The sequence below is a fragment of the Cibotium barometz genome, chromosome 48 (genome assembly GCF_041138505.1).
Source record: "Cibotium barometz isolate CiBa-2024 chromosome 48, ASM4113850v1, whole genome shotgun sequence".
In the NCBI taxonomy this organism is placed as follows: Eukaryota; Viridiplantae; Streptophyta; class Polypodiopsida; order Cyatheales; family Cibotiaceae; genus Cibotium; species Cibotium barometz.
Genome location: NC_141093.1, coordinates 6878850 through 6931875, shown reverse-complemented (window position 1 = coordinate 6931875; position 53026 = coordinate 6878850). Strand labels below are relative to the sequence as shown.

At 40.8% G+C, this 53026-nt stretch overlaps 1 protein-coding gene across 1 annotated transcript; it reads left to right on the top strand.

The window, feature by feature from the left end:
- Positions 1-894: 894 nt before the first annotated feature.
- On the top strand, positions 895-14673 carry LOC147610764 (uncharacterized). The gene is made up of 3 exons (XM_086785097.1): positions 895-958; positions 1113-1282; positions 12879-14673. The coding sequence occupies exons 1-3, from the start codon at positions 895-897 to the stop codon at positions 13380-13382; spliced, it is 738 nt and encodes a 245-aa protein (XP_086641223.1). The 3' UTR covers positions 13383-14673.
- The last annotated feature ends 38353 nt before the right edge of the window (positions 14674-53026 follow it).

Sequence of the window (53026 nt, the reverse complement as noted above, 5' to 3'; positions counted from 1 at the left end):
TGAAGTACATCAATCACTTTGAAAACGTGATAATTGCCATCCTTCACCTTTGCTTAAGTGTGTCATATGCTTTGTTGATGGGTATAAAGTGTAAATATACTACACATCACTCCCTCGAGAATTGGATTGTGTGCTTTACTTTGTAAGATATTGGATGGAAAAGCTAAGAAGGTTAAGAAAGAGGCCGTCTATCCTTTATGAATGATATGTAGCACTACGAATTTTAGTATCGATCTTATTGGTCTCAATAGAGAATCATAGTGGACAAGTGGAAGGCGGCCTTAGTTGGTGTTGGTTATAATATTGAATATATGTTGTCCTCACACCAACATAAGTAATAATGGGAAAGATTCTTGCCATGCACATTACATAGGATGGGATGCATACACATTGGAGTTATCCAACATCCAAGTATACAATAAAGTTATGTTAGGATGGTGTTGTACACCAAATCTAGGATATGAAATGTATATAGTCATGCTTTAATTTCCAAATGCAAAGTAGTGAAAGTACACTAGGAAGAAGAACGCCAATTTGAAAGCTTTTACAGCATAGCATGATATTGTTGCAACATGAGCTGTTTTTTAAAGAAGATTTGGCCTTTACATTAATAAATAGTATATCAGTGTTGGAGCCATGATATATTATTCCGTTGAGGCTGCCTATATAAGCTCTCTTACAAAGGAGCGTAGTTTCTAATGCATATTACCCTACGTCTTGTATGCGCAGAGGATAGTCTACTGGCTCGATATCGGAAGTCACCCGTTGCCCTCCTTCAGAAGATTATTTAAAGTCAGTCGATCACGTGCACGATCTTTGATTAGCAGCTGCCATTTAGTGCTTAATTAGTGGCGATTAGGCGCTGATTAGCCATGACCCGAAGCCCATGATCGCATGTTCGCCCTCATCAACCTGCATCTAGCTCTTCTGGCACGCAAAGCTCGCTCTCTGTCTGTCTGTCTGTCTCTGTGTCTCTCCTCATATCTCTCTCTCTCTCTCTCTCTCTCTCTCTCTCCTCTCGTAATCTCACTGAACGAGGGTAGCCGGTGATATTTTGGTGAGCTGGTAGGAGATCTTCTGTTGCATGCAAAACATTACATAATTTCTATGAGCTGATCATACGAGATCTTCTGTTTCAACCTTGGGGAGTGATATAATTTCTCGAAGTGGGCGGTGCCATAATATTGTTTCCTTACCCTATATTCTTGGTGGTGAAAGAAATCAACACGTGGCTCTGCTTCTTCCTTCAACGATTCCTCGTCCACCGAAATTTCGAATACAGGTGATGCAACACACATCTCGATCTAGTTTTATTAATTTATGTCACGGTTTAATCTATTACCTCTTAGGCTTTATCTATTTCCTCTCGTTAAAGGAATTCACACCAATAGAAATTCTTGCCCTTCAAGCTCATGCTCGAAGATCACTACTCAACTTGTGACTTCTAGTTCTACCAAAGCTATCCAAGGTGTTCAATCCAATCCAATCGACCGAACGACTAACTTATGAGGTTCTTCTTATGGCTTGTCCACCAACTGCCTCTACAAAAGTGGCCAATATTTAGAAGGGTAGTACCCTTTTTGTGGTACTCAGGTGTGTATGTGTGGCGGCTCGAGGGGGTCACTCATAAATATGTAAGCGTAGCACGTGGGTTCAACAAAAGGGTTTTTTAAAATCATTCTTTTACATATTTTTCACATACAGAAAGGTACCACTAAAAAGGGGTATTCACAGGTTGAATAGAAAAAGGGTATGTTTTATTCATGAAAATTTCATAGATAAGGGGTTTTTCAATTAGGCCTTGACTCGCACGTGAATCAAAGGGTTTACATATAATGAACCCCCTAAGATGTGTGGTGAGTAGTATGGTGTGTATGTAGCCTAATGAAATTCTTATGTGCGACTAGGAATAGAATAAGACCTCATGGAAAAAAGAACAATAGAAATGGCATACACAAGGATTGAGCATTATCTTCTTTTGTCCTTGGAACTATCTTTTCTCATCTAAATGATGTTCCAATGATTCCATATATCTAGTCTAGATAATCTACATGAGGAACCAATGATTCCATATATCTAGTATAGATAATACGATCCTTGTCTCAATAGCCATGTTCAAGGAATCAACCTTTCACCACAGGAACTCTCAATCCTTTGCTATATAGAAGATCACATTCTAATAGTAAATTATAGAAATAGAAAATTTTGGTTCTCTAACTAGCTTCTTTTAAAATATACACTTTGACTTTTCTATAGTAAAATATAGCACAAAAGTAGTAAAATAATGCCCTTTTCTATAAAATGATGTTCTTCTGTATAGAAAATCACATTTTAAGTAATTAATTATAATTATTTCTTACTTAGACTAAGAAATTTTGGGTTCTCCAACTAGCTCTTTGATTTTTGACATAATCGAAGACTTCAACATAGTAAAATATAGTGTCTAAGTGGTAAAATATAAATTTTTTCTATCTAGAAAACCTCTCATATACACAATGAGCTTTAGAGCTTTCTCCAGATATAGAAGATTTCGTTAAAAATGGAGATTATTTTCGAGATACAAGGCTACTTTTTCTTTTATATCTAGAGAACTCAATTCTAGATACAAGGCTACTTTTTCTTTTATATCTAGAGAACTCAATTCTCTATAGAAATGTCCCTTCTAAGTAGGAATAGATTTCTACATAGGGATTTTACATGGAGAATTATCTTCTAAGTATCTAGGGAACAGACTTCTATGTAGGAAATTACATGTTACATAGGGTATTCTTTACGAAGGATCACATTTCATATGTAGATATCAATTACCTTAATTTACATAAATTTATAGTTACACACTCAATAGATTTCCCTAGTTTATATATATGAAATTCCATTATATGAGAAGTGGACAAAATAAATCAATATTTACTTATCAATTTATATCATGGTTAATATTATCTCTCTCTCTCTCTCTCTCTCTCTCTCTCTCTCTCTCTCTCTCTCTCTCGTGTGAGAGAGAGAGAGAGAGAGAGAGAGAGAGAGAGAAGAGAGAGAAGAAATTAAAGTTCTATTAATGTCCATATAGAAGGCCAAATTGAGGGCTGTTGCAAGATCAGGGTATCCAGTTTTGTCCAGTTTATGCAGAACTGGGACATAGCTTGGAGAGCAAATTTTGGGGGGCAAGGTACTTAAAATTAGATCAAGAAAATAATAAAAAATACACTTGCCCTTAAATTAACCTAATATAACTTAAATTAATATACATTAGTCTAATTAATCAAAATTAATCAAAAATATGATGAAATAATAAACAAATGATCTTTCCATACTTAGAGTGATCCAATTTATTTTTCCATAGATGCACCATTACAAGTACACTAGTCCCTATAGGTTTTAGATGATTCACATCAAAAATGTAATTTTACTAATTAGATTATTAATATTTGCAGGCCTTCTGATAGTCTGGAAGAATTTTGAAAAAGAGATCATTAAAAATCCAACCATTGGATTTACAATTTTTACTAACCACCACATTCTACTAATGTCTTAGTATCTACCCACTCTTTTGATCTACAAGATTGAGGATTTTAAGTGGTAGCTATTGTGGGTACAAAAACAGGCGTATATTATAACACTTTAGAGACCTTGAAATATTTAAAGAAAATAGACAAATATCTTAAAATTTTCTTGAAAAATCAAGTTAAGCTCCATATTATGTGAAGATCTAAGGTACAAAGTGGGAATCTCATATGAGTTTATATGTAAAAGATATTAGCATTTTATGGAATCAGTTCAAATTTGGGACAGGGTGTATACATTGACCTTGTACCTAAGAAAATGAGGACTTTTGACCATCTAATGCTTAATCAAATTATGCAACTATATTTCCAACTTTGAATATGATGTTCCAACGAAAGAACTTGAAACGAAATTCCTTCATTTACTAGGAGAGATTAGCCACTAAAGGTAAACAAATGCCTGTTTTTTTACTGTTTACAGGGTGCCTGAGTGGACAAAACTGGGCACCCTGATCTTGCAACCACCCTTGACCTATGAGACCAACACATAAATATATAAAAGAAGACCATGAAGGTCTTATATCAAATCATATCTTTAAAAAGTAACAAAAAACTAAACTAAAAAAAAGATGTCTTAGTGCTACTCTTTTATCTCACTACAAGATGCAACATTTGTGATAATACAAGTTGTTGGTGGTAAGGCTATGTGGGAAGTAAGCTACCAACACTGAGGTGGATGGTTTTGGTTTTTGAAATTCTTGGATGAGGGCTTTTTTTCCACCAAAAACAGCTCATTTTCATTATTTATGTCATTATTGAACTTTAGTGAGTTTGGTATCTTTTCATTTTAGTCGTGTTGAGGTAAGCTTAAATGTAATTCGCACCTTGGTTCCCTTAAGTTTCTTTGAGTGCATAAGGATGCCCACCTTGCTCTCCTTCTAGTATTATATAGGAGGACCATATAGCAGGATTGGGTGGTTGCCTATTTCTTTGAGTGCATAAGGATGCCCACCTTGCTCTCCTTCTAGTATTATATAGGAGGACCATATAGCAGGATTGGGTGGTTGCCTATTTCTTCTAATTTCCTTACTATATGGTTGCCTATTGCTTTTAATATCTTTTACTCTGCAAACAATTTTCACCCTATAACCTAAGCTACATGAGACAAGCCCTTCCACAAATCAAACTCATAACTTCTTTGTCCTTCTTTTAGTACCATATGTGAGGACGACATGATTGCCTAGGGCTTCTAATTTCTTTACTACAAACCATTTATAATTTATAACTTGGGTTACATGAGAGTCCCTACCACAAATGAAACCCATAAGTTCTCCATCCTTCTTTTAGTTCACCAACTCGGATTTTGAGGGCAATGGCTTTCCCCATTTGGTTTCTTTCATTTTGGTAACTATCACTATTTGTAAGTTACATACTGTCTCTTTTGTGACTCTTCTTTACCTCCTCCTTCACTATTTGTAAGTTACATACTATCACTATTTGTAAGTTACATACTGTCTCTTTTGTGACTCTTCTTTACCTCCTCCTTCACCTCTTCCTTTAACTTGGTCATAATTTCTTCTTGGTTCTCAAGGATCAAGTTCAACTTGTTTTCCAAAGTTTCAACACAAGCTTCATGCTTACAAATGTGGCCTTTTGTGGTGATGTAATTGGATCATGAGGTAGGATGTCTAGATCTCATGGGAGCAAGTTGTTGTGGTGTTGCTAAGGCACTCGTGAATGTAAGATTCTTTGGCATCTTCCCTTTACTGACATGTGAACACACCCTTATTGAGAACCTTAGAGATAAGGTTTTTTTGTACTGCTATCATGTGGTCATAAAAATCAAAGTTTTTGTCTATTTGGTTTTTTTAAATGTTTTTACAAATTTGGTTTTGTTGTTAGCCTTGTTATTATGGCAACCTGCACCTCATTGTGGTTGTAACAACCTTGGTAGCTCTTGAGTAGAGACACTATGAGTTGGAGCAACACATGCACCAAGTCGGAAGTGCGAGATGGAAATGGGGGACAAATTGGGGACAATGGGGGTTGGAGTGGGAGGTGGGTTGATGGGAAACCCTATCCATAAAAAGTAACAAAAAAACGAAAGTGAAAAAAGGATGTCCTAGTGCTCATCTCCTATCCCACTACAAGATGCAACATTTAGTAGTACAAGATTATTAGTTAATGGATTTGGTGGTGGCAGTGTCTACTACCTGAGGTTGGTCATTTTAGGTTTGGAGGAGGGATTTTCCATCATAAAAAACGTTCATTTTCCAAACATGCTTTGCTATACATGTTGCTCAAACTTTAGTGAGTTTGTCACATTTTTGCTTTAGTCATGTTGAGGTAAGCTTGACATATGAAGTCCACTCCTTGGTTCCCTTTAACTCCTTTGACTGCTTAAGGATGTCCACCTTGTTGTCCTAGTAGCTATCATGTGTGATGACTAAATGGTTATTGTTGATTTCTTCCGATTTCTTTAACTTGAGCTACATGAAATACTCCCTTCTAAAAATCAAACCCGTTAAGTTATCCATCCTTTTTTAGTCCTCCAACTCAAATATTTGAGGGCAACACCCTCTGTGAGAGAGAGAGAGAGAGAGAGAGAGAGAGAGAGTTAGCATCACCTTGCTAACATGGGGGAAACCACATGCTCCTATATACATAGCCATGGAGTACACATGTACACATGAGCATGGTGTAAGAGACAAGGATCAACAACAAGATAAACATATAAGCATAACAACAAAACATCATAGTGTATTCCATATCCATGTATCACATATTGTGTGTCCAAGAATCATGTATATGCCATAGTCATACTCATGTCCAATTTGCATACAATAGGGGCTTTACATAGCCATCCAACCATGTGACTCTTGGGATACCCATGTGACTGTTGGGTTACCCACTCGTTACCCATGTGACTATTGGGATCCCTTGTGACTGTTGGGCTACCCATGTGACTATTGGGCTCCCATAACCTCCAAACTCCCCACTAGCCCTCTTGTAATGGGATCCCTTGTGACTATTGGGCTACCCATGTGACTAGGGCTCCCATAACCTCAAAACTCCCCACTAGCCCTCTTGTAAACACTTTTTGACATGACATATTGTAATAACCAAATCCCACAACTCATTAGCCTAAGCTAATGCTACTAATGCTAGCCTGGTGTTCACACCCAAGCTAATGCCAAAATGCTAGGGGGTGTACCCACCCGTCAACACCTCTCTTCCCCTTTGTTTAGTTGGGAGTGTACTATCTCCTATGAATGCTAAGTACATCATGAAAATATATGAATAAGTGGCTTCTAGAAGATACAATGCAAGCCACTTCAAGTTATACAATATATCATGTAGAACCACAAAAATTGATGGTGGTAGACTAAGGAGATGGTGGGAAGATGATTTAAACCAATCTGATGAAGAGTCCACAAGTATATGCTAATGAAGAATTTTGTCCATGGGCACTCAAGTGTGCTACCATCTGTGTCAATGTAGCCACTTGCTTCTGCTCTATGTGTCTGGGAAGTCAGCTTCATCTTTGAAAGTCCACAAGGTGAGTCCTCCCTTGGGTCCTGAAATTACAACACCCAACAAGTAACTACATTCTAGAAATCATTACATCATTTTCTTATGCTTTTTAATATTTCTGTTTTGGTTTTTGTTTGTTCCTTTTCCATACAGGCAACTCCGTAGGGACCTCAATGAACCTTGTTACCGGACCTCATGCCTTCTGACTGGGTCTTACGGGCATCTCAGCAAGTATCTCACTGAGTTTTCTCCTTTGACTTTCATGCCTCTTTATCCGAGACTTATAGGCAACTCAGTAGGGATCTTCAACAACAGGGCTTCCTCCAGACCTCATGCCTTCTCACTGGGTCTTACAAGCATCTCGGTAGTATCCTTAGTGTATAAGAATATTCCTTTGGCCCTCATGCCTTGTTTTGAGACTTACATGTGACACGGTTGGGACCTCGCACGGGCTTCCTCCGGACCTCATGCCTTCTCACTGGGTCTTACAGGAGTCTCGGTAGTATCCTCATCTAAGAATCTCCTCTGGCCATCTCATGCCTTGTGACACGGTTGGGACCTCGCATGGGCTTCCTCCAGACCTCATGCCTTCTCACTGGGTCTTACAGGAGTCTCGGTACTAAGAACCTCCTCCGGCCATCTCATGCTTCATTCTTTCAATATTAATATCATGGTCGGGACCTCGTTGGGCTTCCTCCAGAGACCTCATGCCCTCTCACTAGGTCTTATAAGGCGTCTTAGTAGTATCCCAGCTAAGTGTCTCCTCCGACTCTCTCATGCTTCATTCTTTCAATATTTAACATCATTTTTTTATTGACACCATATTTCAAGACAATACTTCAACAATTGATGTAATTAAATTGTCCCATTACTTACCATTCAAGTTCATCAGGTCGTCCACCTTGAGTTTCCCACAGAGGTGAAGGTTGCATTCCATGTACTCCATGTAGTAGTAGGCATAGATGAGTTGGATTATCAAAGCCAACATGTCATATGCCATTTTTGTGTGCTTTTTTTTCTCTCCATTTTTAGTGTTTGATTTGATGTAAGCCCCCACAACTAGTGCACTAGCCAACATTGTATCTCATAGAGAGAAACCTAGATGGACTGCTCCAACCATATGAGTATGTAGTGTAGGTTAGGTTAATACATGTTAGGTGTTAGACCCTCATCACATTGAGGGGAGGTGTTAAAAGAAATGCAATGTGTAAGGGTGCAACATGAATAGAGCAAGGGGAGGAGCATGCACATTAAAAAGAGGAATAGACTAAGGGTACATTGGCAAAGATTGATTTGTTTAGTCATTTGTAAAAGGTGAAGTCAAAGGTATAAAAGGTAGCACATAGAAAGTGCAAGGGAGTACATGTAGTGTGAGCATTTATGGACACATGGATGCCACAAGGGTGCATGGAGCATGTGGATGAGAGGTATATATAAGTATGTAATTGGATCAAGCTAATGTGATCAGATTATGGACACATATAGTGTGAGCATTCATGAACACATGGATGGCTCAAGGGTGCATGGAGCATGTGGATGAGATTATATAAGCATGTACTTGGATCAAGCTAATGTGATGAGATTATGGAGTCTATGCCTTAATCATTGTCATTGATTAATCTTTATCTTAATCTCATATTATCATTTTCTTAATGTTCTATTATGACCTTGATCACTTTCTTTGAGCCTCCTTAGATCCACATTTTTAACAATCAAATGGGGAGAGGTCAGGGCTACTAGTAAAGTCGGCACTCGTACCATAACTAAATTCTTATACAAGTAGGCCATTTCTAGGTTTGGGTGCCTTTTAGAGATAGTGAGTGACTAAGGATCACACTTTATTAATGAAGTGATTGATTATCTCATAAAAGGTTTCATGATAGTGAGTGACTAAGGATCACACTCTATGAGGTGATTGATTACCTCATAAAAGGCTTCATGATGTTCACAACAAGTAATCACCTTCTTACTATCCATAAGCTAATGGTCAGGCAAAGAGTACGAACCAAATCCTCTATGGAATTTTCACAAAAATTGTTCAAGCCAGTAGAATGGAGCCGCATAGCTATGCTATGGGCTTATTAAATGTCATACAAAGTCTGGTTATACCTTGTTTTGAACGATTGACCTATGAGTTTAATGCTATGATGCCCATGGAATATATTATTCCCAGTTTGAGAATTGTAGTTATTGGTGAGAGAATAATAGAAATGCTAAGATTGAGAGGTTTATTGACTTTGAAAAACTAGAAGAGACCAGACTATTATCCATGCATGGGCTAATGTTTGAAAAGCTACCATTATCCATGTATGGACTATTGGTAGAAAAGCTTCGACGCAAAATATGGTTCGCAAAATATGGTTTGACCAGAATGTTGAGGATAAGGACCTTAAAGATAGAAACCTAGTGTCGTTAATTGGAGAAAATGAAGAAATAATCAAAAAAATCTTAAACTCCAAGGAAGGTTGGGATCCTTTAGCATCATTGAAATTACTCCACGAGACCGGTCAGATAGAGATGCTTGCTCAAATACATAAAAATAAAGAGGAAAAGAAAGAGAAAGACAAGGTGAAAAGACTCACCCAAGAAGAGGCTATGACCATGATCAACAAATAAAAGTACCCATATTGTCAAGTAATATGGGTACGCTAGCTATCATCCATGGAGGATGATGACCTGGATATTGAACTTGCAAGGGTCAATAATCAAGTGTCTATGGCTAGAAACGATAAAAGAGCATAGACCTCATCGACACAAGAGTAAGACACAACCTAATATCTAATGAAATATGGGAAGCTCTGCGTAAGCTAGACTTGATGGCACCAACTAATAATACGAAGGCTCGTAGTTTCCATGTTAGTGTGGCAAAGGTCCAATTTTTTAAATGTGAAAATTCTTGTCCAAAATAGCCCCGTGGGATGGAAACGAATTTTTACCTATAGATGTGATAGAAGAGCAGGTATTATTGGGAAGATATGGATTAGTGCAATAGATTGTTATGTACAACAATGCAAAGAATGGACCATCTAAGTGCAAATATAAAAAGCTAAAATAATGGTTCCCTTTTGGTTCCCAAGTTTTGGAGAAAGCTCCTCTTCAATAGCCCTTGATTGCTTAAGCTCAAAGGATGATTCTACCAACAAGCCATGATATCTACATTGAGGAAGAAGACCAATCAAAGTAATAATCCTAATAGCTTTTTGAAACTGTCATTCATTAAACCAGCCAGTTAGAAAGAAGCTTGGTGAGGCTCTTGAAGGCATAAAATTATTATTAAGGGAATAAAGTGGTTTGTCTAAATAAACAAAAGGAGAAAAAGTTTCTCGCTCAAGACTAGAGGGGTCTATGCCACTGTGGTGAGCCCAGAGTGAAAAAGTGAACCAGTTAAACCGAGGCAAAGCTGTTGGGTACCAAAGGCAATGCTGCTAGCAAAAGGATAATACTATGGTATCACAAAGATTTGGATACCTAAAAGGATGCAAGAGCTAGGAAAGATGAATTTTAAGGACAAAGGAGCACAAAAGATCCATCACTAACAGAATGAAGGAATCAAGCCCTGTAAAGAGAGAGTGACCACATAAAGAATACACATTTTTTTTGGAGGAAAAATTTACAAATTCCACCTTGCTCCATCGACAAAAATGTAGAGATAGTTTAGACTAAACTTCACGAACAACCAGAGCCATCAAAGATATGCACCATTAGTTACAAGTGTAAAAGTAAAGCAGAGGAGGAATCTGCCATAGTTTTTTCCATGGATCCAATGACTAATTTATCTGGTGGTTGGAAGAGAAGATGGGAAACTCAAGAAAGGGATTAGAGCATCTCCAACAACAATACGATAAGGAAAGAAAGAGGATGCTAAGAACTTGAAGATGAAGAGACCTAAAGGCTCAAAAGTAGATAAAAAAAGGGAGGCAATTGAAGTTTGTCACGCCCAAGGAAGTTTCTCCAAAGAAGGGACAAGAATCAAGCCAAATACATCACAAAGGTCATAGGAATCAAGCTATGAATTTATAAGCCTGATATAATGAAGTTGCATTGCATGAAAAACTAATGGATACTCATAGTTGTTAGTATGTCAAGTTTTTTACACCCAAAAAGTTATTCCAATAAGCATTAAACTCATACCTAGCAAGTTAAGAGGATCACATGAACTAGAAAATCACTTTAAAAGGATAAAAGTCAAAACTTTTTTTGACATGAAAGACTAGTTAAAGTTCACGATTGCAATGATACAAGGTTCATTCATTTATTCCCTTAGGCATAAACTTTAATGTAGTGACATTAGAGATATTATGAAAAAGGGTCACTACATGTCATGGGACATCCCTTCACATGAAAAGGTCGCAAGGTCACTCAAATTACAACTTTTGAAGATTTCTATATGTGATTTTTGGATATCCCTAAGAAAGATTAGAATTCCTTTAAGTGATTAGCTCTAATTAGAGTCAAAATTCATGGATTTCAACACTATTTTCAAGCCAATTAATGGATATTTGAAGGATTTCAAGGATGGATTCAATAAAGAACATCAAATTTCATGAATAAAAGCATTCAATCTCTAACGTGTATGTACAATCATCAATATCATTAATTTAAACTTGATTAATAATTCAAATCTATGAAGAGTTCATTATTTAATAAATTAAATCTTCTATCATAAACATTCTCTTGAGTAGTTATTGATAATAACATATACTTTCTTGCAAGAACATTCCTTAAGTAAATGTTGCTTATACGAGCATACCTCCACCTCGACCACCCCTCCTCCTCCACGAAGACTAGATTCTTCACACAATGTGCAATTTCATCCAAGATTGTGATGAGGTTTCTCATAAAATAGGTTTAATAAAAGAATCATCTTTTATTAAACCATTTAAAATTCTCACATGATATGAGATATTTTTGTTTATCATATTTGGACATAATAATATTCATTAAGAAATATTTTGCCAGCTAACATTTATCTTATATTCATGTATAAATGAAAATTTCCTAAATTTTGATTCTTTGGATGCTTTTAATCATAATGATTTCTAAATGTTACTCTATCCACAATGGAAAAGCATTTAATTATTACCAATATACATTCACCTACTCTCTTGTTCATCCATTTGCTCTCTCTCTCTCTCTCTCTCTCTCTCTCTCTCTCATACACACACACACATACACACATGCACATAAAAGTCATGGATACTCTCTCTCTCTCTCTCTCTCTCTCTCTCTCTCTCTCTCTTTCTTGATGGCGGGTGTGTATACCCCCTAGTATTTTGGCATTAGCTTGGGTGTAAACACCCCCTAGCATTAGTAGCATTAGCTTAGGCTAATGAGTTGTGGGATTTGGTTATTACAAGATATCATATCAAGAAGTGGTTACAAGAGGGCTAGTGGGGAGTTAGGATCTTGTGGAGGTTATGGGAGCCCAAGAGTCACATGGTTGGATGGCTATATAAATCCCCTCTTGTATGCAAATTGGACATGATCGTGACTATGGTATATACATGATTCTTGGACACACAATATGTGATACACGGACATGGAATACACTATGTTGTTATGTTGTTATGCTTGTATGTTTATCTTGTATCTTTATCTTGTTGTTGATCCATGTCTCTTACACCATGCTCTTGTGTACATGTGTACTCCATGGCTATGTATGTAGGAGCATATGTATTCTCCCGTATTAGCAAGGTGATGCTAACACTTGACCATCACGACGGGACGGGACGAGAAGCTTAAATCTTCTCCTTGTCCACAAGCTCCTGATTAGAAATATAATGCCTAATCCATACGCATTTCCCATGCAAACATTTCCAATATTTTCTCCTCGATGGAATTCAGGTGCCACTTCAGCTCTGTTGGCGATGTTTCCTCGTGTGCGGAGGGGTAGTCTTAGCCACATACAAAACTGTCTCTTTGAACTTTCCAGCTGTACCGGTGCATCCAAGGCCAGAGTCCAAAGAGCGGGTTGGCCTCCACTCACTGCATCAAATCCAACCGAATGTTCTCGAGAGTGGTGAGCTGCTGTACCCGGTCACTGTCTACAACTGCACGCTCAGCAAAGCTCAGCGCATGTGCGATCTGGGCGCTCAGAGCCCCTGTGCAGAAGTGCTGGTGCCCTCAATTGACCCAGCAGATTGCTGCAGTAGAAGGATTCAATTTTCAACCGAGCCACCAGTCTTTCCAGATTTTGAAGCTGCGATCAGGAAGGACGTAGCCGTGGCTGCGCATCATCAAATGGAACGCGCTTCACAACACGCAGAAGCAAGGAACCTTGGCGTTTCCACAGAGAAGCATGTCCAAGTGAACCCTGTGGTCTCAAGAATGCCAAGAAAAGGCCTGTGAATGTGTGGGCCAAAACATCGTCACGAAAAGGAGGCAAGAAAAAACAGCAAGAACGGTTCACAACAGAACCTTAAGAAAGGAGCACAGGAGAATCGAAACCGCCAAAGAGTACTGTGTCTATCTCACTCCAGCTAGCAAAAATGAAGACAAGAGTGAAGACGGCTCAGACTTGTTGCCTGTAGTTCTTTCGAAGTTTCACAAGGCAGGAAGAATTGATTTGAGTGATGACAGTAATTAGGTGCATATGGCTTTTCAAGAGCCTTATGGGCAGTCTTATATTGTGGAGGTAGATGTTATTGGGTTTTGCATTAACCTGCCTCATGGTGCATAACTTTACTCCAAAGCCACAGCACCACTTGTTTCTTACAGAGGTCAGCCATACAGCGCAGAAGAGAGAGAGGAGCCTCCCAAGAGTAGTACCACGGAGCGAGATTGCTTTTTCCCGAATGGAGTTTTTCAAGGTACAACCTTCAAGGACATAAGTGCAGGTAGATATTTTCCGGCTGCCTCCATATACACGCTTCCTAATGACATAAACTACCACAAGCTTTGAAGCTGGTGAGATGGGCGGTGTGCTGGGCGAGATGGGCACTGACTTGCTTGGCTTGGTGGGCGAGGGCCTTGCAGATGGTGCATACTCTACTCAGAGTGGCCAGATTCTATTATACAGATCCATGGGGATGCTTCATAGATCCATCCTGACTCTATTGTGACTCCTATTGTATGTATTAATGAGGGGGTGAAGAACGTTCCACCACCTCACTTGCTAACGTTGTTTTTATCGATAAAGATGTAGCCATGGCCAATGATGCACATGGTCTACTAGATGGGTTCCCTCACCTTACTAAGGATGTAGATGTTTTATTTGATGTAGTCATGGCTAATGATGCACATGGACTACTTGATGCTATCCCTCACATAGTGGTTAAGGATGATGATGATGTGTTCTTTGATGTAGATGTAGCCATGGGCGATGATGCACATGGGCTACTCTATGATGACCCTCATGTCAATGAGGATGATACAGTTATTATGGTTCCTTGGTCACCTTGGAATAATGCATTTCCATGCACACGAAATACACACAAGCAAGAGGTTTTTTATAAAATGAACACTAAAGTTAAGATCAAGAAGCCTTGTGTGTAAATGGAAAGAACCTTGGTATTGCACCAAGCTCTACTTGGAGCACACTTGATCTTGTGCTAGTGGTGTCTTGACACTTTATGCATCGGGAGAGTGCGGTTACAACCAGGAGTTAGGAGCCATGCCATTTATTTACTAGCATCGGGAGAGTGGGGTTACAACCAGGAGTTAGGAGCCATGCCATTTATTTACTAGCACCCTTGGTGCCCTTCATGTGTTGGTCTCTTTGGCTTGTTCTCCACCTCGGACTCCGAGGCTTTTAGCTTGTTCCTTTTGCTTGTGGACTCAATGGCTCTTGCCTATTTCTTCCCCGACGAGAGCTCTTTCTTTGCCCTCACACATACTTACTCATTTGGCTATATTTCATCAAAGGTTACATTATTTTTCAACTATTGGTCATGAATTTTGGTGAGTTTAGAGATTGCTCACATACTCATGTGGTTGTGGCTTTTTACAAAGGTTTTAGTGGAGGTTTTACGAAGATTTTTCTTTAACATTTTTGGTGAAAGATTTTGTCGATATGAAGATTTTGCAAATTGAAGACCACATTGGGGATGCCTAATCCAATGATGCCCATGTGAATGAGAACCTCAATTATGAATGGAGTCCATGAATAATCATACGCTTTCAAGGCCATAACTAGACCTTCCATCATAGAGTAGATGCACATTTTTACCCTCGATATGGAAAACATGTGAACAAGCTCCTAATAAAGCTAATTTACACAGGTTTTTAGTGGCTTAGGGATTTTTTGTTCTAATTGTTAAGAAACCTTATCGTTTTAAGGTATTTATCCATGGAGGCTATCAACACCACAATGTGCCACTACGCGAAGCCATGAGATGCTACTCTACGCGTGGATGCATGGTAAGGTGGACTCAAAACCTATGTCTTGGACATGGCTTTTAAACTAGTTTTTAGATATTCGAAAAAGTAATTTTCTCCCACATTTTGTACATTTGAGAAGCCTAAAAACAAAAAGCAGTTACAAGTAGCTTGTGATGCACTCATTTTGCAACCTCTCCCACGTCTCTCTCTCTCTCTCTCTCTCTCTCTCTCTCTCTCTCTCTCTATTGTAGACCCCTTATTGTTGTTTCACTGACACACACACATACACATGGACCTTTAACCCATCATAGATTCCCAAGCATTTAGAGACAGATGTAGAAGTTCAGCCTGTGTGTAGAGGGTTGCGAGTCATGCATAAAGTTTTCTGCCAATGCAATCAAGGATTATCATGTGCAGAGGAAGCCTAAGAACAACATGCAAGGATGAAGTCTAAGGTACAAGAAGAATAGAAGCACAATGCAAGTCATGGTGCAAACGAGCAGAAGTGTCAAAAAATATGCAATGACATTGTTCAGTACTATAAAATCAATGGACCAAGGGTCTAGATGAGAAGACCAAGTTTGATATATTAGCTCAGGTTCTCCAACATCGCTCCATGATTAGTGGTTTTCCACTACGGAACCAGATAAGTCTAATAGATGGCATACGAAATACACTTGAAGCAGTCAAAGTGCCTAGAAACTGTGAGGAGCTATTTCTTAAAAGATCTATTCCAATGATTCTTATGAATGGCGCCAGCACAAATACATCCTCTCTTAACATTGCAGATGCTTCAAAGTAGTTGAACATACACAGACGTAATTTCTATGCAGCTAGAGAGCGTTTGCAAACCTCTTCTAATGGTATTTTGCTGTTATCTTTATGCCATCGGCAAGCCCGTGCAGTAGGCATAATCAGTGAAGATGAGATGAAAGAGCTTGTTTTCAATTTTTGGTGAAGTCATACTCGTGTTTCACTCAACAAAAAGGATGTATGTCGCAAGTGCCTTGGCTGAAAATCTTATGTTAAGCATCCGACACACCTTCTCAATCAATCTTAGGTAATAGCAACAACCCGTGCTCCCAACACCTGTGCTAATTTGGTGTGCTTTTATTCCTTTAATATAGATTCAGATACTAGATTAGATGTTTCCATTCGGTACACAAACAAATGCCAAATTCTCTACTCTTCTATGATTCTATCATCCTTGTATGTGTGTTGTTTCCTTCTTTTATCATGTGTCTATGTGTATTATGTCTGACTGTCAAATTTTCAGTCAGTCAACTTATAGATCTTGGACTACTTGGGGAAGTTAATTATTGAAAAATCTAGCAAATAAAAAGAAACCATCCTCTCTCACAAGGCAGAGCATGGTTCAAAACGGTTTTCAACTTGGGGCGACAATAAACAAAACCAAGAAAACCGGTAAGAGATTGGTGTTAAACTAGTAAGATACCCGATTGAAAACAACCTTTATACACCTAGGCTATAGCAAAAACAAGTATTCCTGAGGCTTTTCACCATTATCACACAGCTCCCAAACCAATATGATACCGCTTATGGAATGATAGCTGTATACAACTAACACTACTGATAGGGAAAAGACCAACTATCGGTTAAACACTGCTATCATACTGGCTTAAGAGCATGGTATCCTCTAATGTGCTCTGTATATAGCAAATTTTCTAACCGGTATTATATGATTTGAACACTGGTATGATACCGGGTAAAGACCAGAAGGAGAACTTGGGGTGGCCATATGATACCAGTGTTTTGTACTTGTATGATACCATTTGGAACTTGGGGTGGCCATATGATACCAGTGTTTTGTACTTGTATGATACCATTTGGAACATTATCTCTATGCAACATGCATGAGATATAAGGTAAAGATCAACCTTGCTTTAGACAACACCAGTTTTGAAACAATATGATACTGGTGTGTTAAACCAATAAGATACTGGTTGGTGAATCAGTTGCATACACCTAGGAACCTATAACTACAAACCAACTTCAAACCAAATTTTTAACTTGCTCTACGATGGTTTTGTATTACAGGTTGAAATATATTTGTTGTTTAAGGAGATTCATCCAGAGGCACCAATTCATCAACGACCTTTTGAGAAATTAATGCCATACTTTGTGCGCAAGCTTAAGGATCGATACACTTGTTGCTGCATAACACATGTTTAGATGTCATTCTTAAAAGATGCGTTGAACCAAATTAGAGGATATACTTTTGGGTTGCTTGGCAAAGCATGTCAATGTAACTATGTCATTTGTAATGTGGGTTCTCAGCCAGGTGGGAAAGGTTGCAGAGAAGTCCTATAAGAGTATCACAAGCGCATGGGAGTCCATTCTATGTCCCAAAGTTGAAGGTACTATTTTCCATGCTTTTAAGTGTCTGATGGGGAGTTGCACTGTCTGTGGTCCTCAAAAGATAGCAGTTTGTCCAGCTGAATCTACATATGTTGGTTGACTTGTCATGGTGAAGATCTTTCAGGACGACATAAACTGTGGAACCACTGATGATGGCAAGACAAAGAAGAGGAAAGAGTTAATACACAAGGAAATGTCATGCAAGGCATTGAATCAAATGTTCAACGACCAGCTCAGAAAGTTTATCAAACATAATTTTGTGTACAAGTGGAAAGCTGAGCAATACAAAGAATGCATGTCTAATTTTCCCGAAGATGTGGTAATATCTGTTGTAGACTTTGCTGAGAATTACTCTTTTAAGGAGCAAAATGAGATACAGTCAATGCAGTTGTATTCAATCCAAGTGTCCATATTTGTGCATATTACATACTTTCGCATTGTAGGTGACATCCACAAAACGATTCACTTTTGTATCTCTGATGATAAGAAACATTGTTTCATGCTAAATTATAATTGGGTATTACCCTATGGTATTCCCCCACAACGTCATTAGGTTTGGTATGATGGTGTTTCGTCTCAATTCAAAGCAAAAAGGCCTTTCTACTTTGTTTCTAGGTACACTTCCATCACAGATTTTGCAAATGACTTGGAATTTCTTTGGCTCTAGTCATGGAAAGGAAGAGCACGACGGTGCAGGGACTGTGGTAAAGAGAGAACTAACTCATGAACAATTCAAGCCTAATGGTGCTAAGCTCCAATGTGTACCTAATATCATAAAGATTTTGCAAGAAACGCTCACCATTGGAGCTGAGTCCACAAATGAATCACAAGCTCGGTACGTTAGTAGAGTCTTTTGGGAGATAAAGTTGGGTGATATAGATAGAGATGAGGCATGGAATGTCAAGGCTGTACCAAAAACAAGATCCCTACATTCAGTCTCTATATACTCTCATCATGATCCAATAACATTAAGGGTGCGTCGGTTATCATGTTATTGTAGTAATTATATGGAAAACTTATGGCGTAGGTATTCATAGCTGGGACTACATTGCCCTTTGACCATTGGTAGATGGCACTAAAGAAGACAATGTTAACATCGCAAACATTGAGGAGGCCACCTATGAAGGGCACCATGATACCTTTAGTGATGTCCTTCTTGTAGGAGACAATTTCGCGATGATAGCTGAAAAAGGAAATCCAGAGAATGCAAACTTCTACATTCTCAAATGCACAAAGGAGAAAGAGCTCTACAAGAGACCTACAAAGGACGGATGCGGGAATGCCATTGCACGAGGTTGTTTTACTGTGAAAGGGTTATTCTATGCACCTAAGGACGAAAAAACCTACAAGTTGTGGGACTACAAGTCGGAGGCCTTGATAGCAACACATCTTGTACGAGCTATCAAATTTCCAATGGAACCACACCCATTCAACAAAAATCTATTTGTCCTATCCCCTGAGGTACATGAAGCTGTGTACAATAGTATGCCATTTAATTTTTAGCTTACTTGTTAGATATAAAGCTGTGTAAAACAGTATGCCATCCAATTGTGTGCATACTTGATATGTTTCTATCTGTGCTCATGAAATTTAGTGCCGGGGACTATGTACTATGTAGCTTCGATGGTTCGATTCTCATGAATATTTGATTAGATGCACGTAAACCTTGTTAGAATGAAGATTTTGATTATTTGAAATAGTTATATATAGAAGCTTTAATGATCCATTCGCCAAAAATAATTTCACGCCCGTGGGGGTTTGTTTTAAAAAAATGTCCTTTACTAATCGTGCTAATTTCCTTTTCAACTCGATATTGTTATAAATGCAAATAACAATTGCTTTGCAAATGAGAAAATTAATCCTAAATTGGGGATTCTAATTAATACAACATCGACACATGGAGACACTCAAGTAGTCAATAACAGTAGTGGAAATGACGCACAAAGAAGAAGAAGACGACTTAAAAGAATCTCAATACTTCGAGTCTAATTTATACATACATCCGGTTTTGTTTTGTTTATGACTGCAGCATATATTGTGTAATCATACACCACACTTTACAGTTGATCTGCGTTGGGAGGAAGGGAGCTTGATGAGGAGGTGGGCTTCATCTTCTTCGGTGGTCTTCCATTAGGGAAAATTTGGACTCAAAAAGGGGCCTTGTAAGAGATCCCTTGGGATGGTGATGTGGACAAAGCAAGCCAATAAATCCACATATAATATTGGAGGGTACGTGCGTCTTTTTTGAGTTCTTTATTCCATTAAGTGACATGTAGGGTGTTTTTTAATTCAAAACAATGCATCTTAAGTATAGTTTTTTATTCCCACTATGGTGCCTTATTTTATTGAAAAAAGACACCACTCTCTTTCTTCATTACACTTTTGAATGTAACGAAGCCAACTTTGCTAACCAAACTTGAACCGAACTTCGTCCCTGCAACCCATCATCTTGCATTGTCTCCCTCATTGTCTTCCCGACTGCACAACCACAACCACTCCAAATCCGAATTGTTTTGAGCGGGAGGTTTTTGATTTTCTCTTCTTCTCAAGGCGGCAAGTTTTGAAAAAGGATGGAAAAGTATTTGTTCTTCATGCGCCATACTTGCTTGTGCATGAATAACAATCCCATTTCTCACTTTTTATTTTCATCTTTAGTTCCTTTTTTGGAGATGGGGGATTGGGTGTGGGGGTGGTATAGTTAGATGAATGGTGGACTGAAATAGCTATCGTTGTTGCTTCAGGATGGTCACAGATGTTGTGGGTCCAAAAGAGCAAGGTTCTGATATATTTGGCAAAGTTTTGACAAAAGACATCGTCGAGTCAGCAATACAGCATCCTAAGTTTGCAAGACTTCGATCAGACATAGCAAAGCAATCCTTGCAGGAGGTGAGTGAAGCATTCACGCCTGTAGATGCACAAGGTATATGTGACATGGCTGGTATAAGCACAAAGTCTTACAGGATGTTGTTTAATAAAGTTAAAGAGGGTTTCAATTGTAAGCTTGGAAAAAAAACAGTAATTCCCATTCCAAAATCATTTCACGTGAACAAAGCTCGAAATATTCTCAACTTGGGAATGGTCGAACTTGTTGGAGAGCCTTGTCACGTGTCTAGCACATTGACAGTGACTAAAAAGAGCAGGGAACAGAAAATCATAGAGCTTACAGAGTTCAACAATTTCATCATGGATGTTCGGAAATTACAAATGGCTATGGTGAAATTTTATGACATCAGTGTACATGAGTGCAATGGAAGGCTGAAATTTGTTTTGAAACTTGGAATGGGGGAGGAGTCATCTGATTCAATCACAAGCTGACCTATATCATTGTTTTGTTCTCTAACTGCCTCAATATCAACCACCGAACTGAGCTTCCTCTCTTCTTCAACATTGAACTCCTCAATCACATGAGGAGTTTCCTCCTCTTCAGCAACATCCTCAACGGTGGGACTAGCCTGACGAGAAATCGTGTCTTCACTTTCATTTGTTGCATGCGGCTCTGTACATTCTTCATCTGTTAATTGTACGTTCATGTGCAAGAAGCATAAGAAAGCATAAGAGTATTCCATCAAGCAGCATTTTCTTTTGTGAAAAGGGCATAGCAAAGCTCTCTTCTTATCACATGGTACCTTGTGCCAATCCCTGTTTAACCTCTGCTTCTTCTCCGGCGACACCTTGAGATTAAAATGAATGTGATTTTTCCCATCAATCATCATTGGTTCTTCATTTGTGAGCTCGTCAAACTCTTACTTTGCCTCTTCAAAGTATCCATGATGGCTAGAAAATGTATCCTCCAAAGAAAAATCGCAATTGTTCCATCAACGAAATTGCAGGGTGCAAATCATGATGTCGACATTTGTAGAGGAAGTCATACAACAGAGTTGCGGGTGTTTCTTTAATCTCTTCGTCCACATCAAACTCGACTTGAACTTGCGCGATGGCTGAATTCAAGGGTGTAGATAAGACATGGAAAATATTAGTTCAAGCAATGAATCAAGAGACAGTCGATCTTAAACAACAAATCTCTGTGTGGTGTGAATGGATTCAACATAACGCGAGAGGAGATGCCAGAGGAATCCAGGTATTCCTCCTCGCGTTGTAGTGAATCTATTTTCCCTAACGCAAATAAAATTGCAGCTTAGTCAAGGACCTCTTCTTGCGTTATGGTGAATCGATTCACCATAATGCGAGGAGGAATATTGTGCTTCCTATGGGACCTTCGCTCGCGTTATGGTGAATTGATTCACTGCAACATGACGACTTTATCATCCTTTGGCAACGCCTCTTACGTTATGGTGAATTACAAATAAAGATAGTTCTCCAGTACCCATACTGAGAGAGGAGGTGCCAAACGAATTAAAATACTCTTCTTCGCAGTCAATTCACCATAAGGCGAGGAGTCATAGGTTTTCAATTCACCTTAACGCGATGAAAAGACAAAGCAAGAAGTTCTCCATGACTGAAACCAAAACAACGAAATAACAAAAGAAGAAGGAAGCACAAAAGAGATAAAAATACCAGGAAAACGAATTGTATACAAATGTCGCAGGAGATGGAGATGAAGGAGGTTGGAGGTTTGTCTTTGACGTTGGATACAGGAGGATGATTGATGAAGGAGGGTTGGAGGAGATAGTCAGTCGTTGATGGAGATGAAGGCCGTTGGTGGGGAGATAAATGAGAATACGAACTCCAAGAGAGGCAATAAATGAGATGAGTATCCTAGAAAATCTATTTTTAATGCTACGCGACATGTCAGCGCCGCGTTTTCACCCGCCATTCCATGAATGCCACGTGGCAGCTACCGTGTACCTAGCACGTGTACAAGCTATAAAGTTTAATCAAAGCCCTTTTTAATGCTATGCGACACGTCAGCGCCACCTAGTCACCTTGGCAGCCCGCCAGCACGTGTGTTCGCTCTAAAGACTAATCAAAGCCGTTAATCACGCCACCTTTTCGTCCTCTTATCGATTTTGCCTTGTCCGTCCTCCTGCTTGCCTCCAGGTGACTTCCGACTACCGCCACAGTACTGAACCGATTTTCCACCTCCTGCACGACAGTCTCCATCCATTCTCACGCAAGAAATGTAAGTTTTTGTATACTACTTGATTGTTTTGTAAGTTTCTTGTATATTGCTTGTTTGTTTTGTTTTTTCTTCGACTGTTTGCCCTGTGCCATTGTTTTTTCTTCGACTGTTTACCTTCTGCCGTGGTGATTCGATTCACCTTAAAGCACACGACGGGCCATTAGAATCTCAATACGCTCCATGTCTTATGGTGAATCGAATCACCATGGCAGAAGGCAAACATAAGAGATTTGCGATAATCCTCCTCCCGTTGTAGAAAATCGATTCACTATGACGCGAGGAGGATTGTTTTGCTTTGACTGGCCCTTAGACTCGCGTTATGGTGAATCGATTCACCATAACGCAAGACCAAGGGGCAAAGGATTCACGATAATCCACCTCTTATTGGTGTCAATTAATTCACCTCCTACATGACAGTCTCCATCCATTCCCACTCATAGAATGTGATGAAAGTGTATTACTTGATTGTTTTGTGAGTTTCTTGTATAATCCTTGATTGTTTTGTTTTTCCTTCGACTGTTTGCCCTCTGCCATTGTTTTCTCTTCGACTGTTTGCCCTCTGTCATGGTGATTCGATTCACCGTAAAGCAGACGATGAGTCATTAGAATCTCAATACTGCTCTATGTGTTATGGTGAATCGAATCACCAAAATGCAAGACGGAATGGTAAGAGATTCGGGAGAACCCTCCTCCCGTTGTAGTAGATCGATTCACTATAACGCGAGGAGGATTGTTTTGCTTTGACTGGCTCTTAGTCTCGCGTTATGGTGAATCAAATCACTATAACGCAAGATCAAAGCTCAAAGGATGCACGATAATCCTCCTCTTATTGGTGTCAATGAATTCACCATAATGCGAGAAGGATTATTGTGTTTCTGTGGGCCTTCATCTCGCGTTATGGTGAATGGATTCACCATAACGCGAGGAAGTGCATATTGCTTTCTTGGCCACCCTCTCTCGCTTTATGGTGAATTGTTAATCGTGTACTGCTGAATAGCTAAGTTTTTTGCTTTTTCTTGCTTTTTCAGATGGCTCGTGTAAGGCATACAGCTAGACCCATTGACAATGCAGCTCCCTCATCCACTACTGGGAAGAAGATGGGCGTTCTGAAAGCCTCAAGATCTAGGAAATCAAGCAGTCCTTCCCGATTGTCCAAAACGTAGCCTAGACTAAGGCGTTTCGCAGAGCATTCGGCAGCCCTGCGAGAAATCACAAAGTTTATGAAGCACCTGACAGCTGCTATTCCCAGATTGCCTTTCCAGAGGCTTGCCAGGAGAATTTGTGAGCAGAATGGAATTTTGTTTAGGTGGAAGGCATCGGCCCTGTTTTGCTTGCAGGAGGCCACAGAAGATTGGATGATCGAATTTTTTTTGGATAGTTACGTTCTTGCTGCCCATGCACACAGGGTGACAGTAATGAACAAAGATTTTTTCAGCCTAGTAGCCCTTCGTTTCAGATACGATAAGTTACTTAGACCAGTTACGTTTACTGATGAACAAATGGTACAAATTTTGGATGTCCGTCCTGTACAAAAAGTGAGAATTGAAGAGGTGATCGAGGGAGGTCCAGATCATGAAGATCAGACTCGGGCAAATTTAATGACAAGCGCTCAAAGGGAACATCAAGCTACAATGCTTGCATTGCAAACAAAAAGGGAAAATGTTCGCGCACTCCACGCCATGAATCGAGAGGCGCTGCAATTTTTGTTGCTGGAGTTCTATGTACCCTTTAATATTAGAGGGCATAGATGTTATTTCCCGATTCATGCTGAAGAAATCAACATTTTGTTTGATCCTAAAACTGAAGTCAACGACAAAGTGCTCAGATGCGTTTTAAGGTATACTCTTTTCTCTGTCCTAGCATCCCCAAGGCCTCCAAGGTCATCCTCATAAACCATGTATATCTCCTTTAATGATGCCCCTATGTGACCTATATCCCATGATAAATCTATCTCCAACAATATAGGATCTAAGGTCTAGATCAAATACAAATCTCTCAAGATTTATGCCATATGATCTACTATGAAAATGGTTAATCTGCATAATCCTACTATGATGTCTCACATCAATGAAATCATCACTACTCTCATGCACTATCCTTGACTACTCAAATACATGAACTCTGTCCACATGAATGTTGCCAGGAATGCTATGAATACTAGGAGTAGTGGTTGTATCAGTGATATATCTGCAAATAAAAATCCTAGAAGAATAGCTTGATGCATCTAACACTAGGAACTTAGGTCTACTAGGAACTCAGGTCTATGCTCATAGGTGCCTCACCCATATGCGGAATATCACGAACCTCAAGCGTGCTAATGGATACATCGTTAATCAAATGCACACTATCCTTCAGAATGTTACCATGATCAACTAGAGTATCCTCATGATCCATAGGTAAGATGATAGGCATAGAAGTGTTGATGCTTGGTGTGCTCACTGCCATCTCTACCCTCGAGATCATGCCCACATGTTTATGACACAACACTATCACATACATCATCATCATGTGCATATGTAATAATAGCATCACGTGTATGTGTATCACTATGATCATGTGCATGTGTATCAATATCACCATATGTGTGTGTGTGTGATACAATCTCATGCGTATGAGTTACAATATCATAGGTATCTGGGTGTGATACATCAATTTCATCATGTGTGTGTGTGTGTGTGTGTGTGTGTGTGTGTGTATAATACAACATCATCCCCATCATAATACAATGAATGAATTGGTCTAAGTAAATGAGAATCAATGAGATGATGGCTAGTGGATGTCATAGGTGAGTCATAGAAGCTATTGTTAAAATCCCATAGATCTCTCTAGTTAATCAATATAAATAAACATGCATGAACTAGGTATATTCTCATCCACCCAACCACCCTCGAGGCCAAGGGTACACACAAAAATAAAATGAAGTATCACATATCTTACCTTAGTGTCCCATACCACCAAGAGATATGACTTCACTCTAGCAGCACTTAGCTCTAGCTTGAAATGGGAAGAGAGTAGATATAATGCTCTACACAAGAGAACATCCCTTGAGAGTGCCCCATGTCCCTATCATATATGAGAGCTCTCAAGTGACTCTTGACTCTCCATTTCTAGAGTGACTCTTGGCCTTCCATTTCTAGAGTGACCCTTGGTTGCCTGACCCTAACCTCAACCCAAGGTTAGACCTAACCCTTGCCCCACTAGGGTATGTTCCCATGCTCCCATGTTCACATGCCTAGGGTGGGTTAGCCTCCTAGTATATGCACATATAATGTGCACATAACATACTTCCCCTCTCTCAAATCATTATACTCTTGCAATGAAAAGAAGGAAAATTGCACTGAACGTTCTCAACTAACTCCCAAGTCGAATGCTCAATTTCCTTGTCTTTCCACTTAATTTTAACCTCAGGGATTAAGCAACTACGAAGTTTCCTTTCCCTGAATTCAATTACCTTTTCAGGTTCATGTGAAACATAAGACAAATCTTCAAATTCAATGAGTTCTTAAGAGTAACTGTGTTATCCTCACCTCCCAGCTTCTCTTTCAGTCTACTAACATGAAAGACTAGATGAACTCTGACATGTGGAGGTAGTTTTAATTCATACGCAACCATACCAATCGGACATATAGCTCGGAACGGATCACAATACCTAGGAGATAAGTTTGAGCACTTTCTTGTTGACAAAGTTTGAGAATCTTTAGGAACTTTCAAATAAACCAACTCTCCTGGCTCAAAAGACCGAGGTGAGCATCTCCTATCAGCATAAAACCGTACTCTATCCTGAGCACTCATGATAGAATCCTGAGCTTGGGTCAGCATTTTTTGCAGATCACGCAAGAAATCCCTCAATGCATCAAGCTCAATATCCTTAAGACCGACATCAACAGGTGCCCTGGGTTGATATCCATACATAAGCTATAACCAATAACTGTATGCTTAGAATCATTATAGGCAAATTCCATCATAATTTGGAATATATTTTTCCCAACTCGATGGTTTTCTAGACATATGCACGAAGCATATTCTCTATAATTTGTTTCACATGCTCTGTTTGCCCATCAGATTGCGGGTGTTGAGAGGAACTCATACTCAAAGTAGTTTTTAGTTTCTTGAAAACTTATTATAAACCATTCGGAATAAAGTAGGAAGACATGGCATTATAACAGTAGGAACCAGGGATCCGTCAGCGGCCCGACGTACCCACATCTACATAGGGAATTATCGGCATCCCGAGTTACCCATATCAACATAGGGAGTTATCAACGTCTCGATGAGTCATATATGTATATCCGTAAACCATTAGGTGGACTGTTTAAATCACCTAAAGGACGGAACTAGAGAAAGAAATGCCAACAAAGGAAGCATCCAAAATTCCTTAATCCGAACACAACAAGATAAACTCGTTGAACTCTAAAGAAAGAGATTTCAACAAGTGAAAATGCCAATGAGATTACACCCATCAAAAAATGCAGGCTATAGATAAAAAGAAGTTTATCTAGAGAACGCCTACACTACAACAAGTGAATTCAAAAAATGAGATTGTCTTTGAATGTTGGGGTCAACATGCCAAGTGATGTAAGCAAGGCAACAATCCTGAGCCTAAATTATCTGATAAGATAAGATCTGTGAGAGATCTCTAGCGTCCCATACCACCATGATACCACCCATACATACCTTACCAATTTGGAACTCCCTAGTATGCTGTCTAGGAAATATGAACAAAATCCTGCATAAAAAGGAATGCGATGGACTTATCCTAGACTTTCACATACTAAAAACATGTCTCTATATACCTGAGACCACATCAAGGAATAACTCTTTCCAAGTACATCATTAGAAAATAATTTGAAGTATTGGCGCCTTTCTAATGATGACTACCCAATAAACATAATAAAGTTGGGGTAGAAAAATAACAATTCACCTAGATACATAAGCAACTAGGTATCTAAGTTGGAATATGTACAAGAGTACAGCGAACATACTCCAAAATTACGTGCAAAAACGAAGGCAAACGCTACCTTCAAAGCACATGATATTTTCCAAAAGATCAAAATATCCTCAGAAAACCATGGATAGAAGCATAGAAGCACCTCGAATCCATGAAAACCATAGTTGATCATAAAAATCAATGCATGCCATCTAATATTAATCATGCCAAAAGAAGCATTAAAATTGGTGGCCAACTCATTAATCCGGAGTATATGAACGTGGTGTTGTTCAAGTAGAACTCCCAAGTAAGCAAGTGAAACACATGTGTGTAGCACACATTAAAAACCCCTAGACACAAGTGATTTAGGCAGAAGCTGATGAGTCCATATAAAACTTGGAAACCATCCAATAAAATCCACCAAAACAAATAGATCAACTAACCCATGATAGAATTTATCTTAGGCTTAGTAAATTAAGCATGGAACACACTTAAACAAGTGCAAAATAAAGTATCATGGACAAGTGTCAAAGGTGAGACACTCTTGGAATGCAGATTCCAGCCATCATTGAAGAAAGCAAGGAATAGGTCCAATAATAAGAAAGAATTCCACACGAGATAAACTCGAAAAAAAAATCATGGAAAAATTAACTCACTTGACCAATGGAATCAAACAAAGGTTCAACCATAACACAATCCCATTCACCAACTGTGAATGCGTGTGCCAAAATAAAATTTGTGTACAAAGACACACATATGTGGCACAAAAAGTCTTAATCTTTCATGATTCTACTCTTTACGTCTAGAAAGTTTTCTTGCCCTCATCCTGGTCGCCGTGCTTTCTTAGAGAGAGGGGGGAAAGCATAAGCTCCACATGACATACAAGCACGATGCCAGTCAACACGCATGCGGGCTTTTCGTAAAAAACCGCTAAAAAAGCATAATTTACCATTTCTATGGTCAAAAAATGTCTTAAATTTAAGAAAAAAAATCCTAAAATTTCATGAGATATAAGGGGAACCTTTCTACCAAAATTATCCGCAATATCATGTGCAAAACTTCGATAACAAATCCGTAAAATGCTTATTTTACCCATGAAAAGAGAGAAAAATAGCATTTACACTCACGGAATTCCCCTACATTGTTGATACATCGTCCAGTCGAGAAGCGCGTTCCCAACACGTCAGACACCAAAATAAATCAAAAAATAACATTTTTTTGCTTAGTAAATGTTAAAATTTACTTTAAAAATGCTAAAAATTTTGGTATAATGAGAGAATTAAGAGGAGAAAAAACATCCAAAATTAACTAGAGACCGATCTGATACCACTGTTAAAATCCCATAAATCTCTTTAGTTAATCACTATGCATAAACATGCATGAACTAGGCATATTCTTATCCACCCAACCACCCCTGAGCCCAAGGGTACACACATAAATACAATGAAGTATCACATATCTTACCTTAGTGTCCCATACCACCAAGAGATATAACTTCACTCCATCAGCACTTGGCTCTAGCTTGAAACGGCAAGAGAGTAGACACAATGCTCTACACAAGGGAACCTTCTTTGAGAGTGCCCCATGCCCCTATTATATATGAGAGCTCTTAAGTGACTCTTGACTCTCCATTTCCAAAGTGACTCTTGACCTTCCGTTTCCAGAGTGACTCTTGGCCTTCCATTTCAGAGTGACTCTTGGTTGCCTGACCCTAACCTCAACCTAAGGTTAGACCTAACCCTTGCCCCACTAGAGCATGTTCCCATGCTCCCATGTTCACATGGCTAGGGTGGGTTAGCCTCCTAGTATATACACATATAATGGGCACATAACAGCTATCGAGGCCCATGCAAATACCATTGTGATAGTGGTGAAAGTGTAAGCATACTCAATATGTGCCCTCCAAGGATCCAATCATGTCATGTCATAACTCACCACATGTATCCCAAGAATGATCACCATGATCATCATCACCCATATAATCATCAATGGCCACATGACAAACATCATCATCATCACCCATATAATCATCAATGGCCACATGACAAACATCATCATCATCTTAGAAGTATTCATGTCAGTGTAGTCCACGCCCTCATCATAAACATAATCATGATGAAGCGAGAATGTGGGAAACTCAATCAAGTCACCAAAAGAAGAATCATCCCACGCAAACAAGACTAAATCATCTGTGCCGATGTAACCAAGAAATAATATTATAGGACCTTTTCTCCAAGTACAAGATTTCAACAAATTACAAATTACTTTAAATAAGTTAACTACAAGTTAATACATCAACCTTAGAAGAAGAATTAAACGAAAAACTTAAACGGAAAAATATTTATGAACACAAGACAAAAGCATTGGGTCCAACCTTCCCTCCCATATGTAAGACCCATAGTCTCACATATGACTATTTCAATGATTTATTAAGGTATGAAGTAATTTATTTCAATGATTTATTAAGGTATGAAGTAATTTGATGCAATCATACATCTTCTCATCAGAGGAGAAAAGAGAACATAGAAAGAAAAGAGAGCTTCATCCAAGGAACCTGTAATTCTTACAAACTATGTTTAATCTCTCTCTCTCTCTCTCTCTCTCTCTCTCTCTCTCTCTCTCTCTCTCTCATATTATAATTAAACCATATAAGGAAAACAATAAGAGAATTAATACTCCATGTAAACGTTTGCCTGTCTCAGCCTATCTTGACTCTCTGTATAGAAGTACAGGCCTGAAACTTGCAGCCACTGTATCTCTCTGGTTTTTCATCAGAATATAGTCGAGTTGGTACTTAAAATTATGGGGATAGGCATGGTCTACAACTCTTTGCAAGCCGTTTCGCTAAATTCAACCGTATGCAAAAATTGACTTGCTTTTTGGGAATCTTTATCTCATAAATATGCTATTTTTATCATAACTTTATTTTCTTTATATTTCTCTAATTGTTTAGAGATATTCATGTATGCTCATCTCTAACTATATTTTTTATTGAATAAATATAATTAAATTCTCAAGAAAGTTCACTCACATAACAAATGAAGACTTGATGAAATCATCGTGTGTAGAGACCATCTAGACTATCTGGCACATATCTCCTCCTCATCATAATTTGAACAAATGCCAAAAATGATCAGGCATCAAACCGTGAAGCTCGAACATCTAATACTGGTATGAATATGCTGCCTCATGATAGTAAGAAGTCAATGAGTGAAGATATAGAGATCTAAGTCTCAAAATGACAAAGACATGTACAAATGCACAAAAGATATGCAACCCATGACACGAGAAGGCAAATCATGATAGCAATCGTAGAGTAATGATGATAGTGTATGAGCGGCTCTCCTACTATCAGAATCAGAAATGCTATTAAAATGAAGTCGACAATAACGATGCTGATGATGATGTGTGGTGTGTCGGTCATAAGAAGGATAAAAATAGTAAGAAACACCCATAGCTCCATGTGAACACCAACTAACACACTCAAGGCATGTGAACAATTCCAATGCACACACATCACATGCGAATAAGCCCAAAAAGAAACATAAGCATGTGAACAAGAGCTACAATGCACAATAAACTCACATCGTGTGTGAATGCACCCAAACTAAGCACCAATGTGTGTGCAAAGAACAATATTCACCCAAACGTGCGAATAGAGCCCACGATGTACTAATGCGCGTGAACAAGGCTTACAATACACCAATGCATATGAACAAGCAGTAATAAAAGCACGGAATATATGAATGCTCTCCACAGCTCACAAAACTCAACTCATGCGTGAAAGAAACCCAAAATGTGTAAATGAGGCAAATAACGTGTGTGAGTTTTCCCTTAAACGCCCCAAAATAGCGTGTGAACCCCCTCTTTCGAGAACAAAATACTGGACAAAGTGTTGCTGGACAAAATCTAGATGGGCATAGTGGGAAAGGACAAAATAGAACCCGAGGTTTAAAGCGAGTCTCCTTTTTTATTCTACCTCACCAAGATGAGTTAATCTTATTCTTCTTCGCTCTGCTGTTGCTGTCGATTATGTTGCAAGTAATGGCAGCTTCACGTTGTCTTTTTTTTGCCTTCTATTTCTGCACTACTGCTTGCTTGGATTGAGGACCGATCAGCTGCCTGCTTGCTTGAAACGAGACTTGATCTCAGATGCGATGATGAGCTACTTGATCTCGCCCAGTACCATAGAGCTCAACGTTGGTGCCTAGCTGCTGCCACAAGGTGCAAGAAGGTTGACCTTTGCAAGCAAAGTATTGAGGCTTGATTGTGTGTGCTGAGCCTCGAAGAAGGCTATGAAGCTTGATTGTGTGTTTGCTCTGCAGCAAAGAGTTAGGACAACCAAGCTGGTGGTTAATCCATCACCGGAGAGGCTCGCTGAAGCTCCTCTCCGGCAAGAACAGAGCTGTTTCCCAGCACGGCTAGCATCGTAGAATTGTTGGAATTAGAATGCCAGCAAGCCTTTGTCTGCAGGGAGCTTGTAGGACCAGCCGCACCTCCATCGATGTTGCAAAGCCTCCGAGAGGTGATGAAGCTGCTGTTCTACTGCCTTGTTGCCACCACTGAGATATACCTCTAAATAGATGATTGTATCCTCTCTTATCTGGATGAACATGCTATACATTTCTTGATGAAAATGTGTTAAAATATTGTAATCTAGGATATGTACTTGCAAACAGTGGCTTCTCAACACTTATCTTGTTGCCTTTACTTGCAACACATCAAGATTTATAATAATTTATGTAGATTTGTACTACTACAATATATTTATAATCTTTGTTCAACTTCTTTGAGAAAGTAACAAGATTTGATTAAGAATCACTTACTGTTTTGTTCTGTATCAAGATTTGATTTTAGCACAATAAACTTTGCATAATCTGTAAACTTCCCTTTTCTACACTGTAGATCTATAACACAATTGTACCTTGCACTATAATCTTCAACTCCGTTCTTGAATCTCTACAGCAAACTATATTCTGTGTACTTCTTGAAATGTACCAAGCTATTGCACACTTTCTCAAAATTGCACCAAGCTTCTGCACACTTTCTCGAAATTGCATTAAGTTTCTGCCTTTCTTGAAAATCTGTACCAATTGCACATAAAATCTTAAAATTTATAGTAGTTTTGCACAACTTTACACTATAACCTTGATTCTCTGAGCAGTAATCTTCTTCTTGTTGTAATCTTTTTTCAAGAACTCAAAGATTTGGCAATCTGGGGTTTGATCTTGAAGAAATAAGGGTTTTAAGGATTGATATTTGAAACTGTAGGCTCTCTAATTAAGGTAATGTAAGAAAATCATTTAAAATTGGTCGCTAAAATCTTTGTAAACCTTAATTTTGTAAATCAAAAAAATTACAAGAAATCAAACAGTAAAGTGGATTAAGGTTTTCAAAATAGTAATTAATATAAATTTAAAAAATAATTAATACAAATTTCACTGTTAATCTTATCAAAACAAGAAATCTGAAGACTGTGTAAAAAATAAGTTAAAAAATAATTAACATTAATCATGATCAAGATAATGCATTCTGAAAAATTGTATTAACAGTAATCTAAAAATATTTATCACTAATCTAGATCAAGAAAATGCATTCTGAAAACTGGACTAAGCATAATTTAAAAATGATTATCACTAATCACTTTCTAAGCAAGGATCTAAGCTAAGGACTCTAATATCAATTAAAATGGAGTGATCATAAAGATCAAATTAAGGATAAATAATCATGGATTAATACAAGATTACAGATAATCTCATATAAGGACCATGATGTCTAAGTAAGTCAACCTCCCACCAAGAGGATGGCTATCAAGGTTGCCATGAGTCCTACACCATGAGTGGCCATCTCCAAGAAAGGATCCAAGATATCAAAAGGTTTCAAAAGGTAGAAAGGTAAAAAGGTACAATGATAGTCCATGAGCCCCCTTTTATACTTGGGCCCTTGACCAAGGTCCTAGACCTAAACTAAAGGTGTTGCTTCATTACACCAATAAGTACATTATGAAGAGATCTGCTATGGATTTTTTTGTGGATGCATACCTAATCTAGAGATAGCTCATACAAACCATGCATTGCAAGATGATAGGATATCCATATTGTGTAATGGTCAAAGTGCTTTTTTTGTACCCCATACACTTGCTTTTTCTTGGACCAACCACGCATATGTTCATTATCATTTTGTGAGAAAGCAGATACATGAGGAAAATATAAACTTCAAATAAAAGTGTGGATATACGTTAGCTTTCTCATCATAATTAATTTGATCATAATGGGTGTTATTTGTTGCTTGTAGAACACAATGCTCAGAAAGAAAATGGCTAGAAAAGGACCAGAGTGGGTGTATGTAGAAGAGTTAAAACACAGTAAAAACACATTGCATGAGTGTTGTAAAAGATGTGAAGGTGTGGCCATACATATCATGGTAGCACCACTAGAATAAAGGAGCACTTATTGGGAGTGGATATTGATGTGAAGCATTGTCGAACTCCACCTCTCAATGTGCATTTAAAGCTTCACAAGTATGTGGAGGTACTCAAGACAAAGGGAATTAGGCTAGGAAAAAAGACATCAACTTCTTCCATTTGTGTGGAGAATGCTTCCCAAATTGAGTATGCATCCAATATAAGGTCTGGAGAAAAAACTCCCCCAAACTCTATTCTGTGAGAAAGTCCAACCACATCACCTCCTTTGAACTTGTGCAATGGTAGGGAAGTCCATAATACCATGCCGAGTACTACAAGTAGCATTTTGCTCACAAACTATGTTGGAGCTCCATTTAAAGTGGATGCATGCATTCATAACATGTGGATTTCCTTTCAATGTAATGTATAATCCAATGTTTCAAGATGCTCTATTGTGTACAAAAAAGCCTAGATTTGTTTTGCCAAATTATAGTAAAATGTGCATTGAGTATCTAGAAAAAGTCACCAAGTAGAGCAAAGTCTGAGGCACACTCTTCGAAACTTTGTACCAAGCTTTGGGTGTACCATTGCGATGGATGAGTGGAAAATTTGTCAAAAGCGGTTGCTTATTAATATAATGTGTATTTGTCCATGTGGAACAATTTTTTTGGAAGCAATATAGATACTTATTTGAAGGAAAAGAAAATCTCCTACATTTCAAGAGTGTATAATGCCTCCAACTACAAGGGAGCAGGCCTAGAGACACAAAAAAGTATCCTGAAATTACTTGGGTTCCTTGTGGTGCTCACTCTATAAACATGTTGCTCAAAGACATTGGCAAGATGAGTTTCATTCAGCCAATCCTTTTGGATGTGAAGTGCGTGGTGAAGTCTATATGGGAGCATCAATTCACCTATGCACTATTTTTTCTCCATTCAAGCAAAGCACTTCGGATCTTTTGCGCCACTTGCTTTGCAACCCATAATATTTGCGTACTCAGCTTCCATTAACATTGCTTGACCTTGTAGAGTTTCTAATCTTACTATCCCTTGCTTGGTTCTCTTTGTAACTCCCCAAGGTGCCAAACTTAAGCTTCCTCTTCTTTTCTTGACATCATACAGTAGCACCATGTCAACCCCCTTCACCTGGTCTTCTTCTTTAAGCTTCAGTTGATTATCGTACCATTACTTCTAGCTTCTCTTTTTGGCAATCATGCCATGTAGAGCCATCAACTTGACTTCATTTATGACTTCATTTAATTGTTCAAGCTGTAGGATTCTTTCCACCCATGCATTATCCTTAAGACCCGTGTTGATGGAAACCTACATACTTGGTACTAGATACTCATCAGGCATGAGTGCTTCCACTCCATAGACCATCTTAGATGGTGTCTGCCCCACAATAACTTTGTATGCCATCCTATATTCCCATAGAGTAGAGTGTACAGCTTCTACTCCCAGTCACTCCTAGATTCTGATATCATTTTGGTCAAGATAGCAATCAAAATCTTGTTTGTACTCTCGACTTTCCTATTTGCCTATGGATAGTAGGGTGTAGACTTCCTATGCATAACCATAAATTTAGAAAAAGCAAGGCTTGGATAGTCTCATTATGAAGTGGGTACCTTTATCACTAACTATCTCATTGGGGCAACTAAATCATAATGATATTCTCATAAATAAACTTTTTTGTGGACCTAGCATCTACATTCTTTACTACTTTAGCTTCTGTCCACTTAGTACAATAGTCCGCCCCCCCACAATAATGTATCGTGCCTATGTGCCTTTGGCTGTTGGATTGATGGGACCAACATAATCTAGACCCCATTTCTAAAAAGGTTGTTCCACCATGACTAGCCAAAGAGGATTTCTATATGCAAGCTGGGGTCTTTTGGCTCTTTGACATTTGTCACAATGTCGCACCACAATCGTTGCATCTTTAAATAGGGTAGAGCATCAATAACCAAATTGCATGATCTTCTTGGCTATAATATCAGCATCAAAGTGTCTTCCTGCTATTATAGAGTGTGTCTCCTACAATATCTCCAAGCATTCATCTTCATAGGGACACCTGTGTCAGAATATGCAGTGGAAATGATAACCAAACTTGGGTTGATAAGAGCAAGTACAATGCAGAAAATAGACAGCACAAGAGACACAGAGATATAGGTGTGTAAACTCTTCTCTATACACAAGATCCCGCAAAATACTGAATGATGAAGTGGTGGGGGGCATGGGGCCTATTTATATGCCCCATGCATGCAGTCGGCCAGCGCTAGTGGCTCTCCACCACGACTGCATGAAGCAGTTGGCCAACAGTAAATAGCTCCACGACTGCATAAAGCAAGTCAGCCCCAGTAGGAAAAACTCCACGCTTTGCTGAATAGGCAGTCAGCCAGCCACACGACTGCTGAATAGACAGTTGGCCACCCACCAGAAGCTCCTGCCAACATCTGGCATCCATCCACACCACTGAAAAATGGGAAAAAATAGGAAAAAAATACGCGGAGTGAGGAAAAATGATAAAACACCTATATAGGGCGGGCACACCCACAACAGAGGCCCTAGTATATAGAAATAGACAGGAGATGACTTCTAACACCCCCTCTCAGCTCCTGGCTGTGAAATCAACCCAAGGGAGCTGGAGTGCCGCGCGCCTGAGCGCAGCCTGAGGTAGAGACTTCGTGAAGAGGTCCGCCGCATTGTCCTCCGTCGAACAATAAAGTAGCAAGATGTCACCAGCCAAGATCTTCTCACGTACAAAGTGATACTGTATCTCTATGTGCTTGGTCCGGGCATGGAAGACTAGGTTCCGAGCAATAGCTATACAACTTTGGTTATCACACTGGATGACTGTGGGCTCCTTGTGTGGAAACCCAATCTCGCCTAGCAGCCTCCGCAGCCACACAACCTCACCACAAGCAGCCCGGTACTCTGCCTCTGTCGAAGAGCCCTATTGCTGCTCCAAGAAATTGCTCCTGAGCCGAGGGTAAAACTGTATCCTGAAGTAGATCCCCTCGTGTCTGGATCTCCTCCCCAATCTGAGTCACTCCAACCTTGGAGCCTAACTCCATCCCCTCCTATGTAAAAGAGTCCTAGATCCTTCGTACTCTGCAGATACCACAAGATCCGCAATCTTGCGTCCCAAAACAATGAGACTTCAATGGCGTCTCCATGAAAGAGCTCAACAGCCCCACGGAGAAGCTCAAGTCCAATCTGGTGTTCAGCAACCAGATCAATGAACCAACCAACTTCCAGAAATGCGAGGCATCAATTGGCTCACACGGATCAGTAACGGTTAACTTTGTGTTCGGGTCCATCGGCGGTGAAGTAATAGGCTTGCAGTTCTCCATCCCAAAGGCCTCAAGCAACTCATGAACATACCGTTGTGCTGAGAGACAAAAAACCCACTCGGGGTCTGCTAGATCTCCAATCCCAAAAAGAAGTGGAGTAAGCCTAAGTTGGTCATCTCAAACTCCTTTGACAAGGCAGCCTTCATCACTCCAATGTGCTCCACATGACCTCTAGTGAGAATGAGATCATCCACATAAAGGATGATAATCGTGACCATGCCGCATTCCCGAAAGAGACAGGTTTGGATCTGCAAACTGATCTCTGAAATCCAGTCCGAACAAAGAAGGAATCAATCTTCTGATTCCAAGCCCTGGGAGCGTGCTTAAGACCATACAAGGCCTTACGTAACCTGTAAACCATCCCTTAAGATCCTTGAACAATAAAGCCTGGAGGCTACTCAACATACACCTCCTCCTGCAGGTCACCCATTAAGGAACACAGATTTTACATCCACTTGATACACGGGCCATCTCTGAGAAGAAGCAAGGGCAAGAACGGTCTGAATCGTGGACATCCGTGCTGTCGGTGAAAAGGTATCCTCGTAGTCGATGCCTGGCCGCTGAGCATAACCTTTAGCCACAAGTCAAGCTTTGTGTTTGTCCACCGACCCATCAGATGCATATTTGGTCTTAAAGACCCATTTGACACCAATGACTGACCATTTCGATGGCCTCGGTATAGTACCAACTCCCAAGTGTTGTTCTTCTCGATGGCATCAAGTTCCACCTACATGGCTTTCCTCCAAGTATCCTGTGAAAGGGCTTCTTTGACAGAAGTGGGCTCCTTGTCCCGCATAATACGAGACATCAAAGCATAGTTCACCTGAAGAAGCTCCGCTGTATTGCTTTTATCTTGGACTCTGTGTGATCTTCGAGGGCCGTCCCCTCTGTGGTCCACTGGGAGGGTAACTCTGTGACACCTGACTCCCGAAGGGTGTCTAACAACCACCTAGGTACTCGAACAGATCGTGGAGCCTCCTGTGGTTGCGGGGGCTCTACTCTAGCTGCGGGCTCAACCTCCTGTACTACTGAGTGAGGTTGATCAACTGGAATTATGGTCTGGGAATCATCATCAGACTCCTCTGGATCTCCAAGAAGTGGCGGCTCCTCGTCGCGACAGTGGATACTGGAACATGCTCGTCAAAGACCACATCCCGGGGCTGACAACAATCTCGTTCCCGTCTGGATCATACAATCTGTATCCCTTGGAAAGAGAATTACACCCCACAAATACAAGCTTGCGGGACTTGGAGTCAAGCTTCCCCCTCTGCTTCTTCGGAATATGTACATACGCGTCACTCCCAAAAACACGGAAGTGCGAGACATTAGGTTTCCTGCTAAAGTATGCCTCAAATGGAGTCATATGGGCTATTGAAGTCATCGGAGATCAGTTGAGGGTATGGAGACAGTCGTTGCCACAGCCTCTCCCCAAAGAGGACGAGGAAGATCATGATGCTCCAGCATGGTCCTCGCCATCTCCACCACAGTCCTATTCTTGCGTTCGACAACTCCATTCTTCGAAGGCGATCCTGTATTGGCTTGTTCCCTTTTGATGCCATGATCTGCACAAAATCTGAGAAATACAGTCGAGGAGAATTCACCTCCTTTATCAGCCCCTGAGAGTCTTGATTTGAAATCGAGACTCTTTCTCCACCATCACGTGCCAATCCTTGAACCGTGCAAAAGCTTGGTCCTTTTGGGAAAGAAAGTAGACCCACGTGAATCTGGTACAATCATCAACAAGCAGCATAAAGTAGAGAGATCCTCCCAAAGATGGTGTCTGCTGAGGTCCACACAAGTCAGTGTGAATCAACTCCAATGGTTTCGAAACCCGCCTGAAAGCCTGCATTTCAGAAAGGATTCCCTATGCTGCTTACCACGTATGCAAGAACTGCAACGCCCTTGCCTACTACCAACATCTGGCAAGCCAACCACCATTTGGTCTCGGAAAGCTCGCCTCAATGCATCCACATTTAAGTGGCCAAACCAAAAGTGCCACAAATCTCCGACCTGAGAACCTGTCATCAACGAGGAGAGTGCAGAGAGCTTCTTGTAGAGATACCATTCTCCACACCGCCTTCCCAAACAACCTGGCCAGTCTCACGGTCCCGTAGAGCAACTGAATGCTCCTCAAATTCCACCCGAAAGCCAGTCTTGCATACTTCATGCACTGACAGAAGAGGAAAACCCGGAGCAGGGACATAAAGAACACAGGAAGCATGCTTGCCCCCCTTGCCATGTTGGGAATAATCTCCATCCGGCCCTCACTATGTATCGGAATAGTGGAGTTGTTGCCAATAAAGATGCGACCTGACTACCGTTCGTTTCAGATCCAGAAAGAAGTCACGAGAGGGAGTCATGTGCCTGGAAGCACCACTGTCAAGAATCCATTCTCGGGTATCCTTCTTCGTGCGCGGTGAAGCCAACTGCCTCCTCGCTCGAAGATGATGAAGCGTCGGATTCCATCATCTCTAAGTGCACAAATGCCGGACTCTTTGCAGCTGAGGCTGAGGAATCAGCACTCTTCCCTGTCCGCTTAGGACACTTCCTCCAATAGTGGCCTTTCTCGCCACAATCATTGGAGAATCTTTCGGCCTTCATCTTCTCTCGTTCTGAGTCAGGCTTCTTCTCATAAGACTTCTCCGGTGAAGCCTTCCCTTTGCCCTTATTGTTATTCCGGCCTTTCGACCGTTGGCCAGTTAAGGCCTCCGAACCGCCACTGTGAGGAGGGTTCGTGAAACGTTCCTCCTGGTCCAAGACCATTGGCACAAGCTCCTCCCAGGTAATGGTGCTAAGCCTGCCACTCATAATCAATGAGGAGTAGAAAGCAGAATACTGAGCAGGCAAGTGGGACAGCAAAGTGATGGCCATGTCTTCAGATGATATCTCCTTCCTAGCTTTTGTAGGACTTCCTGCTCTGCTGAAGGGCCTGTAGCTTGTTAATGTGTTCCCTCATCGTCGAGGACTTTGCAGGGTTCATAACCCACATCTGCACTTCCAAGGAGATCCGTTTCATGGGTGATACCCTGTTATATAAAGAGAAGCCAAGTGCTCCCATATGCCTCTCGCCAGCGTCATGTGCTTTACATGATTGATCACTTGTGGTGTGCAGTTTGAGGAAAATAAATGACCGGACCCTGGCGTTGACACGATCCCACATGTGTGCCTGTGCCTCTCGGTCCTTCCTCATCGACAATAACTCCCCTTCCTCTGCTTTCGGTCGTGGAACCCTGATGATGATGAAATCAGCAAGGTCATATGACTCTAGCACAGACTCCATCATGACCTTCCAGACGCCGTAATTGGACCCATCCAACTGACGGTCCACTAGGAACGTGGGGAGAGTCAGAATCTTCACGTGCTTCTCAGCCATCTCTAGTAAATCTGCCATCGCGGGGATTAAACTGAAAAAAGGGTGGGTGGGTGGGAAAAAAAAATCTCTAAAACCTGCAAGTGGCTGCTGTCCAGCACCTTAGCCCGCCTTTCTCTTGCACCTTCTCTTCCCAAACAGTCCAAAACAGTCCACCAATCAGCAACCTAACGATCCCCCTCTTGCTCAGAAAACTTCCAAGATCTATCACGAGCCTAGGGCTTTGATACCATGTCAGAATATGCAGTGGAAATGATAACCAAACTTGGGTTGACAAGAGCAAGAAGAATGCAGAAAATAGATAGCACAAGAGACACAGAGAAATAGGTGTGTAAACTCTTCTCTATACACAAGATCCCACAAAATACTGAATGATGAAGTGGTGGGGGGGCATGGGGCCTATTTATATGCCCCATGCATGCAGTCGGCCAGCGCTAGTGGCTCTCCACGACTGCATGAAGCAGTCAGCTAGCAGTAAATAGCTCCACGACTGCATAAAGCAAGTCGGCCAGTAGGAAAAACTCCATGCTTGCTGAATAGGTAGTCGGCCAGCCACACGACTGCTGAATGGATAGTCGGCCACCCACCAGAAGCTCCTGCCAACATCTGGCATCCATCCACACCACTGAAAAATGGAGAAAAATAGGGAAAAAATATGGGGAGTGAGGAAAAATGATAAAACACCTATACAGGGTAGGCACACCTACAACAGAGGCCCTGGTGTATAAAAATAGATAGGAGATGACTTCTAACAACCTCCTCATTACATCCTCTACTCCTCTCTTGTAGAGTTGTCTTGCCACCAATTGATAAGGTTCTGCCATCCTAATAAGCTGTTTAACTTGTGGCTTTGGAAGTGATGGATTTGGCAATCCTGTGGTCAAGTATTCCACTAAATACTTACTTCGATTTGGCACCAAATCTACCATGAAAAGTGGTGCATCAAGTAAGTCATCCTCCACTCTAGTCGGCGGGGGTTCACCATTGGGTATTCTTGACATATGGTCTGCCACATGCTTTTTTCCCTGCCTCACCACAATTGTAAAATCAAAATCTAGAAGTATTACCAAACTAGCGGCTTATCCTCCCAATACGGCAAGGTTTATTGACCAAGGAAATCAAAACCCGATGGTCCACAAAGAAAACAAACTTATTGGCTAGCAAGTAGCGGTACAACTTCTTCACATTATAAACCATAGCCAACCCCTCCCTTTCTATGGTCGTATAGTTTTTCTCGGCTTCACATAGCTATCAGGCTAGCAAAATTGATTGGGTAATCCATTTTGTGCTCCCCTAGTTGAGCTAGTACTACACACCCAATTGCAAAATTGGATGCTTCAATGTGCACATGGAATACCAAATCCCAGTTAGGTGCTCTTAAAATTGGGGGCCGATACTAAAGATTTCTTCAGCAATTCATATGATTGCTGGCACTCCTCAGTCCACTCAAAGATTATAAGCAACTTATATAGAGGTTTGACCACTTCTGCAAAGAAAAGAATGAACTGTCGATATAGTAGCCCACATGCCCCGTAAACCTCTACACCCCTTTGTAGTTTATTGAAGGTGATAGCTCCAGAATGAGCTTGATTTTAGCCTCATCTATTGATATGCCATTATTGGAGACTATGTGTCCCAAGATCACCACCCCATGCATCACCCAAATTTGGCATTTACGGGGATTGAGGGAGATCTTGTATAATCTACATCTTTTAGCACTTTATTTATTATGGCTTTGAAGTGTTACCTCCATTACGTGTGCACACACATGCCATCAATGAATACTTCCAAAAATTCTCTCAAATAATCTTTAAATGTTGTGCACATTAGCATTTAGAACGTGGCTGGGGCATCTGTAAGCCCAAATGGCATGACCCTATAGGCATCTTCTATAGCAAATGTCATTTTTTACTGGTCTTTTGGTGCTACTTCCACTTGGTTATATCCTAAATAACTGTCCAAAAAATTGTAAACTTCTTTGCCAGAGCAGGCACCCTCTCTCTTCCAAAACGTGCTCTGCGTAAGGCATTGGATAATTATCCGTCTGAGTGGCCGCATTGCACACTCTTACTTTGTCATTTTTCTTTGGGACACTCACTATTGGTGATACCCAGTCAACGCATTCAATTTCATAGATGAATCCACCATCCAAGAGCTTCTGAATCTCTTCTTTGACAATCTTTACATTCCAAACAAGAATGTGGTTCTCATACGTACAACCCCAACAATTGAGTGTTCCACCCAATGACATGCCAGTATTTACTTGTACTAAATGTGGGATTGATCATTTGATCAAAGATTGTCCATACCGCACAAGTGGTTTGACTTCCACTTCTAACCAAGACACCGTTTGGACCATTAGTGTGTAGCCTAGAAATATCACACCACTCAATGCCTTAAAAGAGCCTAGGCCCAATTAGGGGACAAGGGGAAGAACCCAGCAGCTACAACCACTTCCAGAACTGGCCGGAGAAGGAGAGTGAAAAAAGTGGGTAAGGGTGACACCAGGGTCACAATCCAAGATGGATCCGAAGAAGATACAATCGACACCAGATCCACCCAATCAAGAGAAGAAGGGGATCAAGAGGTCAAACAAAAAGAGCCTGACCTAGAGATGTAAGGGGAAAGACCATCAACCCCTAAAAGAGTCGGTGAATACCCAAATGCCGAAGAGGTGATAAGGAAGCTCAAAGAGGATAGGGCCCTAGTAGAAGAGTGCTAATGACTTCATGAAGCCAAGTTAAGGGCTAACCGAGTCAGGGATACAATGTATCCAAGAAATGAACCAACAAGGGAAAGAGAATTGGACGTACCTACTCCAATTCCAGAAGAGATGGAAGAGGGATCTCAAGGAAACATGATGTCAAGAATGTTTGAGGAAGATCGCATGATGAGTCCATCCATTCATTCCCTAGGTATGGATACAAGACACACACATGGAAGGAACCTTCAATTGCCAGAGAACCTAGAGACATAGGCAGCCTCGCAGCCGTACTATTGTCCACTTCCGTGCAAATGCCATTGGGACAACTGATACGCAGTTCACCAACATTATGGGTAGACATAAAGGAATGGGTAGAAGGTGGACTAAGGCCAGACTAAGGCCAGCCGACACTACAGAGGATATTCTATCACCTCTAGTAGCAAGAAGCTTAAAACACAAAAGGGAAAGAACAACCAGAGTCGTCAAGATATCGGTTAATCAATTGGGGCGTTATTACAAAAGTGACGGCACTAGTGCTACAATCCCAATTCATCATAATGGGTACCAAGCACTGGCTATCCTGGATGGTGGGGCAAGGGTTAGTATCATCATAAAATGATGTTGGGAAAACTGGGAAAAATCTAAAAAGAGCAGATCTTATCATTAAAATGATAGACATAACATCTTCAAGGCCCATTGGGTTTTTAGACAATGTGAGACTCAAACTCTTTACATTTCGCTACCATCATACATTTGTAGTAATGGACTTTCTGCACCAACCAGACTCATATGACATAATATTGGGGAGACCCTTCATGAGGGAATCCAAATTGGTGCACAATTGTTGGGAATTAGATCATGTGTATGTGCGTAGGGATTCACAAATTTTAAAGATAGATCTGAGAATGTGGAGAGCACACCCCATGGAAGGACAACTGTTCGGTAATGATTCGGTCACAATTGAGCGGACCACATCTATACAAATATGCCAAGCCACGTTAGAAAATTCCAAAGAGGAAGAGGAAACGGAAATGTATGCATCACTTCCTCCTCTAGATTTCATTGAAAACTGGATGCATGTGCTAGCTACCATAGATGTGATGCAACCCCCAAGAACCCAATATGTGGAATCTAGAATTGTTCCTACTACCTCTGTTTGTATGGTCAATTAGCAAACCATTGATGAGGAATCAGAAGAGGAGGTCTCTAGCAGAGAAGGGACTGGATCACAAGGCCGTACCAGTGCTCAACGCCTTAGAAGATGGCGAAAGCATAAACAATATATTGCTCGACGAAATGCTCTACTCTACGAAGAAAACCCACGAATGCCTAGTGGTTGAGATACCTCAAAGCCACTAAGGTACATGAGTTTTGTAAGGATTGGGGGGTGAGGAATTGAGTAAGATATCACTTGAAGGGAAACATAAGGAGGAAGTCATCCTTCAAGAACCAGAAATGCCTAAGCTTACGAAAGCTAGGCGCCGAAAACGAAACAAAGCTTTGGCAGAAGCTGAGCAAGAGGCCAGGAAAATTATGGCTAAAACAAAAAATGAGAATGAGGATAAACTAGACTTGCTGTCAGTACTAGACCATTTCAAAACCTACACAAATGACGAACGAAAGGTGGTCCAATTGATGGCAAAAAGAGTTAAGGAAGATGGGTTGTCCACATCATACAATGGCCCAACTGAAGTCAAGGAAGTTGATATTACGAGACCAGGGGAGGAAGCCAAACTTGTTTATATCGCTACTAAGGACTTAACTTCGGTTGAAGAAAATGAGCTCGTTACTCTTCTTAAGGAATTCAAGGATTGTTTCACCTGGAACTACATAGAGATGAAGGGTGTACCACTTGAGGTGGTGCAACATATGATCCCAATCATGGAAGGATCAAGATAAACTAGGCAAAAACCATACTACACGAATCCTAAATATGCAGCAATTATAAAGGAGGAAATTGATAAACTCATTTTCATCTATGAGATAGAACATACGGATTGGTTGTCACCTACAATCGTAATAGTGCCAAAGAAGAATGGGAAACTTAGGGTATGTGTCGATCTTAAAAAGGTCAACGCAGCTACTAGGAAGGACCATTATCCATTGCCATATACAAAATACGTTTTGGAGAGAGTAACTGGTGAACAAGCTTATAGCTTCTTGGATGGATTTTTAGGCTATAATCAGGTGTCTATAGAACCAGAAGACCAGCATAAGACAACCTTCAATACAATGTGGGGGACGTTTGCTTATACAAAGTCATGCCTTTCGGTCTCACCAATGCCCCAATGATTAATGTGCACAGCCTTTAAAGACTACTTGCATAAGTGGTTTGGAGGTATTCATTTGATGATCTGTATGAAAACTCTCAATGGACAGACCATCTGGCTTGTTTAAAGAAGGTGTTTGAGCGATGTTAATTGTATCGTATATCCCTAGACCCTTTAAAGTGCTATTTTAGGGTCAAACACGAAGTGATATTAGGACACATTGTCTCTAAGAATGGTATATCCACAGATGACAACAAGGTCAAGTTGATCTTGGAAGAACTGCCACCGCCCACTAATTACAAAGGTGTGCAAAGATTTATGGGCCACATTAGGTATTACCGCCACTTCATAATCTTTTATGCTGAAATCGCCAGGCCATTGTACAAGCTACTCATTATCTTTGAATGGAAGAGGAATTCTAGGAAGCATATGATCGATTGAAGCAGACATTGGCTAACGCGCCAATTCTAAGACCACCTAATTGGGACCTTATATTTCATGTGCATATCGATGCATCAAAATTTGCTATTGGACACGTATTGGCATAGCTTGGTGAGTTCAAATTGGACTACCCAATCTACTTCGCTAGTCACAAATTAAATGATGCAGAGGTGAACTACACTACCACAGAGCCAGAAGGGTTGGCCATGGTTTATGCAGTCAAGAAGTATCGACATTACCTATTGGCCAACAAATTTGTGTTCTTCGTGGACCATCAGGCCTTATTATATTTGGTGAACAAGCCTTGCACCGCGAGAAGAATCACATGCTGGTTGCTATTACTATTGGAATTAGACTTTATAGTTACGGTGAGAAAGGGGACACATCATGGCGATCATATGTTGAGAATTCCAAATGGGGAACCAACAAGTGGTGTTGATGATGATGGCCTTCCTGATGCTTGTTTGTTCAAACTATTAATGATGATGACCTTCCTGATGCTTGTTTGTTCAAACTGGACATGGTGCCCAAATGGAGAGAGAGGAAGTATCCAATTATCTAGCTTATGGTTTTTTGCAAAAAGAATGACCCTTGAACAAAGATAAAATGCGGCAGCTTGTTAATCTTACTGCACCTTATCAATTAATTGTGGGAGAACTATATAAGCTAGATAAGGACAATGTCCTAAGAAGATGCGTGAGAGAAGATGAGTTCGTCTTACGATATTGGATGAAGCACATTCAAGGATAGCCAGAGGATATTTTGCTAGAGAGATTACGGCTCGCAAGGTGCTTTAAGCACAACTATGGTGGCCTACTTTGTTTGGGGACACCATAGAGTTTGTCAAAAGGTGCGAAGAATGTCAACATTTTGCTATCCCGCAACAAAGGGACATGATGCCACTCACCCGTGTTATTGTAAGACAATCTTTCAAGAAATGGGAGATTGGTTTTATTGGACCTATTAATCCATCCGATATGTAATGGTGGCCATAGACTACATCACAAAATGGGCAGAAGCCAGAGCCTCTAAGCGAGCTGATGCACGAACAATAGCAAAGTTTTTATATGAGCAAATTATCTCAAGATTCGGCTGCCCATTAGTGTTAGTCAGTGATCACGGTTCACATTTCATTAATGAGGTGATTGATCACTTACTTGTTGGATTCCTAGTAGTCCAATGGAAGTCATCACCTTATTATCCACAGGCTAATGGTCAAGCAGAGAGTACAAACAAGATTTTGTGTACTATCTTGACAAAAACATTGGAAGCAAGTTGAACGGATTGGGAGCATAAGCTAATAGCAACCTTATGGGCATACCGAACATCGTATAAGGTAGTGACGAGATATACTCCCTTCTATCTAGCTTATGGTGTTGAGGCAGTAATGCCTATGGAATACTTAGTTCCAAGCTTGAGAATTGTAGTGCAAAAATGTCTGACAAAAAATGCATTAGCTGAAAGGCTAATCAATTTAGAGAAGCTTGATGAAACCAGATTAATTGCATCGCATATGGACTTATGGTTGAAAAACTACAAAGAAAACATTGGCTCGACACAATAACTTAAAACAAAAAGAACTGGAAATGAGAGACCTTGTCCTCATGTATGGTGTAGGGAGCACCAGGAAAAAGAAACTCAAGTAAAGAGGTATAGGACCCTTCTGAGTGTCAGAGATCATACCTCAGAGGTCGGTTAAAATTGAGACAATTGAGGGCATATAGATGGAGGGTTATGTCAATGGGAGCAAACTTTAAAAATATTTTGAACCACTGACCCAAGAGATGCTCTTGCAAGAACATTTTTTAAAACAATGGAACGAGCTCGCAAAAGAAAACATCCAGCAAGCTCAAGAAGAGGCTGAGGAAAGGGAGGCCAAAGCCAAATAGATACTCGAGAAGAGAATGTTGCACGTGAACATGGCTTCACTAACTCTCCTAGACAAAGATGAACTAAACATTGAGCTAACGTGACTCAAGGTGGGACTCTCTAACGGCTAAATGTCATGCAACAAGCATTGCATCGATAGATATAGGATCAAGTCATAACCTGATCTCATATGAGACATGGGTAGCCTTAGATAAACTACACCTTGAAATCACCAATGCACAAGTATGCAGCAGTGTGCACTTGACAACTACGAAAGCTGAGGGATTTTTAACTGTTAATGTTTCCATCATAAATAATTCCTTAGTTGGGAAGGTGTTTCTCATACCTGCATGGAGGAGGATATGATCCTAGGACGATCCTAGATTTGCACCAGCAACTATAATATCCAATGGGAGAAGAGGACAACATTTCTCAACGAGGGCAACAATGTCATTTTTGTACCCTTATGGAGCCCGATAAACACAGGGAAGAAGGCCATGATTGAGAATATCAAAACACCAAGCACGGTGACATCAGATCAAGAAGCAAAAAAGGCATCAATTTCACAATCCCTACACAAAAAGCAACCCCATTCACAGGATACACAGAGTGGGTGCCTAAGGGTGAACTTGAAAAATCATCTCTACAAGGATGAGAAGCATGTTAATAAGGAATCAACAAGAAAGGTTCATAATAGAGAAAAGGGTCAAAAATGGTCTTCACAAGTAAGTTGGCGGTACTCCAAACAAAACAACACTCCACAAAGCATTCGTAAGCAATGGGTTTGAAAGGACTTGCTAATGGCACAAGGTTATTACCAAGGCAATACAACAGTTGGGTGCCCAAACTCCACCCAGTGGCCACCATTGCAAACACCTTTGAATACAAAGAAAAGGGTAGTAAAGGCATTTAGACCCAACTCCCAACTAAAATAAATGCTAAGAGTGCACAAACACTGGTGTGGAGGAAGAAGGCAACCCAACAAGATGGGTTAAATATAGCAAAACCAATACTTGTAATCACCTTGATTAAGGAGCTGGACAAGGACATTGAAAGGAGGAAAAAGAAGGTGCAACAAATACACTGATACAAGCCCCAATCCACATGACTCAATAGAAACACTATTTAGTTGGGTGGAGGAAAGAATCAAGCACTCTCACACGGAGTTAAAATGACTACAACAACACCTATCTAGAAGTGCCAAAGTACCACCTTGGTTTCCATGGCAACAAAAAGATGAAGGTATCCATTAGTCACAAAATGTATACAAGGTAAAACTGGGTATCATTCACTTCTTTGAATGCATGGTTGAGTGTCTAAGCATGAAGAGAAATATAGGGTATCAATCTTGCACACACATGGTCCAAAAAGGTTCATGCCCCGTGAACTGATCTTAAGAGCTTCACGCTGTGAACTGGTACAAAACAGTTCACGCTGTGAATTGGTACAAAACAGTTCACACCATGAACTAATCCAAAATGCTTCACACTGTGAAACATTTACTTTTTCTAGACCAATCGTAGGAAGATGCATGGAATTCTTCATTAAGGCAGCCACCCAGTCCGACGAGTGTGCCATAAAATTGAAATTCCTTCCTTTTTTCGTCATTTTGCATTTCCCGGTCATCGTGTGCACAACGTAATAATCGAGCCTTCCTTGCATAGCCTTCCTCCTCACTTCTTCGAGTACAAATCGACACATACAAGTTGAGGTGGGAGCTTGGGCCTTTTCTTTGTGTTTTCTTTTCTTTCATGTGTTCAAATCATTGATTGTAATCATTAAATCCCTTTGTCGAGTAATGTCTTTGCTTGTCAAACAATGTCTTTGATTGTCAAATAATGTCATAATCATTGATTTCCCCTCGTGATCATCCTTGCACAAACCCTGCTCTGCAGTCTGATCAAATCATGCATTCATCAAATTCATAAAAAATGAAACCTAAATAATTCACGGCCAAAAAAACCTGCAAGATCACGGCTAGAGCCAAAAACTTGCAAACTCATGGAATTCCAATTCACGGAACTGACTCTCATGGAAATTACCCTTCACGACCTACACTTTCAAGGCGCTTAACCCAATCACTAGTATTTGGACCTTGTCACGTCACAACACGTATACCCCATTAATTGGTCACACCACTAACACACTTCCCATCACAATTAACCTTCTTACCATTAAAAAAGAAGAATAAAGAAAAAAGACAACAACAAGGTGTGGCACATGTCCCACCAGTCTCTAACCTTTTTCTCCATCTACAGATGTCGACCTCAGTAACATCTAATCGGAAAGCCATGGAAGAGGCCCCCGTGGTGACACAAGCCAATGTAACGGGATCCCCAGTGAGCCAAAAGAAAAGACCAACACGAGGCCGAAGATAAGCTACCTGGGTCAATACACCCAGGCATTCCATGGCACCATAATCAGCAAAGAGCTCCACACGGCGCATGGAAAGGCGGCTTTACAATAAGCCCAGAGTGCCTCCAGATCTTGGAAGATGTAGAAGTTTAAAAAAATTTGGAGAAGGTAGCGGATGGTGTGAGGTGAAAAAAAGAAAGGAAAGCCTGCCTCTACAGCCCTTCCACCTTGCAAACTTGGAATAACACACACGAACGGGGGCACCACCAACCACCGGCTGGAACAATTCTCTCACTCACCACCCAACCCACGCCAGACAGACAGCCCAAAACAGGGGCACCATAAACCAAGACAAACACCCAGCTTTATATTCCCAGATCAAAACATTTCATACAAGCTTCTCTCGACACAGAAGCCTTACTCACACAACCATAAAAAAACTCACTCAGGCCTGACAGCCGAGGATACACCACATCCCTGATCACCACATGATCGCCTGCCTGCTGTACCAACCACACCAGAATGAACCCGGTCACTCTCGCTCCAGAAGGCGCCCACACCAGCTAACCCTCGAGTCCTCTCTGACCCATCACTTCTGCAATGTGTCGTCAGCAGCAGCTACACCATCATCTCTCTCTCACTCTCTGTGTGCTGATCCTCTGTCAGCTCGCAACAAACCCAGGCAGCTTATCTGCCTTGCTACCGGCCCACCACCAAGCAGCAACACTTCTCTATCTCTGCCTCACTTGGCACCCACTCTGTCCTCTGTCCTGTCTCCAAGGCGGCCCACACCAGCCTCCTTTTCACTAGCAGCTTATCTGCTCCCCTTTATCCATGACAACAGCTCCCTCTCGCTTGCGTTGTCCCCTTCTAAAGCCACGCCAATAGCAGTCACTTGCTCTTCACACAAGGGACACCTCCGTGTCCCCCTTCTACAAGGCCCTCAACTCTGCGCTCCTCAGCTTCCCGCCTGCTGCACTCGCCTCTTCACACTGGAGGCCCCACTCACGTTATCCACCAGCCCCTTGGCGACCTCTACACATGTTCTCACACTAGAGGCCCACCAGCCTTGGTCCTCTGCGTATGGCTCTCTTTAGAGGTGGCCCTTCACCTCGACACCTCTATAACGGCAGCCAGGCACCAATCACTACCGGTTCTGTGTCTGGTTGCGATTGCGCCAACACCACAGCTCTCCGTCAAACAGCTTCTACTCACCTCGTCGCCCACCACCTGTACACGATGGCCATACACCATCAGTCACTTCACCTGGGAGACTCCCATACTTCTGCGCTGTCCAGCTGCGCTCCATAGCCCACTGGCTCCTCTAGCCCGTCAGCCTCTCCACAACAACGTCTCCGCCAGCTACACGACGGCCACCACAGCTGTGCCCACAGAGCCTGAAACTGCAGCTGCGCACTGCGCTCCTCAGTTGTACTAGAGAGCCCCCCCATACTTCTGCGACCTTCACTTGTTTATCTGCAAGAGCTGCCCTTCGCCAACCTTCGAGAACGTGCGCTGGCAGCCCTTCAGCGTCCCACGCCTTCTTTGCTTTTTTTGGCCATTAAATATTTATATATTTATTCTCCTAATGCCTAAGGATGGCCACCCCCCATACCTTCCATTTCACACTATATATGCCCACAATACTACCTTGGCCATTATCATCTATATTTTGCCCATGCCTCCATACTCTTTCCAAATGCAACCCACAATCCTTGGGGACACGTACACACGGAGAGCTGCCAAATGGTTGATATCACCTCCATCTGACCTTTCACCAGACAGACCTGCAACCAGCCCAAATCAAATGCTGTCCACACTGAACACCTGGCCAGGCATTCCACGGCCAAACTCTTTACAACTGCCACGCACCCATATGTACACTAGCCAAAAAGACGTCTCAGAAAAACGCCTGACATACTTTGCCACCCCCCCCATCTGCTAGAGCATTCATGCTCAGCAGCATTCAGCAATTCCAGTAGTCATCCACCAGGATCAAAAGGAAACAGCAATTCACCATCCCATTCCCCGACATCCATCAAACACCATGGCTGCATCACTGCACACCAAACATCAACCATAGCCATCAGAAAATCATTCACGTCCACTTCATCCACAACAAACGTTCTCGTCTTCAAAACCTGTGGCATTCCAGCATCTAGCATCCCATCCATCAACACCTGTGAAGACCAGGTTTCAGCATCTTGACCTTTCTGCACACCAAGATCCACATCCTCTCCAATGGGAGTGTCCACCAGCACTTCCAGCTCTTGTAAAACAGGCATCTCTTCACAACCATTCAGCTCAACTGGTTCAGAATCTTTGTTTTCCAGGGACTTTGCCTTCAGCATTTCAGCAATCCGCAAAGAAGCCTTTGCCACATTCTCGATCATATCAGCATCCATCTCCACCTCTGGTTCTTGCTCATCAAGGCTAGCAACTTCCCAGATATCATCCTCAAGCACAACACTGACCTCACAACGCTCTTTATCAGCCAAATCCACATGCATACCTTCTTCAGTG

Coding starts and splice junctions, on each gene's coding strand:
- LOC147610764 (XM_086785097.1), top strand. CDS start 895: ATGTTCGCCCTCATCAACCTGCATCTAGCTCTTCTGGCACGCAAAGCT. Junction 959..1,112: donor AGCTCGCTCTCTGTCTGTCT/GTCTGTCTCTGT, acceptor AATTTCTATGAG/CTGATCATACGAGATCTTCT. Junction 1,283..12,878: donor CACCGAAATTTCGAATACAG/GTGATGCAACAC, acceptor GATGGAATTCAG/GTGCCACTTCAGCTCTGTTG.